The sequence below is a fragment of the Myotis nattereri genome, assembly GCF_964212035.1.
Source record: "Myotis nattereri genome assembly, chromosome: 8".
Lineage (NCBI taxonomy): Eukaryota > Metazoa > Chordata > Mammalia > Chiroptera > Vespertilionidae > Myotis > Myotis nattereri.
In genome coordinates this window covers 7,312,322-7,381,890 of record NC_138083.1, presented here as the reverse complement: position 1 = coordinate 7,381,890, position 69,569 = coordinate 7,312,322, and the positions used below count along the sequence as shown (strand labels likewise).

The window sequence follows — 69,569 nt, the reverse complement described above, 5'->3', positions numbered from 1 at the left end:
GAATTTGTTCATCCTGTGTACATAGCATGTCTTATAAAAAATAAATCAATAATAAAAATGGAGCTGAAAATGTGTTTTGTATATGACATTGTCGTTTATAGTATAGTGGCCCCATATAATTGGAAAAGTAAAAATTTCAGAGCAGCCGAGACCGGTTTGGCTCAGTGGATAGAGCGTCGGCCTGCAGACTGAAAGGTCCCGGGTTCGATTCCGGTCAAGGGCATGTACCTGGGTTGCGGGCATATCCCCAGTGGGAGATGTGCAGGAGGCAGCTGATCGATGTTTCTCTCTCATCGATGTTTCTAACTCTCTATCTCTATCCCTTCCTCTCTGTAAAAAATCAATAAAATATATTTAAAAAAAAAATTTTTCAGAGCAAAACCTGCCTGAATACATTCAGCCCCTTCTAATTATACATATAGACAGAGATTTTCTTTTTCTTAGCATGACAGGTTCTCTCCCTTTTACTGTAGGATGGGAGCAAAGTTTTTACGGCTTCATGTGATAAAACTGCCAAAATGTGGGACCTTAACAGTAACCAAGCAATACAGATCGCACAGGTAAGGAGAGCTTGCCCTCTGCAAGTTCTGGAATTCCATTTCTAGAATTCGCTTACAGAAGAGATGCGGTTTGACTGTACCAACTCACTTAGACTTTAGACAGAAACCCCCTGGTTAGCACAACGGACCGTTTGTGGCCATTCTTACTCGTGCTCCACAGATTGCTCTGTGAAGGGTCTCCCGTGTATGTGTAGATGAGAGCGTCATGAGGAGTTAGTGATGTTAAATCTGACACATGTGACAGGTGACCCTCAGCATTCACTCACTTGACACTCAGCACCCGTGGGTGGCTTGTCTTTTACCAGCTACATATGCTCACTCGTTCATAGGGCCAGTATTTATCCAATACCTGATGTATGCCAGGTACTGTCACCGGGAGGTACAACGGTGAGGAGATGCTTCCACACGCCCCAGAGCTTTGTAGTCCACTAGGGACAAGGCAGCCTCTTGTGTGATGTCTGCTAAGAAAGGTGGAAGCGACGAGGATGAGAGAACCTAGAGCCAGGAACCTGTGAGGACACTGAGATGGTGTCAGGAAGGTGTTCCGCACTCGGGCCACAGTGCTGTGTGCAAGAGGCAGCTCCTGATCTCTCAGTTTGTGTCACCTCAGTAAGTAAATAAAACCTTGGTGGAGTCCCCTACTAGTTATTTCTGATGATTTCCCAGGAGGGACTCCCTCTCACTCTCACATACTAGTTAATTGTGGGTAAAATCCAATTAAGTTCATGCGAATGGAAGGGAGACGTGGGCTCTTACGTTACTTGAACGTTTTGGTCATGGTGAAGGGCTAAAATACCCTTCAGTTTTTGTTTGGTTTGACCTCAATATTTAAATTAATTCCTTCTCTTTGGATTTTCAGAACTAAAGCTGTTAGCACTAGTTACATTTACCTTCATCTGTTTTGGTTCTGTCTTGTTGAAAGCATGATGCTCCTGTGAAAACCATTCATTGGATCAAAGCCCCGAACTACAGCTGCGTGATGACCGGGAGCTGGGATAAGACTTTGAAGGTACACTCTGCTGAGGGGCCCTATGGCCCAACCAGGTCAACATGCATTCATTGTTCTTACACTGTTTGGGCTTTAGCTCTGAATAGTCGCTTTCTGGCTTTTTTTCTTTTAGTTTTGGGATACACGATCATCAAATCCCATGATGGTTTTGCAGCTCCCTGAGAGGTGTTATTGTGCCGACATGGTAAGGCGTTTCTAACTTTATACATATTTCCTTTTAAAAGAGAAAAGCTTTTCTGACCTTATGACATCTTGCAATTAGAGGGGGATATAGTCCAGATTGCCTCAGTCATCTTAAATCTGATTCTTGTGCTGCATTTGTTCCAGAATTACTAAATAGTGGGTGTCAGGTTTTTGGTCACTTGTCATTTGAATATATGCAGAGAGCTATGTGCTATCAGGGTATGACCTTTATCGTGTGGCTGTAGGAAATGGGCAGTAACTCTGTGTTTTAGATTTGTGGGGACTGTCTCTGTGGGTGAGAAAATGAAGAACTTTCTCCATCCATTTAGTCATCAGTCTTCAAGCTTTGTACCAACTGCCCAGCAATTCCACTTATAGAAATTTGTCATGAGAACAAGAAGGTTGCACATGGTCTCTGTTGTTATAAAACTGTGAAACATGGGAAGTGATCTAAAGGGAAGGAAGACAGACATGGTTAAGTGAACCCTGGGGTAGGTTTATTTGAGAGAATATTAGACAGTCATTAGTATTTTTAGAATACACACTTTGAGTTAATGATACGGATTATATAGAAACATACATTCACATGCATATATGTATAATGCTCAGAAAAACTGGAGTAAAACTGTCATAACATTAACGACTATTACTATATGAAGAGCCATAGGTGATTTTTATTTCTTCTCTACTCCAAAGTATATTTTCTAAATATTCATATATTTTACTAGAGGCCCGGGTGCAGAGTGCACGAATTCGTGCATAGGTGGGGTCCACCCCAATCAAGGCCAGCCGGCTGGGGAGAGGGGCTGTGGGCAGTTGGCCGGCCAGCCCTGCCCCCTGTTTGAACTCCCAGTCGAAGGGACAATTTGCATATCACCCTTTTATTATATAGGATAGTTTTAAAGAAATTAGTCTTTTAAAACTAAATGATTTTATCCAAATGTGATTTTATGTTTTCTTAAAGCATGTTGATATCATTGGGTTTTAAACTTAGAAAAATTTCAGACTTATTTTTATGACTGTAAAAAAATTTGATATAATATTTGGGTATAAAGACAGCACACTCCTGGGGTGGGGGGCAGTGGACTTCTTTTAAAAGCACAGTCCTCTGTTTAGTCCTGTCTCTGCTCTCGCCATTCCCCAGATCTATCCTATGGCTGTGGTGGCAACCGCGGAGAGGGGACTGATAGTCTATCAGTTAGAGAACCAGCCTTCCGAATTCAGGAGGATAGAATCTCCCCTGAAACACCAGGTGAGTCGGAAGTCAGATCAAGAAGCCAGGGTTTAGACCCATCCTGTGCCCACGTATAGTTTTAAACACCTGTAAGTATTTTCAAAGGGAGTCAATTTAAGGACACAAATATCTAGCGAGTGAAAACTCTTCTTTGCTGAATGAGCCCAGCTTACCTGTCTCCCCTAAACTTCCCCCTGATAGCTGGGTGCTACTGAATAACACCACTTCCCAGTGGACTGGCTCCATGGTAAGCTCATAGCTTCCACCTTCCACAGTGCCTTTGTCATGCCCAGACGCTGCTTAGGTTTTCGTCTCCTGCTCTGTCTTCCACTTGCCAAGGGCTCTTAGATCTTCACTCTCTTGGGTCCCCTAGACTCTCCCTCTCTTTTCCCCTTTGTCTCAGCGCTCAGATCAGCTTCTACTCAGAAAACAAGCTGGTGGTTGGGAGCTTCCTTATCTTCCTCCTGTGAATCCAGAAACCTGCCTGCGCCTGCGCCTGCTCCTCTCCATCCCCAGCTGTCAGGTGGAGGCAGTGTTCTCCCAGGGCCGGTTTCAGGGCAGGACCCGTGCCCTGCGGCCTTCTCAGGAACCTCCAGCCACTGATCAGCCCGCTCCCTCCTGTACCTTCCGTCTCTCCCCCGCGTATGCTTAGTGCAACATGAGCATACAAGTCTCACTCATCCTAGGAAACAAACTTTGTTTTGACCCCACCACCTGGACCCCTCTCCCTAACCTGTTGAGTGACAAGAAGAGTTTAGGTCCTTCAGTCCATCCTCTGTACCTGAGTGTGTGGACCCTGCCGTGCCCTGGCTTCAACCCCCTAACTGACATTCGTTGCCCTTTGGGTAAATTCAAACTCCTTGATACAACCTAGTCTGGTCTGGCTTCACTTGCAGGCGCCTGCTCATTCACTTTTGAGGAATGCCGCCTGTCTTCCCCGGGTCACCGTGCAGATGTGTTCTTGTAAATCGTACCCCAGTCGTGTGGTTGCCGTCTGTGTGCGGGCATTAGACCCTGTGCCGAGCTGGTGGGGCAGGCAGGGGCACCGCTTGACCAGCTGTGGTTCCTCCTGTCCTCTAAGTACTTACAGACCTTTGTCTCTTTTTGTTAACTTTTTTTACTCAGAAGTAATGGGCTTGCTATTTTGTTCATTTGTTTTTAACCAGTTAACTGCCACGCGTCCAAAACGGAAACCATCCCCACTGCCACGATAGTTTGAATTTTAAAAAATCAATTTGCAATGAACATTATAAAAATAAATATATTACTCACAATTTGGGTGTTCTTGAATATTTTCAGCTGAAAATTCTCACGAAAAATGATTTTAAAGTTGGTCAGGGCTGCCACTTAGGGAAAACATTTTTTTTTATAGACACACATGGCGTGTGTGGAAGGCCTGCCGCTTGCGTCTACAGAACCTTATGGCATACAGTGGGTTAAAGAGCAAATGGCACCAAAAGGGAACCAGCATTCACTTTCCATTTTTGTGGGACATTTGTGTGTTCTGCGTCATCACAATAACAAACTGCTCTTTCCCATCATCTCATGCTCCTCAGGGCCGCACCTCCTGACCTCCGCAGAAGCTAAAGTGTCCAGCTTGGGCAGGGTGGGTGGTCCTCTGGGTTAGGCCAGGTTGTCATGAGTAGGAGGAGGAAGGGAAGACCCAGAGGTGCCCAGCCCTGCTCCTTTGGGCCCCCAGACACAGGGTTGGGTCAGGTGCAGTGACTTGCTTTGGCATTGCCCTTTGTGGTTTAGAAAGCGCTGGCTCAGCCACTGTCCCACTCGACCCTTGGTCCCCAGTGATAGCCAGGTGGGTACTGCTTCCCTTTTCCAGTGAGGGGCAGAGGCACAGAACACTGGGTCACGATGAAGGGCGCCCACCGGGGCTAAGAATCACACTGACATGTCTTCCTCCCTCCCCATGAGAGGCCAGCACCAGAGAAGGGTCAGATGGGGTCCTGAGGGTCGTGAGCGTTGCTGGAGTGGCGGCCAGGCCTCGGGGGTGGCAGAGAACGAGCAACTGGATCAAAGCACATGGCCTGTGGTTTCTTCAGAAGAAAGTTAGAAAATAGTGCTTACTGGAGGAATATATGAAATGTTTTATTTTACACTGTGAGGATGTGCTTGTCTTGTTTTTTCAAACTACAGCACCGATGTGTGGCCATCTTTAAAGACAAGCAGAACAAGCCGACGGGGTTCGCGCTGGGAAGCATCGAGGGCAGAGTGGCCATCCACTACATCAACCCCCCAAACCCGTGAGTGGGCTCGGTCGGTGGTGCATTTTCAACCAAGACTTTTTCTAAAAACGGGAAACTTAACTGGGGCCTTTGTTTTTCAGTGCCAAAGATAACTTTACCTTTAAATGTCACCGATCTAACGGAACCAACACTTCAGCTCCTCAGGACATCTATGCGGTACGTTGTTAGAAACTTAACCTTGAGAACGGAATGCGCCCAGAAACCAGACAGGGAGGTGGGTGGCTGAGTCATTACAGTATTAGAGACGGTGTGGGGCTCGCGGCTCGAGAGAAACAGCTGCCTCCGTGGGGCTGTTTTCTGTTTTTGTGAACATGTCTTCATCCTCTGACTTTACTTCTGAATGCAAGCTCAGGGCTGCTGAGGGAGCGTACCCCCCCTTCAAGGTGCCGGTAGACAGTTGATACACGTGGCTTATACTGAGAAATTGCTGTTTGCTGAGGAAGTAGAGCGTTTTCTGAGGCCGTGCCGTGGGTCACTAGCTGCGCACTTGTTACCTTCTGTTGACTTGTGTGGTAACAAGAGCCACGATCAGTCCTGGGCTGGCGGTGGCTCAGGGAGCATGGCTAGTTGTCCCTGTGACCAGGCGCAGCAGCTCCAAGCAGGAAGCACGAGCTGGCGAAAGCAGGTTTCTCCTCCATCTTCCCCTAATTGTGCGTGTCGACCCCTGCAGGTCAATGGAATCGCGTTCCATCCTGTGCATGGCACCCTTGCCACGGTGGGATCTGATGGTAGATTCAGCTTCTGGGACAAAGATGCCAGAACAAAACTGAAAACTTCGGAACAGTTAGATCAGCCCATATCGGCTTGCTGCTTCAATCACAACGGAAACATATTTGCCTACGCTTCCAGCTACGACTGGTCCAAGGTGAGCGTTCCCAGCCCGCCGCACCCCTCCACGCACAGCAGGCACACTAACCACTTCCACTTCCTTCTGGGTCTGGGCAGCTCGTCCTGGGCCAAGCCCTTGTCCCGGTGAGGTCATGGATGAGAGGACCTCTTGCATGAAACCGCACGTCGGAGCCAATTGTCCACCGCCCTCCCCAGGCCTTGCTCTCTGAGGGTGGTCATCTTGGCTTCTTAAAAAATATTTTTTTATTGATTTTAGAGAGGAAGGGGGAGGGAGAGAGAAACATCAATGATGAGAGAAAATCATTGATCGGCTGCCTCTTGCACATCCCACACTGGGGATCAAGCCTGCAACCTGGGCAAATGCCCTGACTGGGAATCGAATCGTGACCTCCTGGTTCATAGGTGGACACTGAGCCACGCCGGCCTGGCCATCTTGGCTTATTAAAGGGGTGGCAGCTTAGCGTCTCGGCACCTACAAGACAAGCATGTACAGGGTGGCTCCTCCAGGTGGGACATGGAAGGCAAATCCCACCAAGTCCCAGCCTCCTCCGCGGACGGAGGTTCCTGTTGAAGAGTTGGCTTTTCTCTCCATTCCTTCTCCAGAGACTGCTTCATGCACGTAGCGCTGGGCCTGGCGTGAGGAGTGCCCACAAAGTGCTCACTTCTGCTTTCTCCTAATAAGATTGTTGTGTGTCCCCATCAGGGCCATGAGTTCTATAATCCTCAGAAGAAGAACTACATCTTCCTGCGGAACGCGGCCGAGGAGCTCAAGCCCAGGAACAAGAAGTAGTGGAGACGCCTGTGGCCGGAGCCGCTCTCTGCTCGGCCCGATGTGTGCGGGTCAGGGCCGGCTTGGGTGGGTGTGAGCCATGGTGTGGATTCAGCCCCTGGGGAAACAGTGTCATGGGCCGATTCCCTCGGCCCGCAGTGACTGTGGTCTCTCCATTCCACTGCCTGTTACAGGAGTCCTCTGACTACGGGGACCAAGGCCATTACTGAGGTAGAGTCGTGTGGGCCCCTGGTCTACAGTGCTCAGTTCAGCAGTGTGTTCTAGAAACACTGGGCCACGTTTTACAAACACTGTACTGTACTTTGTAATAAAACATTTTAAAGACTGCCTTCCGAGCTCCCTTTGTCCACCTCCTCCCTTGCCCGGAGAGCGCCCAGTGAGCTCTGAAGTGATCATCCCTGTTCAGCATCATCGCGGGTTTTGATTTGTGACTTGCGACGCCCTTTGGGAAATGCCAGGATCTCAAAACTTGGGAAAGGTGGGAATCCTGGGCTGCGAATGCCTTCTACCAAGTGGAATGTCTAGCAACAGCCCTGCCAGCATGGCCAGCAGAGTTGCTATGCGCTTTCCTTGTCCTTCCGCTCCCGTCTTTAACATCCCGTGCTTTTCCTCTGCTGGGCAGCTGTCCTGGAGACTGAGGGACGGGCCTTTTTAGGCAAAGCCCGAGTGGGGCTGTGTGTGTGGCCAAGTTAGAACCCCAGTTCCCTGCAAGGGAAGTGCTCTTCACTCATGCCCTAGTGATAGTTATGGGGTGCTGCTTTTTTATTTCGTGTCATTTAAAATTCCTGATTGGTAAGTACCAAATAAATTCAAGTTGATGTTTGACTGTGGGTGGAGCTTATTGTGTTTTTACCCTGTGATCCCAAATGCTTCTTACACTTTACTGTCTGGGGCTGGTGTGTAAACTAACTTGCTGAGTGTGGAAATCTAGTGTCATCATGTAAGCAATGTGTCTGCCTACTCATCAAAAGCAATGACAATAAAATTTTCTACTGGAAGAGACTATCTGCACTCGGTTTAAGTTCTTTGGTACGTGGAGCACAAATGAATTCAGATCCATTAACTCTTCAGCTCTGCCTTACCCTGAAAAGTGATTTTTTTGCGAGAGAAAAAGGCATACGCACTAGAAAAGGAAACTTGAATTTTCAAGTTAATCTTTTGCATCTTATTTTCCCTTTCATGAATTAGCCCTGTGGCTTTATGGACGGGAGACAGAGGTAGAAAAGATGGCAGTGAGGGAGTCGAGCTTGGTTAGCTCAGGAGCCCCTTTCACGGGAGTGGGAGTAGATTTACAGCTTTCGCTTAGCTCCGCGCCCACATTCTCTATGAGCCAAAGTTGAACATGGCCGCAAAATAATGAGTCTAAGCCATGAGCTTTCGGAAGTGCTCTTTTCCAAGACTGGACCGTGCCACATTGCCAAGGGGGTAGTTTTTGTAACTGGTAAATTGGAAACATTTGCACAAGTCCAAGGTTGGACTTGGGCTGCCAGGAACCGGGAGTGAGTTTGCCGCTGTTGTCCACCAGGAGCGTAAAAGATTACCACTTACTTGCTGATGGTCAACCAGGAGGTTTTTGTTGAAATCATTAAACTTCTAAGATATTTGTTTTCATGTTTCCTCAAAAGCCCAGGGAGCCCTCCACCCGTTGTCTCTTGCTCTAAAAACAAAAAACAAAAAAACAGGGAGCCTTGAGGAACTCTCCGCCTTAAACCTCCCTGTCCCTGCAGACGCTAGTACGTATGTTACATTCAGTAGGTGCTCAGTAACTACTGGTAAATTTAATGGCATCTTCTATTCAAAAAGAAACAAGTAATCTTGACTCTAAGAAATGTCATTCTGCCATTTAAAATCTGTATACCCAGTTAATAAAAGGGGGGGGTCTATAAAGCTCATGGCGAAGACACATTAGTGTCCCCACACTTACCCCATTTTACTGTAAGAATTTTTAACATATAGCCCTAGCTGGTTTGGCTCAGTGGATAGAGTGTTGGCCTGTGGACTGAAGGGTCTCAGGTTCGATTCCAGTCAAGGGCACATGCCCGGGTCGCAGGCTTGATCCCCAGTTGGGGGCATGCAGGAGATAGCTGATCAATGATTCTCATCATTGATGTTTCTATCTCCCTCTCGCTTCCTCTCTCAAGTCAATAAAAATGAATTTTCAACATACAGAAGAGGAGAGAAGGTTTTACAGTGGACATTAGCCTAGCCCCTGGATTCTGCTTTCACTTGCCTTTTCCGTCTGGTTCTCCAGGCTTTTTCCCAGCCGTGGTAATAGGCTTTCTCGGTTACTGAGTGGACGTGAACTGGTGGGATGGACGACGTACTGAGACGATGCTGAAACGTATTATTAGGGATGTAGGCGCTGTCCACAGGAAGGTGCACGTCTGACTGTTCCTGGTAACTGCGTGGAAACGGTGTTCTGTGTGAGCATGCGTGTCTTCGAGTCTGCCCTCTGGGGTGCAGCATGTGTCTGAGCCCACCTCCGTCGGGGGTGTGCTGAGTCCCGCCTGCCTGACCCCATCTGTCATGGCCTTGGACCCTGGACGAAAGGATGCCAGGGTGGGATTTGGTGGGGCGATGTGAGTGCCCGCTGACTGCAAAGAGTCCTTGCTGTCCCCTCCTGAGAAATGCGGATGGGCACCACATCTAAGAGGATTCCCCAAGAGGGATGCTGTGCTTTGGTGCAGCCAGCAGGTGGCGCCAACGACTTCAATACCGCTATTGGGGGACAGGTTCTGTATTCAATTTCAGAGACTTTATTAGAGGAAATGAATGTAGGCTCCCGGCTTGCTCTCGTTACTGAGTTTGTAAGATACTTGGAAAGTGAAATGGAGGGATTATTTATCCTGTGAGAAGAATATTCTTTAAAATAATACATTTTTATCGTTAGAAAAATTGATGGCCTTTGGGAAAGCTGAAAGCGACAATATTTCAGAGGCCAGAGGCCTGATTTTCCTACTTAAGTTAATGTCCCGTTGGTTTCCTTCTTGGACCTTGAGGCCTGGTTGCTGGTGGTGTAGGAGACACTGAACGCCCGCTCACCCTTTAGCAGGTTCCTGCCCCTGGTTTGGGAAAGATTATGAAACCCAAATCTCCCCAGATGGGGATTGATGGCAAATGGCTATTTTAAGCCAAGTTTTAATTTGAAGCTCTGGGCTTACGTGGGAATTGAGGTGTAAGTAAATGTGAAATGCACAGCAGATTTCAAAGACTTGGTATAAAAGAAAAGAGTAATATTTTGAATAATAAAATGAATTCACCTGATCATACGTTTGTAACCATGGCTACTAGATGTGCAGCTGCACTGGCTGGCAGGACCTCTCCCTGGGACCTTGCTGCCCTAGGCCTGGCGTTTGAAGGTTCTGCACTCATCACATCAAATACTAACATGCACCCTCATCCCGCCGTACAGGCACATTCTCTGCAGATTTTTTCATGTTTTACTTCTGAAATTATTTGGCAACTTCTACACTTGACAATGATTTATTAACAATCACCTTGAATACTGGGGAATTTCTCAAAAGTGTTATGTGACAAACTGTTTTCAAATGTATTGAATGTGTTCGAACACTAGTAAGATCTACGTACTGCATTTGTTGACGTTTAATGAAACTGATCCGTTTGGGATTCTTATTTTTATACTTTGAAGCCAATTTCCTCTCCCTCCCTCTCTCCTGGAGACCTTTAGACAAGCCCCCTATAGAAGCCCCAGACCTTGGGTCCAGAGGTCCTGGTGGAAGTCTGTCCTGGCAGCGCTTAGAAAGGTAGTTCAACACAAGCCACCTATGTCCTGAAGAGGTGCTGGGGACAACCAGAGGCTGCCAGCCACACCGCGCTGCAGGACTTCCTGCTATAAGCAGGCTCCCCGGTCCCACAGAGCTGGGCACAGGAGGCGGGAGAAGGTGGGAGAACCCTGTGACTGCAGTTTTGAGAGTTTTTATCATAATAGGTGGTGTTACCACAAGGCAAATACAACAGAGTAAATCATTCTATAGCCTATTGTATGTAAGTCTATTGTGAATTTCGCATCAGTGTATTGAGAAATACTTTTTAAGGTGAGGACTGTTTACAAAGCAAATAAAAACCTTGCACATTTGCTTAAAGTAAGTCAGCCCCTTAAAAAAATAACTGGCATGCATTCTTGTAGGTTCTCCCCATGGGTGTGGAGCAGGGGAGGGGGCGGGGAGAGGAAGCGGACAAAGTACTAAGAAGAAACTGTCCATTGCCAGGCTTCCATGGGTCCAAATCCACGCTGCCCTTTGGGTCATCAGGGCCATGGCGGTGCCCGCACATCTTTCTCTTCTCTGTCACCAGCCACAGTGTGGGCCTCTTCCTATGTGTGAGTCTCAGTGGTCAGATGTGGCCCGATTGCCTGTCATACTGTGTCCATATCACTCCGACAAGATTCCACTGGGCTGCCTGGGGGCTGGGAGAGGCTGGCTTTTCCTTACTCTGACCCGGACTTCTGGCCACGACTGGCCACCTTTCCCCTGCAGGTCGAGCCCTGGCCGCTCCTGACCTCGGGCACCTCCTCATGCACCAAGTTTGCCATCATTTCCCTCCCTTTGTTTTCCTTCCTGCGGAGATCTTCCTGGCTCCTGGGTTGGCCTTTGAAGCAATGGAAGCTGGTATTTTCTGAGAAAAATGTCTTGATGACCAGCACTTCCCACTGTAAGATTCGCAGCTCCTGGTGCCAGAGGCCCAGGGTGTCCGTCAGGCTCTTTACCTGCTCGGATTTCATGCAGCATGACCTTCCCAACACCTTGATCTTAGGCTTCTGGCCTCCAGAACTGTGTGAAGAAGTAAGTTCTGTTGTGGAAGCTGCCCAGTCTGGGGTCTTTTGTTACAGCAGCCCAAGCTAACCCAGTATTCCCAGGTGTAATGTGCTGTCCCACCTCCTTCCCCACCTCGGGATAGATTCCATGCCCACGATGTGTCTACAGGAGCCTTCAGAAACACTACCAGGCTCCCGCTGGTCTGACTCGCCGGCCAGGCTGCACCTGCTGGGGCAGGGTCTCGGCAGCGCGCACCAGGAAGCCCGGCCAGCAGATGGTCGCCCTCCCTCCAACGCAGGGACAGGCGCTGGGCCACAGACTTTTCGAAGCCCAGGTATTAGTCGCACATGTACTGGGCAAAGGGGCTTCCCAACACACCTGCCTCCCCGTGGAGTGGCCAAAACTGAACAGCCGGTAGCCTTCGGATCAGGACCTGCGTGTTTGTCATCCTATCAGCTCTGGCGGCTTTTCTCAGTGTGAGGGCGCTGGCCCTCAGCCCTGGCTTGGGGAGGTAGGGAAGGAGGGATGTGAGCCACTGAACCTGCGACAGCACGTGTGGGAGGGCGGGCGAGGCTGCCACCTCCCCACCTGCGCGGCGGCTGTGCAGGCTGAAGCGGATGCGCTCCAGTGAAAACGTGAAAACTGCGGGGCTCTGCAGCGCCGCCAGGCGCGCTCAGCACTTTCTGTGGACTGTCTAGTTTCATCTCCACAAACGCCCTGTGAAGAAGGGCCTGTCATTATGCCCATTTTATAGCTGAGGCAGCTGAGGCCCCGAGAGGTTGTCGCTAACACGTGTGACAGGTGCAGGGCACAAACGCAGGGCTGTCTGGTCTTGGCCTGCCCTCCGCCCTCTCAGCCGGCCCAGCGCTGCCTGCACAGAAGGGAGGGACAGTGATGTTTACCTCCTCACGGAGCAGCGGGAGGGAACGTAGGAGGCAGGTCCCTGCAGAGCTGAAACGGCGGGCTGCCGGGGGAAAGCCGTGGGAAAGCCTGCCGGCCCCACGCCTCTCGCGCTTCCTCTCTGCTATGTTGATGTTTCAGTGGAGGCTCCTCCGGCCTCTGGTGTGGTGAGGAGGGTGCAGGTGGGGATGACGGGACGCAGCCTGCGGCCGAGCTCTGAGACGAAGAGGCGGCCGCGCTGGCTTAAATCCACAGGAGCCCCGCATTGCTCACGTCTCCCGTAAGATAGGCGGGCTTTGCCCAATGTCAGTTTTCTGGAAGGTGTTATTCACTCAGCACCCATCTACTGAGCGCTCCATGTGCCGGGCACCGGGACACGCAGTGAACAAAGCCATCGGCAGCCCATCCTCCCTGACCTGATGGTTAGTGGGGAGACAGACCATCCTGGAGATGCAGCCAGATGGTGCCTAGGAGATGCAGGTGGCGATGATGGAACCCGGCCTGGCCGCTGGCTGAGCCAAAGGCCCTGATGCAGGAGCAGGCAGGAGGGCTCCGGGGAAGGCGGGCACGAGTCCTCTTCCCAGTGGGGGATGGGGTAGGGAGCCCGGGAATGGAATTAAACGGGGGGTGGGGGGGGGGAATGTTTTAAGTGGAAGGGTCCTTAGCTGGACCCCTTTCCAGGCTGAGCAGTGGTTCCCTCTGCCCAGGGCTCTGTCCTGCTCTTCTCCCACTAGGGTTAGCCTCCTGGGTCTAATGCAGCAAAGACCCTGATCTGGGTGGCTTGACATCAGGACTTGGTTCTGCCACAGTTCTGGACACCAGAAGCCCAAACTCCAGGTGTCGGCCAGGCTGTGCTCCTTCTGACGGCACGAGGAGGAGAGGGCCTGTCCCAGGCCTTTCTCAGCTCCTGGTGTGGCAGCACCATGACCTGCCTTGGCTTGTAGCTGCATCACTCCAGCCTCCGCTCTGTTGTCACATGGCGTTCTCCCTGTGTGTCCTTTTCCTCATGTGGCCTTCTTATACAAACAACAGTCCTTGGATTAGGCCCATACTAATTCAATATTACTTCGTCTTAAATTGATTATATTACAAAAACTGTTTTCAAATGAAGTCACATCCATGGCTACCAGGGGTTAGGACTTGAACCTACTTTTTGGAGGACACTTTTCAACCCATGGCAAATGCTCTCTCTCTCTCTCTCTCACACACACACACACACACCCGCCTCCAGGCACTGTCTCAGACAAAGGCCAACCTTCCAGAGCAGGGTCCTGAGTCCAGGCTCTCCCCATGGGGACAGGGACAAAGTCTGTGCAGTGGGACTCAGTGCCAGACATCCCGTGGGGGCAGCAGGCAGGGGACGGGGCTGTTCCATCTGCCGCACCCAGAGCTGGGAGCCCAGCACACCGTCCGCAGGGGACGAAGGGCAGTATGTGTATAGGGCAGAAGCAGTTTCTGGGTGCTGGCCTCCAGCGACTCCGCCTGTGCCCTTTCCCTCCAGCCCTCCCAAGCCCCCAATGCAGAAGGCACCTGGTCGCCCCTGTGAGGAAGGGGCTGGGCTTTAGAGGGAGAGCCCAGCCCAAGGTCACAAATGACAGGACCAAGATCAACCTCCAGGTTGACCTCCCAAACCACCAGGCCTCCAGGGCTGGGGAGTAGGAGGAGGACTTCCATAACAAGGAGCCTTGTTGTTGGCATCAGTTTAGCACACGTTTCTCAATCTCAGCATTGTTGACGTTTGGGGCCTGATAGGTCTTTGTGGTGGGGGCATCCTGTGTCCTGTAGGATATTTAGCAGCTTCCCTGGCCTCCACATCCTAGATCCAATACCATTCCTTCCCTATTGACAACCAAAAATATCTCCAGACGTTGCCAAATGTCCTGTGTTTAGTGGAATCAGGACTGGTGTCTGTGAGTCTCCTGGACTCTGCCTCATGTGGCAGAGGCTGCCCAGCTCCAGACATGCCACCCGCCTTCAGAGCAGCAGGAGCATGAGGGGCTAATGCCAGCTGCAACTGTTTCTTTTAGAAGAAATTGGACGCTTTCACAGAAGCCCAACGAATTTCCACTTGGGTCTCACATCACTTAACCTCTCTGAGGTCCCACCAGCCCAGCCCTCAAGTGGGGAGACAGGGCCTCCTTAAAGGCCGTGGGCAGGACAAACTGGCATCATGGATTGGCCAGTCTGTTACTACCCTTGGTGGCCTTGGGGAAGTCACTCTGAGCTTAAACTGGGCTAAGAGTACCACCGACGACAAAGGCTGTTTTGCGATTAAACCACCTAATCTCAGCAAGTAACCCAGACAAGGGCCTGGCCCAAATCGGGCACTCCAAGGCAACTGGCCTTCATTACTCCTAGTGGTGAGAATTAGCCACATACAAGCGCCCAGCACTAAAAAGTATTGGATAAATGTTGGTGGCTGTATCTCCCACCTCAGAGCCTTCACCTTTCCTGTTCCCTCTGCTGTTCCCTTTACTCTCATGGCTCTGGTTCTCACCATTTCCCAGGGGTCTTTCAAGAAGCTAAGTACACCTGTCACTTCTCCCCTCTTCCTTGGTCCCTTCTCAGCAACTGCCTGGGAAACTTGCCTAAATGCAATATTCAACTTATTCATTCTTTCTCCTCCTGCAATGTGAGCTCGCTGCGGGAAGCAGGGAGGCGCGTTTGTTTCCTCCGTGCGGTATCCCTGGGGCCCAGAAGCCCGCCTGCCTGCCAGCCAGCGATGGCCCACTCATTACATTAAGTATGAATTGGGTAAGTAAATGGCTCAGGTAGAAGTTGGTGACACTTGGGGCCGTGGGGCGACCGGACAGTCGGAGAGGTTGACGATGCCGAAGCTTAAGGGACCAGGGGATGAATGGGTTAATGAACCCATACCTGGGCATCCGCTTCTTAAGACACTGCAGCCCCCACCTCCACCCCTACCCCGCGACTTCCGGGCGGGGCGGGAGGCGAGGTGCACGCAGGGAGCCCACCGCCCGGAGCTGGACCGACATCCCGCCGAGCCCCGTGCTTCCCGCTTTCTGACCCTGTGGCCCCGCGCTGGCGGCCGCCCAGGGCCGGGACCTTGGCGGACACCTCCGGACCCCGGCGCCAGCACGTGCTCCACAGACGCCCGCGCGCCCGTAGCCGCGCGCCCCGCGGGAGCACCTCCCCGGCTGCAGGGGGGGCAGGGTGGGGCCGGCGCGGGCGGCGCTGGGATTTGTAGTTCCGGTGTCGCCGCCGCCCGCGCCCCACGCCTCGCCCGGGAGTGTGCCGAGGGCGCCGCGGCTCCTGCCCCAGCCCTTCCTGGCCAAGGCTTCAGAACCTGACTGGCACAAAAGGGGAAACTGAGGCCCAGCGAAAGAACCCAGCTTGCAAAAGATCACGTGATCGAGCAGTGGCCGTCCTCCCTGGCGCAACAAGTGTAGGTCACACTTTATTTTATTTGTTAAAAGTTCTTAGTGTATTAATCCTCTCGTGAAAAATCTGCACAGTCGCCACAGATGAAGCCACTGGAGAATCTTTACTCTTTTTTCTTTGCCTGCTCCCTCACTGGCTTCGCAGACCCCTGACTTTCGTCATTCTGTCCTTGCGTTCCTTCCTCTGTTTCTCGAGTCTTCTTTTCATACAGGCCATGTCTTGTGAGTCCATGTGTGGGTTCATGCTTCTGTTCCTAATCCAAGGAATCACAAAGCCAGTTTGTCTTGCCACCACCAAAATGGGTTCGGAACCCCAATGCAGAGATGACTTCGGCGTGGTCTTATACTGCGTTTAGGCTAGTTTCCCCTGAATTTCTGCCTTAGGTACTGGACTGCTACCTTCCCAGGGCGAAGGACGTCAATGGCCATTTGTTTTCCCTGAAGTCGTCTGTTCACGAACTTCCTGGACTCGATCGTTACTGTGTCGTTCACGGATGGTGGCTGATTTTCCAGCAGCCAGGGAGGAAAAGTGCCGGTCACACTGTAATCAAAGTGTTCAAAAAGGGCGGTCGGAGGGGCCCTTTCCCGGTTGAGAGCTCTCCTCGCCTCCTTCGCTCCGTTGTGCGTTCACTCGTGTATTTCCCGAGGGCCCTCTGCTTGCCAGGTGATGTGGCAAAGGCCTGGAGGCACTGTTGTGCCCAGCGAGTCGGAGGGACAGTGAGTGACAAGAGAAAGGGGAAATGAGTTGACACAGAAAAGTGTGTTCCCTGTAGGCTCTTTGAAGACAGGGTTCCATACCCAGCGGAAGGCGGTTAGGGCCAGGGGCTTGGGAAGGAGGGATCAGACTTCAGTGGCTGCCAGTGGATCTTGGGGTGAGGGAGTCCGAGGGCTTGAGACAGGTTTGAGTGGACCTGGGTTCAAACACAGCCTCAATAAACACTTCGCCTGCATCCCTTCCCCACAGACCCCAGCCTGTGTCCCATTGTCCAGAGAGAAGTCCATAGGTTTGGGGCCAGAAGTGACCCCACTTAGAGTTCCAGTTCCCAACAGTACAGGGGTCACAATGGTGCCGGGACATGCAGGAGGTCTGAGGCCCCCGGAGCTGGCCTGGCATCTTGGTGTGACCTCCTGGTGGGGGAAGTTGGTGCCAGGGCCAGCTTTGAGGGCAGTGACGTGCACAGCCCCACGGCTGGACGCTCAGAAAGGCCCCACACTTGGTTAAGTGCTCTCCCATCAAATGTGAATTTCCTAATAACTTCGAACTCTGCAAATTCTGTAGCCAGCCTGCCTGATGGGCCTGTTTCTGTGGGAGACTGGAACAAAGGCAAGCTGGACAGCTTCTGCTTGTTCTCCAAGGGTGGCCCACACCCAAGGAGGAATCTCTGACAGCAGCAGAGGTTGGGGACAGACTGTTTTTTTTTTTTCAAATATATTTTATTGATTTTTTACAGAGAGGAAGGGAGAGAGATAGATAGTTAGAAACATCGATCAGCTGCACATCTCCTACTGGGGATGTGTCCGCAACCCAGGTACATGTCTTGACCGGAATCGAACCTGGGACCTTTCAGTCCGCAGGCCAACGCTCTATCCACTGAGCCAAACCGGTTTTGGCTGGGGACAGACTTCTGACGAGCCCAAAACTACCTCCCCTGACCCATCACCTTCATTGGAGGGGGGCCTCCGGGACCACTCGAGCCCCTCCTGCAGCAGCAACGTGATTTATTTCTCTCCAGATTATATATTGCATATTTTTACTTGTTGGATTGTCTTAGTCATAGATGCTCCGTGGGGCTAGAGTGTGTTTTGTGCATCCCTGCAGCCCCCATGTCCTGATTAATATTTGTCGAATGAATTATATCTATAGATTTTTTAAAAAATCATTTCACCTTTAGCATATGTCGCTGTACTCTAGTAGCAATGGGATAAATATTGACTCATTAACCATGGTCTAATAATTGCCCATATCTAATTCATTAGGTTCTGCGTTCCACGAGGGCAGAGGCCTGGAACCACGCGGACACCTAGTAGGACCTCCGGAAACGTCCGGATGCGCGGGCTCCCGCGGCGTCAGACCCCACCCCAATGCTTCCCCCTGCGCTCCGGGCGCGGCGGGGCGGGGTCCGGACTACGCTTCCCGGCGGACCCCGCGCGCCAGGGGCCGGACGGGGGCGGGCCCGAGGCTGCCTGGGGGCGGAGCCGGCTACAAAGCCCGGGGGCAGGCGCCGGGGCGCAGAGTGCCCGCAGCGCCGGCTGGAGCGCAGCGCAGCTTAGCGCGGCGTGCACGGCGGGAGCGGCCCTCGAGTCGACCGGCCCGGAGGCGCCCCTGCTGCCCAGCTCTCCCCGCGCCGTCGCCCATGAGCGCACCCCCGCGCGGCCGGGGTCCGTAGGCCGCAGGGCGCCCCCCATGCTGCTGCAGCCCGCGCCGTGCGCCCCGAGCGCGGGCTTCCCGCGGCCCCCGGCCGCCCCCGGCGCCATGCACGGCTCGCAGAAGGACACCACGTTCACCAAGATCTTCGTGGGCGGCCTGCCCTACCACACCACCGACGCCTCGCTCAGGAAGTACTTCGAGGGCTTCGGGGACATCGAGGAGGCCGTGGTCATCACCGACCGTCAGACGGGCAAGTCCCGCGGCTACGGCTTCGTAAGTGGCCCCCGCGGCCGGGCGCGCACCCCAACCTGCACTTATCTTGGCCCGGGGCGCTGAGTCCACCGGCGGGCGCACGCCCAGCCGCCCCGCGGCCGCTCGGGGCGCCTTCAGCCGGCGCCGGCACCTGCTGCCCCCTCTCGGACTCCGGGGGCGGCGGTTCACGCTCCAGCCGGTTCCGCCCCCGCTACCCGCGGCTGGGTCTACCTGCCCCCACCCCACGCCCGGCTTAAAAGGGGACCCGCTGTGTTCAGTTAGAACTTCGGAGTCTGTGGCGAGGTTTGGGGGTCAGACGACTGTTCTCGGGACTTTCTGGAGCAGCTAGCCAGGGAAAAGCGGAGCCTCCCCGCGGGCGCTCTGAGCCCTTTGGCGCCCCTCCCCCCATAGTTTCCAACCGTCCCCTGGGCCGCCACCAGTGAGCATCAATTTAAGTGAACAGTTCGTCCTCCTAACGACGTGTCCCCAGACCCCTGCCCTGGGAAATGGATAGGCCCCTGCCTCTCTCTGGGGGCTGTTTCTGTCCTTGGAGCCCAAGCTGCCCCTCGCACTTGAACTTGGAGGGAGGCGCTGGAATCCAGGGGGCAGCTTTGTGGGAGGGCCCCAGGTGTGGGGTCACGGGGGTGGGGGGTGGAGCCCGCTGCCCTGCACCCTACAAGGGAAGCCTCTGACGCCTCTGCTTCTCCAGGTGACTATGGCCGACCGGGCGGCAGCGGAGAGGGCTTGCAAAGACCCTAACCCCAACATCGACGGCCGCAAGGCCAACGTGAACCTGGCCTATCTGGGCGCCAAGCCGAGGAGCCTCCATTCTGGTGAGAGGCTGTTTCCCTTCCCAGGCTTTTGTCAGCTGCTATATTCAGCATTGGTATCTGCCTAGTGACACCCCCCCTGCCCTGCCCTGCCCTGCCCGCCCCAGGAGTGGCAGTCGGCTGTCATGTGCTTGCAGAGCCATCACAGGACAGTCATCCCCTAGCTTGGGAGCTGGACCCCGGCATCTAGCTGGTCTAGCTGCATGTGCCTGTAGGACAGGGTGAGGAGGGTGCGTCACCCAGTTGTTAGCTGTCCTCTCAGGAGACAGGAAGTTGGTCTCTGGGACCTGAGGTCAGAAGGACCAAAGCCTAGAGGCTGCTACCCCCCAGGTCCCTTGACCTGTTCGGCTGGGAGCTTTGGTGTTCACGTGGGGGTAGCCTGGGAGGGGCAAGGAAGTGGATTATCCTTTTTGGTTGGACTTGTATGGCTGGGTTGTTCTGCATCCCCGGTAAGGCCTAGCCCAGGGGTGGGCAAACTTTTTGACTCGAGGGCCACAATGGGCTCTTAAACTGGACCGGAGGGCCGGAACAAAAGCATGGATGGAGTGTTTGTGTGAGTTAATATAAATTCAAAGTAAACATCATTACATAAAAGGGTACGGTCTTTTTTTTCAATAGTTTTATTCATCTCAAACGGGCCGGATTCGGCCCGCGGGCCCTAGTTTGCCCACGGCTGGCCTAGCCCCTAACTGGTCTCGTTGTAGGTTTTGCCATCGGTGTACAGCAGCTGCACCCCACCTTGATCCAGCGGACCTATGGGTGAGTGGACTGGCCGGCTGGAGACGGGGGTGGGGGGTTTCCTGGGCCTCCCAGGGTGGGTGCCCATTTCATCCTAGGACTGCCAACCCCACTGCCTTGGTTGTACCATCAGCAGCCCCCTTTCTGTGTCTAGAGAACCATTGGTCATCTCCAACTTTTCAGAAACATGATTGTGTTTTTGGGGTGGGAGAGGGTGGGGACAAGCTGGGAGAACTGAGAGAAGACAGGTTTCAGTTCTCCACCCCTTGCAGAGGCCACACCTCAGAGAGTGGGGAGCATGGGCTGGAGCCTGCAGCCTGGGTTCAGATCCCGGCTTCCCCCTTACGAGCGGCCTGGCCTCTAGCAGCTGACAGAGGCGCCTCTGCCTGTTTCCTCACCGCGTGTGGGGACAGGAGCAGCACCTCTGATTGCTGTGAGTGCCGGCCTGAGGACCGTGTGGCTTGGGGCGGTGAGTCTCTGGAAGTATTGCTAATGTTCTTAGGAACTGGCGAGCTGGGCTCTTCTCGGGGAGCCCCTCTGACCTCCAGTGCCCAACAGATGGTGGCAGCAGGTCACTGCCAGCCGGGGTCCGACGTTTGTGAAGCTGGAGCAGGTGAGCCAGGATCAGGCCAGATGTCCCTGGCCCCAGTGGGCTGGCCGGTGGGCCTTTTGTCTGACATGCTTTGGAGCAGCGTGTCTCACCCTCCTCTGTCCAAAAAAGCCCCCCCCCCCCACACACTTTGCTTTTTTTCTTAGAACATATAAGGCCTGGCAGCTGCTTGGGGAAGGACATGCACACTTCAGGGGCACAAAGGAGCTTGCTATGCCGTCTGACTTTCCAGCCCCGTGATTGATGTCGGCTGTGCGCCCTGTGCAGGGAGCTTGTTGTTGGGGTTGGGAGGTTGTTTCTTTGTAGGAGGCGGGAGGACCGTTGGAAAACAGGCAGCTCCTTTTAGAACATTAGCACTTCTTAGGCTATTAGAGACCAGTTGTGCGCATTCGTGTGTGCCCCTGCCCTGGAGAGAGGCACAGTGTGAGGAGCATCCGGGCGCACTGGGGCAGGCCGTGTGGACCAAGGGCCAGAGCAGGGATAAAGCCAGGCCCAGTGGACTGCGCAGGTCAGCCAGATGACGGAGGAACTGCTCCATGCCCAGACTCGGGGGTGCCTGCACGTGGTTTCGGTGTGGATTGCACATGTGTGTGAGCTCAGCTCCAGTCTGCCCTCCTCGGGGGGAGCCTGGAGGGTGGCCGAGAACAGGTGGTTCTGGGTTTCCTGCATAAAGGTCTGCAGCTGTCTTGGAAGGGTTTTGGAGACACCTCAGTCTTCCTGCCATCACCCCAGGTTCTTCCTCTCTGGGGTTCAGGCCACACGAGGAGGGCGTTCCTCATTTTCATAGCCCTGGCTGTGTTCCCGGGATCCACACCAGGTGCCCCGGGGCAGGGCCAGCTGCACAAAGATCAGGGCGTGAGCCTCAGGCACATGCAGCTCTTTCCTGCTTAAAATGCAACAATGCCTTCCCCACCCAAGTCTGATCCATCGCAGCTGTCTCTGGGACTCTAGTAACTGTCGGTGCCTGGTCTCTGGATCCTGCAGACCCACGTTCAAATCCTGATTCTGTCACTTACCAGCTGGATCCATCTTGGCAAGTGATGTCCTCTTCCTGAGCCTCCAGCTTCCTCTGACATGGTGCCGGCACGTGGGGCTGGGTGCTTCTGCCACGTCTCTCCTGTCCTCACGCCTGCCCTCTGAAATGGGGATTGATACATCCTCTCTTCACAGATGGGGAAACTGGGGCAAAGAAAGGTTGAGGAAAAGGTTAACAACCGGTCTGGGGTGGCTGGAGTGGCAGGATTCAAACCCAGGCCAGCTCTAGAATCCACACTCTCAACCCCTGTTCTCGGGTGGGGGTGGGGGATGAGAGGGATGCCTTGCCCCTTGGGGTCCCCAGAGCGTCACCCCTGTGAAGGTAGTTGGGGTCGGTCACAGATCTTGCCGCCATGCGTTCCCCACCTCAGGTGACAATGTTTTGTAACTGAATCTGCTGGCTGGCCATTTAATACCTGTGAAGACAGGGAAGAGGCCTCCAGCTATTTGTTGGTTGCCAGGGGGTGGACACCCAAACAGGGACAAGGGATTAGAAGGACTGTCCATCGGCGGGTGGACTGAAGTCTCTCAGAATCTTGCCACCTCCCCCCGACCAGGCCTCGGTGAGGTCCAGGCCTGGGTGAGGCCCTTGGGTGCGTTGCCCAGGAGAGGCGGCCGGCTGGGCTGCGGGGTCAGCTGCTTCTCCCAGTGCCCGCCTGCCCAGCCGGGAGTTGGGCTGTCAGCGTCCCTTTTGTCTTTGCAAACAATCGGGCTTGGGAGTGTGGCCGGGCCTGACTCAGCGGTCAGTTTTGTCAGCTCCGGGCTGGCAGCGAGGCCAGGCCTGTTGTTGGCTGAGGGCACTGTGGGAGCCGGAGCCCGGGCAGCTCAGTTTGTAAACCGGTTAACCCCTCCCCTGCCTGGCTGGACTTCCTGGTCCCCATAGGCCCGGACATTCGAAGGATCCCGCGGCTCCGCTTTTGGGCAAGGCTTCTGGAATTCCTCCCCTGGCGGGGCCACACATGTCAGTGTGGGAAGAGTCACCAAAGAAGTAGGTTGTTGGGATCTTTCAGGACCTGACTCGCCGACTGCATTTCCTTCATGTACCCACATACGGGGCCGAGGCCAGGTGACGAGTGGCTTGATCAAGGCAGGAGCGCGTCCCTTTGCTGGCTGGTGGGACAGTCAGTCAGCTGCAGGCAGGAGTGAGGGTCAGAGCAGTTTGGAGAGCCTTGGGTCTGGCCTGGAAGGGGCCTCCTGGTGTCGAATGGTGTTTGTTCACACTTGGGCCTAAGGCCTGCCAGGATCTGAGGCTGGTCCTGGGCCTGCCTGCACTTGGAACGCCCCCCAGGTTATTTTTGAAGGGCCAGCTGCTTCCCTGGGCACAGCCTACCCACCCCATTCTTAAGAGGGCCATGCTGTGGACCCCACACCCGTTTTCCGTGAGCCCTGCTCTGTGCCAGGCGTAGGGCCAGGCCCTGGCGGCCCAGATGACAAGAGGGAGTCTTGGGGCAGCTGGGTGTCAGGTGTGCTGGGTGCTGGAGCGAGGACCCTGGGGTCTGCCTGGGTTCGAGGCCAGGCCAGCCCCTTCTCTCTGGGTTCTTCTCCCCGTTTGGCTGGTGGGAATGCCTCCCAGCTGAGTGAGCGCCTGTGTGCTGAGCGGTCAATGGGGGCCTGGCCCATGGGAAGGCCTGGGGTTTGTCAGTGACGAGTCGCACCGCAGCCCTTGACAGGGTGTCACTCCAGCCTCCAGTGCAGGCACCAGAGGAGAAACTTGCCTAAGCTCTCACAGTGTGGGTGTGGGGGCCCTAAGTTAGGGGCTCCGACACCCTGGTTCCTTCCATGAGGCCCAGCCCCTCCCTCTGGCCAGCCTTGGACAAACCCAGACTCCCTGGGACTGACAACCCCATGGGACCTTCTCCCAGGCATTGCACAGACCTCCTGGCCTGTAGTGTCTGGGGCCCTGCATCTCTGTGTGGAGGTCCCCGCTGCCCACGTGGAGACCTGCAGCTGCGAATGTGCATGTGCAGGGTCTGCGTGGAGCTCCCCACCACCAGGACAGGAGAGGGGCCGGGGGTGACGGAGATGTGGAGCACTCGGGCCTGGGCCGCACGCACAGGGCTGTTCCCAGAATCGTTCATTCATTGAGTGCTTGTTGAACGCCTCTTGTATACCAGGCCCTGTGCCCGGACACTTAGAATAAGAAAGACCCGGTCCCCGTCGCAGGGGCTCACTCCAATGGGGTAGCCAGACTCACAAAGCCAGCAGGGCACGCGAGGGCCCCAGAGCTCCGGGGGTGCAGCTGCGCAGGGCGTTCCTCGTGGGCGTGGCACAGCCCTGCATGGGCTGTGTGACAGTGTGGGACTTATACTCCAGGCCACGTCAAAAACTGGTGAAACCCCACCAGGCCTGGAGCCTGGTTAATAGTCGTGTGTGTTGGTTCCTGGCTTAGGTAACGCGCTGGGTTATAAGACCTCACATCCGGGGACCTCTCTGTACTATTTTTGCAACTTCTTGGGAGTCTTTCACTATTTCATAATATGAAGTAAATGAAGCTGGGGGCGGGGAGGGGCCGTGCATTGGGGAGTCAGTGCCTTGAGGGCACAGAAGGAAGTGAGGTCAGAGCCAGGAGCTGAGGGCGCTGGGAGGAGGTCCGTGCCCTCTCCCCGCTGTGGGGCATCACGTGGCTTGTTTTTACTTTCAGGGTGTCTGGGTGACTGGCACTTCCTGTTTGTCACTCACTGGAGTGAACGGGGGCGGCGGGTGGCCCGTGCACACCTGCTGTTTGTCCCTGTCTGCCGTAGCAGAAAGCAGCTCCACCAGCCTCCCGTGGTTCTGGGGTTCCTCTGGGAGGAGGAGCCCCTCGCCCGCCCCACTGGTCCGGCAGGAGAGCCCCTTCTCTGGCTGGAGAGCCTCGTCCACAAGCCTCAGCCCAGGGGGAGGCCAGGCCACAGACAGGCTGATGCAGGGTCTACATGCCCGCAAAGGGGGAGTGGGCCTGGGTGGGCCAGCCCCTTCATGCCACAGCTGGGTGACGAGTCTGGAGGCACCTCTTGACTTCCTTGTCCTTGTGACTTTCCTGTTGAGCCTCAGTTTCCCCATCTGCCAAGTAGACATGACAGGTGCTCTGCAGCGTGCTGGGGCGTCCGGTCATCCTCCCGACCCCTCCCGTGTGGTGCAGGAAGGAAGCCGGGCGCTCAGTCAGCCAGTTCATTCAGCAGGTACCCGCTGGCTCTGTGCCAGGCTGGGGACGCCGTACGCGTGAGACGGTTCCCTGCTGTGGTTACAGAGCATTCTGCCGCAGAGTGGTCCTGGGGATGGGGACAAACGGAAAAGGGAATAATCGTGCCTCTGCTGGCAGCAGGCGCTGTGGGGAGAAAGGAGCCCCAGGCAGGGGAGGAAGTGGGAGATGGGTGTGCAGGGCCCAGCAGGGTGGCCATGGGGCCCAGGGGAGCTTTTGGGATTTACTCTGAGTGCCAAGGTGGCCCTGAGCGATGAGGCCGGGTCACTTGGTCTGTACAGTGCCCCTCTGGCGGCTGGGTGGGCTGGGCGCCAGGCTAGAGTGGAGGGGGTCCAAGTAGCACATCAGGCTTGCGGCCATGGCGGCTGCTCCGAACAGCGCAGGGGTGAAGAAGGGTGGGATTCTGAATACATTTTAAGGGATATGTCAGAGAAAGAGGAATCCGAGAAGATCCCAGAGCTTTGGGCCTGCGCAGATGGGCAGAAGGTCGGGTTGGTCTTGGCGGTGAGGGGAGGCTGGTGTGGGGTGCCCTTTTGGGTGAAGAGCAGGTTCTGGTGGAGATGCTGTGCCAGGGCCTGGCGGGGTCCCAGGAAGGGCATCTCGGCCCGCCACCCCTCGCACTTGCCTATTGTCTGACGGCCCCAGAGAGCCTGGGGTGCCCGGAGGCCTGGCAGGGCCTGAGGTCACATCTCCAGAGAGCAGAAAAAAGTGAAACCAGCCCATTTGCCTTTTTTATTTTTACTTTTGGAGGTAGCTTTGCATTCAGAAAACCGGTCCTCCGGACTGTGGCCGAGTACTCTTCACTGCGAGTTTTGCTTTGAGTGTTGGGAGGCTGTGGTTGTCTGGCCTGTGGTTGTGGAGGTGAGCAGTCCTTGTATTTGCCGTCACTTTGTAGTCTCCTGCAGGGTCCCGCCTCGCTGTGGTGCTAGGGAATTCTGGGGCGGGCCGGCCTGGGAAGTGCAGATGTTGGCAGCACCCCTAGCTTCCACCCACTGGATACCAGCGGCACACCAACGCGACAGCCAGAATGTCCCAGATGTGGCCATGTCTCCTGGGGGCAGGCACTGTGCTGAGAACTGCTGTCCCAGGGGAGGGTCTTGGTGCTCACAGCGAGCTCTAGGCCATCTTCCTCAGGACCCATTCCACAGACAGGAAGAGCCCCCGACTGTCCCCGTGCACAGCTGCGGGGCGGTGGGGGGCCTGCCTGGCAGGCTCTGCCGCCTCCTCGCCCCTCCCCTCGGCTCGTCTTGTGTTGTGTCCTGGGCCTCCGTGCAGCCGGACAGAACCACCAGGAACGGCCGTGTCTTGGACAGGTGCTCGTGGTGCCCAGGCCGCTCCCATCTGGGTGGACCCCGGAGTGGGTCTGGGTCCGCACCCCCAGCCCACCACCAGTGCTTGTGGGCATAGGTACCAGGCGGCGGGCGGACGGGGGCAGACTCTGCTTTGCTGTGCCCTGGCTGTGGGACTGCACAGTCGCTCAGGCCTCTCTATGAGCCTCAGTTTGTCTCTCTTGGAAATGGGATAACAACAGCACCTTTTCCATGGCTGTGAAAAGCTTTGTAAGTTACCTTGGGGTTTCACATACTGAGTGGTGGGGCAGAGCACCTGAGGGAAGCAGGTAAATACATGCAGACAGTATCCCCAAGGGACAGGAAACGGGGTCCCTTTCCTCCCCAACTTGAACATTGTTCACCCTGATGGTGTCTGAGTGCCGCCAGCAGGGCAGCTCCGGTCGCCGGGGCAGAGCTCTGGTCCTGACACTGGTGGGGGGAGGGGGCGTTGAAACCTGGTAAATGTGAGAGCTGCCTGAGCCGGCCGTACCTTCAGACAGGTGTGGCCATGAACCTGTCATTGTAAAGCCCCAGGTACTTCTGCTGTGGACAGTGTGAGGCCCTGGTCTAGGCAGTGGTTCCTGAGTGCGGTGCGTGGTAGAGTCTTTGGGGGCTGTCAGTTGCAGGGTCCTGGACCCACCCATCCACCTTCAGGCTGTGAGGATCCACGTGCTTAGCCAGAACGTGGGGTGTTGGGGTAGGGCCATCGCTGCCTGTGCCTGGAGAAGTTCTGGGCTCAAAACTTCCATAACCTCAAGTTAAGGAGTGTCCTGAGGTCCTGGAAGGTGGGTGTGGATTCCTGTGGTGGGTGGCACCACGCTGATGATGGCCAGGACGGCGGCCTGGTGGGCACTGCCCCACGGCATGCTCTATCCTGTGTCTGTTTGCTCCTTTCCAGGAGGCCTGAGGGCCGCAGAGCCCCTCACCTGTCTGGAGAGGTGAGTGCCTGAGGGCTTTGGAGCTCACCCCTCCAGCTGCTCACTGGGATTCGGTGAGGGAGAGGCCATGGAGCTCCAGCTCTGGGCAGTCGCCCCTCCAAGAAGCCTCCCCTGAGTCTCAGGACTGGCTCACGGGTTGGTGTGTTGTTGTGACTCTACCCTTCCTGGAAGCCAGGCCCCAAGAGGCCAGGGGTTGTACGGTCTGCTCAGCACCACGTACTGGCCCAGACCATAGCCTCGGCAGGTGAGAGCCCAGGTGGGATTCGAACCCAGCCTGGCTCTATTCAAGGTTCTCGTTCCCATGGGGTGGGCAGCAGAGGCTTCTGAAAGGACTGGGGGGAAGCTGGCATCGTGGCCCAGAACCAGGGATCTGGGCACACCTGGGGCATGGAGCCAGGTGTGCCCCAGACTCTCATCCCTCAGGTGTTTGCTGCTGGTTCGGGGGGGCCCCCAGCACTGTCATTCGCGTCAGCTCTGCCCATGCCGCGTCCAGCAGCACTGACCCCCGGTGCTGGCTCCTGCTCAGGGTGCCCCTACCTATGTGCTCGAGGTGGTGACGTCCACCTGACCGCGGATCTCATTTGAAGGTGTTAAGCCCCTTTACAAAGGTGGGCAGCCATCACCGCCGTGTGTAATCCGGAATCCCCCTCACCCCCAGGAGACCCTGAGCAGCCCCTGCAGCCCTCCCCTGCACCTCCCGCAGCCCCGCAGCCCAGGCTCCCTCCCTCTCTGGATTCGCCTGTTGTAGGTGTTCCCTGTTGATAGAATCGCAGTGTGTGGCTTTTTGTTTGGCTGGTTTCACCCAGGAGTGTCCTCAGGGTTCATCCAACACTGTAGCAGCGTCAGCACTGCGTTCCTTTTTGTGGCCGAATAATATTCCGTGGCCTGAGCCACCACAGCCTGCTTACCCTCCTCCCACTCCAGGGCACAGACACTTGGGATGTTTCTGCCTCCGGGCTGTCATGACTCGTGCGCTTTATTCCTGATGGCACGCGTGAATCCATTTGCCTTCTAAGGATGTTCAAACCCACGTGTGATCCTGAAGCCCTTTCCAGCGCATCAAAACATAATACCGTGTAAAGCTGCTGTCTGCCAGCTCGTGCACCCGTGAAAATGGTAGCTTCGTGCGTTTCAGCCTCACCTGTCCTTAGCATGTGTATAAACACGTTTGTGTTTTTAGCATAAACACTTTCACCATTTAGTGTAAATCCCTCCCTTTTTCATAAACAGCAGCTCTGTTCTGCCGCTGGGCTCTCTGTCCTGATGGGGAGAGGCGTGGGCTGAGCAGGGGCTCGTCTCCCTGCCACGTGCGGTGTGGTCTGGGGGACACTGGACTGCCTTGTCCGCGGGGCACGATGCTTGGGCTTTTCTGGTTTTTTCCGTCAGTTCTGTGGGTGCTGCTGTGCCGTACTGAGTGCGTCTGTCTTCATTGCGGAGTGAGGGCTTCTCTTGGGTGCGGAGGGAGCCTGCCCAGGGGACGGAGCACACTCCCTGGGTGGCCCGCTTGCTGCCCAGTTGCCCTCCAGGCCGCTGTTCCTGTTTCTGCCCCTGCCAGGTGCACGAGAGCATCCAAGGGAACATTTCCCTTCTCCTTTCAAAGCAGCTTCTCTTTGGAGCAGGGGCAGGGCAGGGATCCCGAGCCCATCTCACAGTGCAAGGAAGTTGGGGTCCCACCTCACCCCCTTGGTGGCCCTGTCCTGTGTAACTTGTGCTGGTGTGTGGAGGAGAAGGAGGAGGAGGAGATGCCTACAGTCACATTGTCTACCCCATGAGGCCCCTCTGTGTCCAGTGAGCTGTGAGGCTCAGAGCGGCTCAGCCACTTACCCAGGGCAGCCCAGCGGCTGGTTGGCAGAGTGAGCACATGCTGATACTGCCTTTCCTAGCCTCAGTCTCTCATCTGCGACATACTGAGTTGACCCCTGCCCTGGAAGGCCGGGTGTGCAGTGCGAGGCCTTGGTGGGACCAGCATGGCAGTGAAGAGGGCCTGGGGGTCTCGGCCCCTCCTCGCCATTGCCAGGGGGCCGTGCCCAGCTCCTGAGTCCCGTGTTTCTGTTGGAAAACAAGGTACCAACGCGAAGGCTGACCTGAGGGCTGGACCTCACGTCACCACAGGTCAGGGGTGCTGGGCAGTGCAGCGCCAGGCTGTTGGCTGCTCCTTCCCGAACCTCACCATCATCATTGCTGCACGCTTTTCTGCTCACGTTTATGTATCCATCCACCCTGCACTCACTGGGCTCCTGGGAGCCAGGCCCGCCGTGAAAGGAATGAGCACCCCCGGGGGAGCTGACACTGGTGGGGAGGGAGACTGGTGAATCGGCGCACTGTAGGTGTCCGTTGTGGGGGGCAGATGCTGGGAAGGTGAACAGGGAAGGCCGGCAGCCTGGGCAGTCACATGGTACCCATGCGCAGAAGGGCCCGAGCTGGCCTCAATGCCTGCTGTCACCCTCCTAGGATTCTAAATCGCTTTCCAACAGGGTCCCCCAGTCATGTTGGTGGTCCTGTGGGGTGCAGGGTTGGGAGGGGTGCCTGGGAAAGGACCACTGAAGGGAGCATGTTTGCATACAAACTTGGAGGAGGGGAGGGTGGCAGGCACAGCCAGGGCGCAGGCCTGCACAGTTGACGTGTTCCAGCCACAGAGAAACAGACTGGGGACAGGGACGCAGCGGCACCCGGCTTTCCAGGTCCCACCTGGAGCCAGCGTGTTGCCTCCCCCTCAACCCCTCTGTTTGGCCCCACAGGCTGACCCCCCACTACATCTACCCTCAAGCCATCGTCCAGCCCAGCGTGGTGATCCCGGCTGCCCCCGTCCCATCTCTGTCCTCGCCGTTCCTTGAGTACACGCCGGCCAGCCCAGCCTATACCCAGTACCCACCAGCCACCTACGACCAGTACCCATACGCCGCCTCGCCTGCCTCCATCACCAGCTTCGTGGGCTATAGCTACCCGGCTGCCGTGCCCCCTGGCCTCTCGGCCTCGGCCCCCACGGGCACCACCTTTGTGCAGTACCAGCCTCCGCAGCTGCAGCCCGACAGGATGCAATGAGGCCACTGCCCCCTCGAGGCCCGTCACCCACACCCACCAGGCAAGTGGCCGGCCGAGCTCGGGGTGCACACCAGCACCTGTGCCTCTGGGATCCCGCAGGACCCCCACCTGCACCCTGGATGGCCTGGAGACCAAATCCCTTTAAATCCAGGACCCCACACATCTCGAGGGAGAACTTTGAGAGAAAGAGTGGGCGGGAGCTCTAGAAGATGCAGCCGGACCTCCCTGCGCACACACCTGCCTTCTCCCTTCACCTCCTCCCTCCTCCCCTCCCTCCCGCCCGCGCTCCGGGCTGAGGTCTCCCGGCATCTCCTCGGCATCCGTGAGGCCTCCCCACCCTCCACAGAGCCCGGGCACCCTTCGGGCTCTGCGGAAACTGTCCTGCTCAGAGATGCCTTACTCCAGGGAAACCTGAGGAGCACGTGAACTGACTGTTTGTTGTTGCTCCATCCGCACAAGCTGTGAACGCGGGAGGCCGTGTGCGGGAAGCCGCCTCGTGGGATTCTCCTTTCTGGTGACGGCACGGGCTCTTCCGCAGGCCCCGGCTCAGTGCAGCAGGGCCGCCGGCCGGCGCTCCCCAGCCCTCCGGGCACTGCAGCCTTTTCCTCACCGTCCTTGTTTTGCTACTAAGATGTTTCAGAACTTCAGTTTATTTTTTCAGCGGAGGCTCCTGCCCCCAGGAAAGCGGAACCTGTTTTTGACTTTGAGACTCACTCATGTCTGTGGCTCCGCCCAAGGAGACGGACAGCATTTCTGTTTGAAAAAGTGTCTGTCCCTGGAGCACCAGGAGTCCCTCGGAGGGCGGGCGTCTTCAGGTCTCTCTCAGCGACAGTAAGTTGTCTCAGAAGCCTGTCTCCACCCCTGCTGCCCCTGCAGGGACAGAGGGAGGGGGCCCTAGGTGATGCTGGCTGAGAGCGCCCCCACCCTCTCTCCTTGGTCCCCTGTTGTGCCCCCGCCTGGCTGAGACCAGCCTGACACGTCCTGCCTGCCTTGGGCTCAGTGCAGCGGGAGGCGAGAGGCCCAGCACGCAGTGACGGCTCCTGAGGAGGCGGGAGGGGGAGGTGAGGGGCAGCCTGCCGAGGGGGTTTGGGGAGAGTGGACAGAAGGTTAGGGGGCGCTGGGGGTATTCCTTCAGACCTACCTCAGGGAAGCGGGAGGCCTCAGGGCTGACTGGCGCAGGCAAGCGCTTTGCGGTACGCTTGGTCCGCAGTCAAGTCCCAGGAAATACCGGTAGCTAATGTTATAATAATATTTTTATTAGAATGTTCTGATTATAAAAATAAAACTCGTTTTCTTTAAAGAGAAGCTGGTCTGTAATAATCCTCAACGTGGGCGCCTTCGATTCCCTGCATAGAGTGGTCCTGAGCAAGTCAGGGCCATGTGGTGCCAGTCACACCCGGGACCCTCCTGGCCGGGACTTTGACCAGTTCATAGAGTGTCTCCTGAGCCGGTGCTGGGCCAGACACAGCCCCCATTACCACCTGCTGAGGCAGGAAGGAACCGACACCCCTCCGCCAGGTGCTTCCCCGCTCAGCGGTCGCCTAAAATCCCAGGAGAGCACACTGGCTCAGTGAAGGCGCGTGCTCAGAGCAGGGCCCTGAGGGCCATGGCTCAGTGTTGTGATTGATGGCTCCAGCAGAACCCCATGGAATAGGGAGACAGCTCCCCCAGAGACCTAAGGAAGGCGCTGAGTAAGGGCTGCTGAGAGGAAGCAGGTGGGTGCTGGCAGCCAGGTGGGGCACAAGGTCAGAGTTAGGAAGGCAGGTCTTGGTCTGGGGCTGAGGAGCCCCAACCTGGGGATAGACCCAGCATCTCCCACAACTTAGCTGGAGCCCCCCTCAGTGCTGGGGAAATCGCAGAGGCCTCACAGAGGAGGTGTTAAGGCTGGAGAGGATATTAATTCAGTCACTTTTTAAAATTGCTCATTCATTCATTCTAAGAAATGTGTGCTGGGTCACATGCAGAGCATTGGGGATAGTCTTAAACAGTCTAGTGGGATAGACAACAGACATGCAAATGGAGTAATTTCAAATACCGCTCATACTGTGAAGGAAATATCACAGGTGATGGAGAATGACTGGATTCTAGGCAGAGGGCACAGCAAGTGCAAAGGTCCTGGGGTAGGGTGAACAGGCCAAGGAGGCCAGGGTAGCTGGAGAAGGAGCAGTGAGGGGAAGAGGTAGATGAACTTCAGGAGGTGGTTGCTGGAGCTGGGGAGACAGCCGAGACCCAGAGGACGGTCTGCTGTGAGCGCAGTCTGGGGAGGGATAGAAGCACACAGATGCCACTGGCAAGCTCAGTGCAGTGTGACTGATTCTATCAGTGGGAGGTCCCCTAACCTGGGGGACGGGGAGGGGATGGCAGCTGGACTGCAGGGTGAGGGTTCCCAGTGATCTCCGGGAATGGAATGGGCGCTCCTGTTAAGGTCAGTCTGAGCAGAGGCTCAGAGGTCCTGGGTCTGACCTACTTGGGGGCGGTCACTGTCCAGGCATCAGGCTTGTTCTCCTCTGACCCTGCAGAACAGGGCTGGGCCCCATAACATGTAATCTGTCGCCGTCTCAAGTTGCCCTGAATTCCCTCTCACCCTCACATCCACATCTCCCCCAGCTCAGAACCCTCTGGGGCTCCCCATTGTCCTCAAAGGAAAAGCCAAAGTGGTCACTATGGCCTATGAGGCCCTGGCCTTGTTGCCTCCTGCCCATACCTGGCACAACTCACCCCAGGGCCTTTGCACTTGCTGTTGAATCCTCTAGCTGAAAGCAGCTGAACTCCAGCTCGCAGCCCAAAAGTTTCTTTGTTCCAGAAGCCTCCTCTGACCAGGTCTCGGTTCAGGCAAAAGAACTGAGCCTCCCTTTCATTTGTGTCCTCATCTGTCTCTGTGCCCCTCACCTCATTGAAACACTGACTCCAGAAGGGTGGGGGTTTCTGCCTTGTTCCCCCGAATCTAGTGCCGTGCCAGGCCCAGCAGAGAAGCTGAGGCCTGCAAACATTCTGAACTTGGTTCAGCCGATGGCCAGTGGGCATCAGAGATTTCTAGCAGAGGACACAAGTGGGAGTTTTGGGGCCATCCATTCAGGTTGGAGTGTGCTGTGCAGATCTGACCCTGGAGAGGCTGGGGCCTGGAACGGAGAGAGGGGACCGAGACCAGAGTCACTGCAGTGTCCACCTGGAACGGGGCAGAGGGACTCCCGGAGAGTGGAGCAGCCACGCAGAGCTGGGCAACTGAGTCTGACCCCACGACAACTCCACGTGGTCAGCCCTTGGCACTGAAGTGAGATGGGGTCACCCTGATGCCTGGAGGGGTTCGTGGTGGACCTGGGACCTTCCCTGTACCATGTCCGGGGACCCTCCAGGGGCCTCCTGGGGCCTCTTCCAGTCACTTTGACTTTGGGATTTGCAAACCCCCACTTCAGTGGTCCAGGGGTTCTCGGGGTCAAGGCAGGTAAGATCCTGCCAGGCAGGGTTCCCTCTTCTTTACTGGGACCCTTGCCCGCCCCTCCCCGCCTGTCCTCTCCTGCTGGCTGGGTCTCAGTTTGCAAACACTGGCAAGGGTCAGGGAGGTCCTCATGGGGCTCCCGGCTCAGAAGAGAAATTTGCTGCAACTGATAAGGGTTTGGGGGCGGGGAGGGGGTTGCGGGTGCTGCCAGGGTTATCTGGAGGGCCACTCTCGGCCAGCCCATTTCCTGTCGCTATCGGCCGGTGGCAGCCTCTGGGACATGCCTTGAGGCCTCAAAAAAACATCCTCCTGGGGCCTGGGATTGAGGGCGCTGGATGGTGGTGAGGCCACGAAAGCTTCCAACGTCGCCCTTGCCAGTGAGCACCGGAGGCAGCCACCAGTCGCTGCAGCAGTCGTCACAGACTTCGACAATGACCACGGGCTTTAGCTTGGCACTGGCCCAGGCGGGCACTGTGCCAGCATTTCTCAGGGTGGCCTCCGCTATCCATGAGGGGAACACTGTGTTCCCATTGCACAAATGGAGGAATGGCGACCCCAAGGAAGGGAGTCACTATTGCTGAGCCCCCGAGGAGAGGTGGCCCGCAGGGCCCAGAGGGAAAGCTGGACAAAGTAAGTGAGGGTGGAGGTGAGAAAGCCACCCTCATTCCTGTGAAACCCACCCGGGTCCACCTGTGGGTGAAGGACCCCGTGTTTCCAGCCAAACAGGACAATCACCACCCCGCTTGCTTTAGTCTCACCCCTGGAGCTAAATGTCAGCTCATGAAACTGCCATTTATGGAGTGCTTTCTCTGGCTTTATGTCTATTCTTTCCCTGAATGCTCCCAGCAACTGGTGGGAGGTTGATTGAGTCCAGTTCACAGATGGAAAAACGGAGGCTGGGGAGGCTCAGCCCCTTCCCACGTCCAGAGAGCTGGAGTCAGAATGTGGACCCGAGAATCCCGAATCTGGAGGCCGCCTGCTGCCCTTCCCCGGGGCCTCGGCTCAGGGCTCCACCCCCACCGGTGCTCCACCACCTCCCTCACCCCAAAGCCAGCTCGCGTCAGCTGCTGAGTCACACTGTGTTTGTCCCCCAGAGACATAAACACCCAACTGGGAACCCCCTGGGGTTGGGGACCATCCAGATACAGTGAAAATAGCCAGGCAGCTGCTCAGCGTGCTCTGGGCTGGGTGTCTGCACGGGGCATGGCACGGGGTGGGCACCTGGCCTTCCAGATACCTCCCGGGCCTCCTGCGGGGCCTGATAAGTGCCCGGCTCTGCTTATCAGCCCCACTCTCTCGCCTGCTCTACCCCAAACCTGTGTACACACTGGGGTGCACAGCAGCCTGGAGATCAGGGGAGGAACCCCCACAGCCTGCCCCCCAGACAGCTGAACTGGATGCATCAAGACAACTAGGAGCTACTGGGGCCTCCTACTGGCTCCCCTGTTCCCTGGCCCCTGGTGGGGTATTTTTAGAGAAATTAAATATAAAGGTGGTTTTTTTCCCCCCTAAATTATAAAATTAACACTGCTGGGGGGAAATTTTCAAAATAAGGGGACTGTGTTAAATCACCTCCATATGTGTATAAGACGCGGCAGGAAGGAACAGAGCCGGCAGGAGCAGTAGGGCTACAGGAGTTCAGCTTCTCTCAGCACAGCTCTCTGTGGTTTACAGCTGAGCAGTGAAAACTGGGCAGTGATGTTTGGCGTGTGTTCCATGTTGCAGTTGTGTGGACACAGACAAATGTGAGCAGGGAGGGTGTCTTCTTCATCCGGGCCTGGTACACGGTCTCCGGTGTCTCTGATGGGCCTGAGCCGGGTGGGGTCCAGAGGCTGTTCTTGCTGCCTCCAGTCTCTTGACTATGGTAACTCACTCCATCCTCTAAAAAGGGAACTCAGAATGTGCTGCTCTGGGCATAGAGGCCTCTGTGGCTCCCCATTGCCCTAGAATTAAATGCCAGGTCCTTGCCACGGCCTCCATGGCTGGGGTGAGCTGGCCCTGCCACCTCTCTGCTGCCTCTCTGAAGAGCCACGCTTGTCTGAGACCCAGGCTGGTGCCTTCTGCTTACAGTGCCTTCCTGCAGACATGCAGGCCGTGTGCCCCTCTCTGCTACCTCCAGGCCGCCTCCCCTCACTCTGCACCCTGCTTGTCTGCCTCCTTCAAAGCACCTATTAGGTTTTGTACTTCTCGATGCATTTTCCTGTCTCCCATCCTGGACTGTGAGCTGGGAGGGGTAGAAGCGTGTCATACCCATCCTGATCCTTGATGGTACCCAGCCATGGTGCCCAGTGCCGGGCACAGAGCAGGGGCACTTTAATACTTGCTGAACATATGAATTCCAAAGAGTTCTAATGAAAAGATCTTCCAGGCTGAGAAGTCATCTGAGGCAGTGAGGGCTGCGTCTTCATGCGAGAATGCACGTGGAGGAAGAGGTGGGTGCCCTGGGCACAGGCTTGGCGCTGACCTGGGAAGGGCCTGCAGGACTCCAGGCCCAGGGGAAGGAGGCCACCTAGACTGATGAGGGGGACAGGCGGCTGGGTGACCTCCCTCCCCACCTGAGCCCTCTGGGATCATTAGAGTCACCCGTGGGAGTGTGGGATGGGATGCCTCCCTCCCGGCTCCTCCTGGGCAGCCTGGCCCTCCTCCAAGGGCCGAGGAATTCAAGTTTGACCATATCTGTCCCTGAGCCGAGTGGCCGCCTGTGGGGCTCTGGGGTAAGTATTGGTTTATTTACTCGGCGTCCCAGCAAAGCACGCTCCCCTGGTGGCTGGTGCACAAATTTGGAAACATGGCCCTGGGCAGGGGACAGTCCAAGGGGCTGGGCTGGGCAGGAGTTTTCTGGGGGCTCTTAGGCACATTCCTGGGGACTCCCATATAGTGCTTCACCCCCAGAAAGTAAAACCAAGTAAAATTTCTGTGAAGCCAGCGATTTTCAGCTGCGTGTGCCAACCGCATCCACGTCGCCATTTTCCAGGAGGACAGATCAGTCAAGAGGCTCTCCTTTGCCGAGGAGAGAAAACCAGGAAACCAAGTCAGAGCGCTGTGGTCCCTCCACTTGTGACGGGTTAAATGACAGGGCAAAAGGGACTTTGCAGATGGATGAGGGTTAGAACCTCAGGCAGAGTCTCGCCTGGATTCAGTATAAGCACCGTTAAAAGCAGAGAACTGCCTTCAGCTGGAGGCAGAGGCAGCAGAAGGGGGAGGTGGAGAGGTTCAGAGTGAGAAGGCCTGGCCCGCTGTTCCCGAAGGGGCCCTGTGAGAAGAAGGAAGGTGGATATCCTCTAGGACAGTGGTTCTCAACCTTCTGGCCCTTTAAATACAGTTCCTCATGTTGTGACCCAACCATAACATTATTTTCGTTGCTACTTCATAACTGTAATGTTGCTACTGTTATGAATCATAATGTAAATATCTGATATGCAGGATGGTCTTAGGCGACCCCTGTGAAAGGGTCGTTCGACCGCCAAAGGGGTCACGACCCACAGGTTGAGAACCGCTGCTCTAGGAGCAAAGACCTGCGCCCTGACGTCCGGCATCAGGGAATGGAGGCCGCAGTCCTGAAGCCACAAGGATCTGCATTTAGCCAGCAATCTGAATGAGCCTGGTCGCCGATTCTTCCCCGGGGCCTCCGGCAAGGATCCCAGCCCTGCAGGTTCTCCACCACCTCAAGCTGAGGACCCACTAGGGTCACACTGTATCTGGAGTCAGTCAGCAAATGGCCACAGAAGCCCCATGGCAAGGGGGCAGGCTGGAGGATTCCCCCCCATCCTTCCCCGGCTTTGCTCTCTCAGAATAAAAGCTCAGGGCCCTGGATGAGGACCATGTGCCCTGGCAGCAAGCCACTGCCAGCCATTTGCATCACAAATGAGGCTGGGTCAGGCTGTTGGACTTGGCCAGCTAGCCTGCTGCTGCCCTGGGTGACTTAAGGACACAAGCCAGTATTCAGCTGTTGCAAAAGCTGCCCCTCCGGCAGCTGCCTAAACTACACTCCTGGGTGTTGATGCCTGGTAGGTCCCCAGCCTGCTTGGGATCCTCTTGACCCGGCCCGCCCGCACCCCCCCCCCCCCCAGCCTGGAAGAACAATAGTCACGGGGCTAATAAACTCTACTCGGGTCAAGGAGGGCTCTCTGAGTGGGGGGGAGGGGTCAGCACTCAGTCTCTCATTCAGCTCTCACTGTGCAGAAGGGGAAACTGAGGCCCAGGGAGGGCGAGGAATATGCGCACGGCGACTCAGCTAACACCCTGCAGAGCGGGGACTTGAACCCATGTCATTCTGCTCTAGGAGCTCTGCTGTGAGCATGGGTCATCTCCTCGGGGCCATCTGTGTTTGTCCACCACGCGGTGGGCACCACGAACTGCGTGCCCCTGGGTAAGTGACCATCTGAGCGCGAGCCTTCTCCCCTGCCGGTCAGGGTGAGCGGGTGGTAGGCTGTTCTCTGTCTAAACTCTGAGCCGGGAAGTCGGGGCACTGCCCGCGCCCGTCTATGGTTCGGGCATGCAGCAGGCGCTCATTAAGTGTTTCTGGAGTAAATAGTTGAATAAATCAATGCACACACGTTTGTTTGTTTTTTTTGAGCCTGGGTTGTGCTTTTCCACTGCAGGATCCTTCGAAGGCAGAGGCGGGGCGGGTCCAGCTCAGGGCTCCCAGTGCTGAGCCTGCGGCCTGGCCCCCAGCGGGGCTGCTGGAAATGTCTCGGAGGTTCAGCCATGACTTACCACAAGCCCTGTCCTGAGCCGGCCGGGGCTTCTGCCTCAGAGCCTGCGAGCCCGGCCCGGGGAGGCATGTGGGCTCCCACCTAAGGGAGTCTGGCCATCGAGAGACCTCTGTCCAGCTTCCCATCGCTCCCTGGCTCAGCTTCGGGGATTCCTTCCCGCCCCAGGGCCTTTGCTCTTACTGCCCTCTTGCCTGGACACCTCTCAGCAGCTCTTCTAGGCCGGCTGCTTTCGTTCCAGGAGATTTGGCATCCTCATCCCCTCCTGAGAGGGCTCTCATGCTGCCTCATCTAGCCAGAGCCCTCAGCTATTCTTCCTAGGATATGTTTTTATTGATTTTAGAGAGAGAGAAGAGAGAGAGAGAGAGAGAGAGAGAGAGAGAGAGAGAGAGAGAGAGGTTGGTTGCCTCCTGGATGTGTTCCCATTGGGGCTCGAACCCACAATGTAGGAATGTTCCCTGACCGGGAATTGAACCCACAATCTTTTGATGTACGGACGATGCTCCAACCAACTGAGGCTCCTGACCATGGAGCCCTCAGATATCGTCCCTATCCCGGCTGTCTCTGAGCGCTAAGGCTGCCTGACCAGTGCTTCTTGTTTGTTTTCTTGGGAATTGCCGGTGTCCCCTTTAGGATAAAAGAGGGACAAAGGTGCACACAGAGAGATGGTGCAAAATAGAATGAGAAGGGAGAAAATAGAAGGCAAGTTAGAGAGAGGGGGGGAGAGGGAGAGACCGACAGATGTAGGAATAGAATGCGTGGGAGAGAAACAGGGGCTTAGAGGCAGAGATACAAAGAGAAACTGAAAGAAAAAACGGAAATGGAGTCACAGATAGAGAGAGATGGGGACGGAGACACCGGGGACAAGAGGGGCGAGAGTGGAACAGGAGCCGGCCTGGGCTTCCTTCTGGGTGATGGGAATGTCTGGAGCTAGATCCCGGTGCCGGTTGCACTCCAAGCCAGGGAATTGTACACGTTTAAAGTTTGCATTTTAAGACGTGAGAGGACATCCAACAAACCCAAATTGACGTACAATCTACAAAATACCTGACTGATACTCATCACATACGGCGAGACCAAGGAAGACCAGGAGAGCGTGGGGGCCTCCCCCGGCTGCAGGAGGCTAAGGGGAAAGGCCCAAATGCCACACGAAGGACACAGGGAGGAGATCCAAGGGCTGTCTGTAGTCCAGCTCATGGTGTTGCCCTGAAGATCTCACAGTGTGCTAGCTGTGCTATGCTGTGCTATGCTGTAAGATATTGATAGTAGGGGAAGCTGGTGGGGGGCATGGAAACTCAGACTATCTTTGCATATTTTCTGTAGATCTAAAATTATTTCAAAATAAAAAGTTAAAACAAGCAAGAGAGACAAAGTGATGAGAGAGCAGCCCGGCAGCAGGGCAAGGGCTCCCGCTGAAGCCCTTCCCGCCCACGCTGGCCAGGACCTGGGCGCCTGCCAGCAGGGGCTGCGGAAAATTCAGGGTAGCGCCTCTCCTTGTGCATCTAAGGCAGGGGTCGGCAAACTCATTAGTCAGCAGAGCCAAATATCAACAGTACGACGATTGAAATTTCTTTTGAGAGCCAAATTTTTTAATCTTAAACTACATGGGTAGGTACATTGTTATTAACTTAATTAGGGTACTCCGAGGGCTTAGGAAGAGCCACACTCAAGGGGCCAAAGAGCCGCATGTGGCTCGAGAGCCTCAGTTTGCCGACCACGGGTCTAAGGGGCTCAGTAGTGGCTGGGAGGGCCCTGGGCGCTCCCCTCCACCTAGGACAGTGCCCGAATGCACCTGCCAGTGCCACCCCGACTCCTGCAGGGCTCCGGCCGCCCTTCTGCAGGAGGGAAAACACCCGAGGTCCTGCTTCCCTGGGGAGATGGCAACACGGCAGCCCCAGGCCAGAGTTGGGGTCGCTGGGAGCGGGTCCCAGCAAACAGGATGTGCAGGTCTGTTTTCTGTCCCTCTCGCCGGGCTCTGGGCACCTGGAGGGAAAATGCCTGCTTTTTCTTTCCTGGGACCCAGCCCGGTGCCAGGCACAGAGCGGGCGCTCAGCTAACACTGCGTCCCCAGGCCCCCGACTCATAGGAGCTTAGTGGAGAACGGCTCGTTTCTCAGGCTTTCAAGCTTTTAAAAACACTGGAGCCTGTTTTTTTCTTCTTCTTATATATTTTTATTGATTTCAGAGAGGAAGGGAGAGGGAGAGAGAGATGAAACATCAATGATTAGAGAAGTCATTGATCGGCTGCCTCCTGCACGCCCTACACTGGGGATCGAGCCTGCGACCCCGGCACATGCCCCTGACCGGAATCAAACCCAGGACCCCTCAGTCCACAGGCCAACACTCTATCCACTGAGCCAAACCAGCCAGAGCCTGGAGCCTACTTTTTAAAATATACAGAAAACTTCAGAGAATCGATGAACCCCCTACTACCAGTACCTGGAATTGAGCATTACCCAGAATGAAACATGAGCATTTGTCACTAACTTTTTTTCTCCTTTAAGAAATAAAAGGTCACAGAAATTCTGCTGTAATTTCCACCAGAACCAACCCAGCGGGAGAGGGAGTGGGAGCTAGAGCCCTGCCCTGATGTTCCCTACATCGTGTCCGGCTTAGGCAGCTTGTATGTGGACAGTCCCCTCTGTGAGGGGTGCTCTGATGGTGTGTTTCCATTCGGCAGCCCTCACCCAACCCCGGGCATCCACCCACGGCACTCACGGGCGGATGGCCTGGCGGCCACATGGGGCTCAGAAGGGCCCCTCGCCAGGTTTAACACTCGGCTGTCTGTGTGTTAAAATTCTTGGTAACTCTTGAACAAGGGGCCCCACGTTTTCATTTTGACGGCCCTCCACCCCATCGCACAGCCATCTGACAACACCGAACACCTCTGGAGCCTTGCCCTGTGCCTTGCCCTGTGCCAGGCTGACCTGGGTCTCAATGAGTCCTCCCAAAGAGTCTGTGAGACCCACTGTCCTCATCAGTCCATTCTGCAGGTGGGAAACCTGAGGCTCCGAGGGCTCCTGACTCGCCTGAAACTACATGCGACACCCACTCTGAACCTGGACCAAGCCCCCTTTCTTTTCAAACCAAGGCACAGAGATGGGCTCAAGCGGACGAGGCCCTTGTGACGCACAGCCGGGCTCCGGGCCATCCCCACAGCCAGGAGCCAGCGTCCCCTGTCCCGTCAGGGCCACCTCCCCCGGCAGCTGAATTCATTTCACCACATTTCCTCTCGCCGTGGGGACTGTCTCAACGTGGAGTGAACAAACCGTGGGTGTTAATCAGAGCTGGGGTGCCACTTCCTCTCACCGGAGGAGCGGGGCCTCTCACACCCTGCCTTCTATAATTAGACCTGGCCTCGCCCTCCCATCTGGGTCCGGCTGCTTCCGGCCCTGGGAGGGGTTTCCACCGTTTCCCAAAGGCCCTGAGGAGCCTGTGGGCCGTGGGTGTGGGGGTGCGCAGGGCCTGAGGCCCACGGAAGGGCCTCCTCGGCTGCCCTGGCGGCCCCTCCCCTCTGCAGCCACGTGGGTGGACAAGATCCATTTCTCAGGACCCGAGAGAAGCCCACCGTCTCCTTCGCTCAGTCGTGGACGCGGGTGTCCTGAGCGTCTTCTGGCCTCTGAGGGACAAGGGCGAACAGGACAGGCAAGACCCCTGTACCATGGCGCTGAGAAGGAAATAAGCACGTCAGTAAGCAAAACCAGAAAACAGGATATTTAAGAAAAGGCAAGGAGGAGCCTAGATCGGGGAGATGGACGGGAGAGGGGTGGTGGAGTGGGGGCGGAGTGTGGTCAGAGGTGCCCCTCCGCTGGCCGCTGGAGGGTGTAAAAGGCCAACAATGAGACTTTGGGGGGCAGAGGGGTGCTGGTGCCTCACTGACCAGCTTGCTGCTCCAAAAATGTGGTCATTTCCACTGGCTCCTCTCTCCTCCCTCCCCCAGGCCCAGGGCCTGCCATCCTGGTCCCGGGAAAGGACTTCCTCAGCTGGGGAAGCTCTGAAGACACTCAGGTGAGTGGGAGGCAGGCGGGGTGGTGGGGCGGAGGCTTGCATTGCCTCTCCAGGCTGCATCCTCTCCCAGCTCCCTTCCTGCTGGACCTGCCTGCCAAGGCACCGTGGCAGATGCCACTGGAGAAGCATTCAAAGGAGGGACCAAGCCACGGATCCCTGAGGAAACAGACAGTTAACTGTTACATGGGCGAATGCCCAGCCTTGTAGGCAAAAAAGAAATGGACCAGAAGCCCTATGCCATGCCGATGAAATGAGACACAATTACGAAGGGGAAAGCCCGGTGCTGGTAGGGGTGTGGGGAAACGGCAGATCCGACACAGGCTGGAGACCCGTCGTCTGACTGAAGCAGGAGCTGTGAGCCCCACGCCCCTTGGGCCCAGCAGGTTGTCTTTGGCGAAATGTTTTGCCGGTGTCTTCAGGGACAGAAACATCCACAGGGGCGCTCTTTGAAAGCGGGAGGCAGATAAAACAAAACAAACAAGCGAACACCCAGATGCCTGTGCTAACACCTGTGGGCGGCTCACACGACCTGAGACGCCCAGCAGGCAGCGGCTCCTTGTTCTTACAACCCCTCTGCCAGTGTGTCTCACGGGCCCCACCTCACAGGTGAAGACCAGGAGGTGCAGCAGCCAGCCGTCCTCACAGGTGAAGACCAGGAGGTGCAGCAGCCAGCCGTCCTCACAGGTGAAGACCAGGAGGTGCAGCAGCCAGCCGTCCTCAGCCGGGAGGCGGAGCTGAGGCTTGACCCCAGGCTGCCCCATCTGACATGTAGGGGCTCCCACCCATGCGATTGCCCTGTACCATGAAGGCGGAAGTGACGTTCAGCTGTGTGTGTGTGGGGGGTGGGGGGGTGGGGGGGTAGGGGGGGTGGGGGGGGCGCTATTCTGTCACCAGGATGTGACCCGAAGATTAAAAATAAACCCAGGGCTTCTTTCTGCTTCTTCCGGGTGGTAAAGGGAGCCTGCTGCCCGGCAGGCACGCCTGGCCATGGTTCTAGAGTGCGGGAGGGCCACCATCTCTGGGACCTGCCATTGGTGGCTGGTCTCGAGGCGGGCAGGCCCAAGCTGCAGAGCCAGCACCCTTCACGCTGCCTTGACGGGAGCCAGCAGTTGAACCGATGCCCCAAACCCGTGTTTCCCTATGGCAGCCGTGGGCAAACTACGGCCCGTGGGCCGGATCCGGCCCGTTTGAAATGAATAAAATTAAAAAAAAAAAAAAGACCGTACCCTTTTATGTAATGATGTTTACTTTGAATTTATATTAGTTCACACAAACACTCCATCCATGCTTTTGTTCCGGCCCTCCGGTCCAGTTTAAGAACCCATTGTGGCCCTCGAGTCAAAAAGTTTGCCCACCCCTGCCCTATGGGCAGCGGTGCGTGGCCTCGTGGTCGGAGGAATGGGAGGGTAGAGGACAGCTCCAGGGACCTGCAGCTCAAGGAGGTGGTGACATTTTGGAGAAGCCCATGGCATGGGGCAGGCTTGGCGATCCTCTGGGAAGGGGCTGGAGGGGACACGTCTCGGTGGCAGTCTGAGGCTGGTGGGCGTGTTGCTGTGCTACCAGCTCTCAGGGAACAGTGGCTCCTGTTCTTGGGGTCCCCACTCTCCATCTCTAAGAGCACAGAGCTTGGCAGCTGGCACACTCTTGGCTATTGCCAACTATTGTTCCCTCCCATTTTATGGATTAACAACTGAGGCCCAGAGATGCTCCAGGTCACAGAGCCTCTGGACTCAAAGGCAGGCTGTGCGATTCTGAGTCTCCCCCCGGGGCCTCGCCCTCCCCGCTGGGCCAGTTCCCGGGCCAGCTCCCGCGCTCTGCTTTCCTGGCGGGCAGCCCTGGTCCTCCCTTTGTTCTGCTGTAGCCGGCGGTGCGGGGCAGGTGGCGTCGCCCTCCTCAGAGGGAGGGTGAGGCGGTACACACAGGTTGTTATTTACTTTCCTCTCCATGGTTCCTTCCAGGCCTGGGCACAGGTGGGCATGGGGCCAGGCGTGCAGGCGGGAGGGTTTGGCAAGGAAGGGCATCTGGCTGTCCACTCCCCTCTCTCTAAGCTCCTGGTGGTGCCTGGAGCCCCTGGCTGGGCCACCTGTAGCACAAGTGACCAATTGTCTTCGTCCGTCCGGGACTGAGGCGTTTCCCGGGAAGCAGGACTTCCAATGCTAAAGCCAGGAGCGGCCTGGGCACACCAGGGCACGTCAATCACCCACCCGGCAGGAGACAGTGTGGGTGGGCAGTGGGTGGGAGAGCAGGTGAAAGGGGACAGGCCAGGCCCCTGAGGGCACCGAGCTGCTCCTTTCAGCCCGGCTGCCTGGGGTCCTCTACCTGGCCTGGCTGCGACATCAGGCAGCACTGAGTGAAGAGTCCCTGTCCTGTCCCATAGTAATGAGTTGTTACGGAATGTGGAATTTATGAAATTGGCATGGAAGTGACAGCCAGACACTGTGAGGTTCAGGAAAGAGCCTTTAATTAAAGCAGCGTTGCTGGTTCAGGGGCCTCTAAGATCCAGATCCTGAACAGCCTGGACAATGAGATTTTCTCTCTATATATCGAAGGGGTTAAAGAGAACAAAACGGGTCAGAGAAAGACTTGTTGTGCTACAGATATCCTGTAGAAAGCTGCAGCCTTGAGCACAGCACAGCTCAGATAACCAGGAGACACCTGGCACGGGAGGAACCAAGGACGGGCCAGACCCGTCTCCCACGTTCTTTCACAAATGGAGTTAATTATCGGCCAGCAAGTGCTGCCTGCGGTGGACGGCAGGTTACTGGGACTAATTCCGATTGCTAATCCCCCGAAACTGTCTCATTTTCCCTATCAAAGTCGAGAAAGTAATTTTAACTCTCAGAGCCCAGCTTTCCACCACCTGTAGAATAAAGCCCAACCCCTCCCCCGTGGACCCTGTAGTCTGCCCTGATAGTCTGCCCCTGCGATCTCTGGCTGCATTGTCTGCTCCCCTCTGCTCACTTTGCTCCAGCCATACTGGCCGCCTGGCTGGCCTAGACCCAACCAACCTCTCTCTGCCTCAGGGCCTTGGCACGTGCTGTGTCCTCTGCCTGTAGCACCTTTCCTGGAACGGCCTCCTCCTCATCTTTGGGCCTTAGTTTAAAAGTCGTCTACACAGAGCGGCCCTCCCTGTCTACCTAATTTGAAGGCATATTTGTCGTCTTGGGGACAGGTCATGTCTTAGCTGATTTGCTGTGGTGTCCCAGGGCCTAGGATGAAGCCTGGCTCTGAGCAGAGCTTAGACATGTTGGCCAGTGGATAAATGACTCAATGCTGGTCTGCGGAGATCCCACTGGAGAAAGAGCCCAGAGTCTTAAACCCCTTTTCTTCTCCCAGCCTCAGGTTCCGCATCTGTCAGCAGGGATGAGAGGAGCAACCGTGACTGTACAGAGTAAGACTCAGGGACTGGCACTTCTGCTGACGGAGACCGCACTGCACCCTCCACGCCCCCTACTCCTGTGTCCTAGGACCCCAATGTACGGTGGGTACCATGTACTTTCGGACCAGGAAACTGGGGCCCAGAAGGGGCCGTGCTGCCCGGTTGCCCAGCACAGCAGCTCCGAGCTTGCTGCTGTCTCCCGAGCAAGGCTGCCCAGTGCTCCGGCCAGGAGGGCCCCGGCTGCCAGAGCTGCCAGGCAGGCAGCTGACGCGTCACATGCCTTCTGCCCCCAGGGGTGGGCGTGCACCCCTGCAGACTCCAGCACATTGTCAAGGCTGTCAAACAATGTCCCTGCCAGGGTTTTACAAGAACCCAAGAATCACTGCCCGATGCCAAACACCCTCTTAAAACAATACCTCTAGCTGAGCGCTGCGGCCTCTCCTCGGCCATATATAGGCAAAAGCCGGGGAATCCCTCGCCGGCCCTGGGCTGGGCTCCAGGGGGCCGCCTGACCTCGCATCTCCCGCCTTCAAATCCAACACGGTCTGCCAATGGGTCAGGGGTGGGGTAAGGAGGCCAGGTGGGCAGAGCGGGCTGCCAGGCTGCAGGGCTCAGCCTATGCAGGGCCCCTGGCATCCCATCAGCTTGCTGCCAACTCAGGCTCTTACCAAATAAGGCCCGGGCCGCTGGGCCTGCACCGGCTCAGACGCCTACCGGTGCAGGCCCAGCGCCTAGCAAAGTGCTGCCGAGGCTCTGAGGCCCACCCACCCCAAGGAGCCCCACTGTACGCACTACTTTCGGATCAGGAAACTGGGGCCCAGAAGGGGCTGTGCTGGTGAGCATCCCTGGGGAAGAGGAGCCTCCATTTCGAACCTTTGGAAAGTTCCATGGGGAACATTCAGCGAGCACCACTCAGAACCAGAGCAGAGAGGAGGCTAGGTGGACAGGGGTTCCCGGATCCCCAGCCGCCCTCCCCACAGGGCACACACCCACTGCTCCCACGTCTCCAGGGCGTCCCGCTGCTCAGCATCATCTGTGGGTCACCAGTCACACCAGTCAGTCCCTTCCAGGGCCTGGTCTGTGAGGTCAAAGGGAAGACTGGCCAAGGGCTAGGTAGGCAGCCAGGGGCTCCAGAGAAAACAGGTCCCCTGGACAGTGACAGGTCCCCTGGCAGGAGGGGGTGTGAGCACCAGCTAAAGTGGGAGGCCCCCCCCCCGCCCCAATCAGCTGGAGCCGCACCTGGGAGGAGCACCCTGCAGGCAGGGAACCAATGGGCATGACCTGTGGCCAGAGGCTTGTGGTATCTCGGGAGCTGCCATGGGGCATGGGGCTCCCAAGTCCGCCTGCCAGGGTTCCACCCAGCACTTTGCTTCTTGGAGCCTCAGTTGTCCATCCTTGAAATGCGTGTAACACGAGCCCTACCTCCAGGGCTTCAATGGGACAAAGCGTGCGGAGGGCTCTGGGGGGAGCTGAGGACTAAGTGGGATCCTGGGTGACGGAGGGCACCTCTCCTTTCTGGGAAGATGCGGGGGGTGGGGTGGGCAGGGGGAGGCCGGGGCTCTCCCTCTGTCCCTAGCATTTCAATGCCCTCCCTGCTTTCTCATGAGCCTTGGGGTGCCAGGGTGGCATTTGTGTCTGGGAATGGCTAGCTATTGCACATGTGAACACACACCAGCATGTGAGAATGCATGAGGCTCCGTGAGCACAGCTATGCAGGTGTGAGCATATGCAGGAGTGTGGGCGCCTGGGCCCCCGTGTGGGCCAGAGGATGCTGGGGGGATTTGTGGTTTCTGTTGCCCGGTTCCAAAGCCCTTTCACCCATCCTGGGAAATCAGGGGGCTGGAGCCTGCTGGCTGGGCCCTGAGCCCCTCTCCCAGGATTGGCTACAGAATTAGGGGCCCAGTGCAAAATGAAACAGGGCACCCCCTGTTCAAAATGTATCCACCTTAAACATGGCAACAGCAGAGCCTTAAACCACATGTGAGGACCTCCTGATCGTGGAGTCTGTGTGGCCGCCCAGCCCTGTCTCTGCTCCCTGGCAGCTCGGTGTATAGCCTCGGCCGGCCCACGGACACCCAGCCCAGCAGTGGTGGTGGGTCAGCGGGAAGGGTCTGTAAAGTCTATGAAGCTACCCCCCACCGCCCCCCGAACTTGGAGGCAGCCCCTATAAAAAGTGCTTTCCCAGCTACTCATTTAAGCCCAGGGTGAGGTTTTCTCCCGCGGACCAGAGGGCATTGAGTTTGTGTAGCTCTTGTTTTCAGCCAGGTTGGCCGGATGCTGTGGGCGAGGCTATGTGTGGGCGGGACACCCATTAGGTGGCCAGGATGGCTCTGCTGGCTGGACGGGTGGCCTGGGCAGAGCTAGTGAGCCCTGGAGGTGTGGGCGGGTGCAGCGGGATATCCTGATATCTCCTGCACAAGAAGAGGAGGCTGGCCTGGCCGATGTGGCTCAGTGGATTGAGCATCGACCTATGAACCAGGAGGTCACAGTTCCATTCCTGGTCAGGGCACATGCGTGGGGTGCGGGCTCGATCCCCAGTGGGAGATGTACAGGAGGCAGCCGATCAATGATTCTCTCTCATCATTGATGTTTCTATCTCCCACTTCCTCTCTGAAATCAATAAAAATATATTTTTTAAAGAAAGCCAAGATGACCACCCTCAGAGAGCAAGGCCCCGGGAGGGCGAAGGACGATTAGCCCTGACATGCGGTTTCATGGAAGAGGTCCTCCCTCTCTCTCTAAAAATCAATTTAAAAACATTTCTTTAAATTAAAAAAAAAAAATCCCACCTCTGGAACTGAGGGTTGTACTCTATGCTGCACGCCAGCCAGGCTTTTGTAGCCTGTTTCTCATTCGTAAAATGAGAACAGTTAAGTGTACTGCTCATTCCTTCAGCTCCTCAGCAAGTATTTATTGAGCATCTGCTATGTGCCATGGGCCAGTCTAGGCACTGGGGTACAGCCGTGAACCAAGCAGCCCCCGTGGGTTGTGAGAGTTGAGGACGCATGCCTGGCCCAGGCCCCCTGTACGGGCCAGCAGGTGGAATTCAGCAAAACAGGCCAGAGCTGAGATGAGATGACCTCTTCTGTCCTCAGGCTGTGGGGGGCCAGTCAGGGGCCTGAAGGGAACAGAGAGAGGATGGGGGGCCCAAAAGAGAAAGAAGGATGATGGAGAGGAAGGAAGGAGGGGTCGTCACCATCATCATCCTCTCTGAAGAAATGACAGTTGTCAGGCACTCGCTAGTTGGCCAGTCACTCTGCTCAGCTTTCCACTTGTCCTGTCTTGTGGACTCTGAGGACCACCCAGCGAGGCAGGAGCCCCATTTGACAGATGAGGAAACTGAGGCTCATCGGGTGAAGCCACTTGCTTAAGATCACACTGCTCGTGAGAGTGGAACCTGGGTGGATCCCTCCACTGCCCAATCTTTTAATTATAGAGGGGACGAGCGGAGAAACAAGGAGAGGGGGACAGGAGAAAGAGACTTGACCAGGGAAGGAGAAAAGCCCCCTCAGGAGGACTTTCTGGACCCCATCTCAGCCTCCTCTCATCCCTGCCTCTCTATGGTCTTCTGCTCCCGGGACTCAGGCTCGGCCCGGCTCTCAGGGAAGCCTTTGGGCCTGGCCCAGGAGTCTCCTGAGAATGTGACAGCTGTTATTCCTCCCTAAAGATGGTGCCCCCACCTTGGGGCTGGATTCTTTCCTCAGCCAGGGACCTGGCACCTCTGGCAGCCTGGGGAGGCTATTTTTAAACCATACAGCTGGTTTTGATCGTGGCTGCTGCTATGTGTGTGTGGAAACTCTGGGTTCGTTCTGCCAACACTCAGAGCGAACATTGCAAATAAGCAGGGATGGTGCTGATCAAAGTGGAGGCTCAGGAAGAATGAGGCTGCAGCCAGTGCTCGGTTCACACCTGGGCCCTGGGAAGAGAAGAGGGTGACAGAGCCAGAGCCAGGCAGGAGCTCCCAGGTCGGGAGACCACAGGGTTTAGGCATGTTCCCCGAAGATGTAGATGAAGCCTGGGAGGGGAGGAGTGGAAATGTTAGCAGCTCGGAGCTCTGTTATACTCATTTTCCTTCTGGGAGATGGCAGGACATACAGGGGTTGAGAGCATGGATTATGCAGCCAAACAAACCTGCTTTTCAGTCCTGAATCTGCCTGTAACAATTGCATGATTGTGGGTGTATCAGTTAGCTACTGCCGTGTAACAAATCACCCCAAACTCAGTTGCTTAAAACAACATGACTCAGTGAGTGAACAATATAACCTGAACCATCAGTTGGATAGTTCTAGTGTAAGCTGGGGTCTCCCTTACATTTATGATCAGCTGCTGGGTCAGCTAGAGCCTCTGTTTCTGGGGAGTGACTGCTATCTAGGGTGATGGGGGCAACTGGGTAAGGTGTCTCTCACTCTCTGGCAGGCTTGGCCTCCTGATGGAGATAGGAGTCGAGAGAGAGAGAGAGAGAGAGAGAGAGAGAGAGAGAGAGAGAGAGAGAGAAGCATGCAAGACTGTTTGAGGCCTCAGCTGAGATTTGGTGCAACACCACCCCCAGCAAGTCTGTTGGCCAAAGCAAGTCACAAGACCCACCCACATTCAAGCAGTGGGGCAATATACATGGCCTTTGATGGCTGCCGCTGCAAAACCACCTTGCAAAGGGTTTTGAATGCAGGGAGGGATGGGGATTGGGCCCCTTTTTTTTTGAATCAGTGCACCACTCTGGGTACCCACGTAGCTCCCTGAGCCTCAGTTTCCTCATTTGTAACCTGGGAAGAATATGGATGCTGTGGCAACTAAATAGGTGATGTACGTAAAGTCACTAGCAAAGTGCTCGTAGAGAGTAAGTGCTCAAGACAGGAGCTGTCACAGTCCCTCGAGGGGAGGGATTACCTCCTGCCCCTCCCCCACCATCTCTGGGAACCTGTCCCAGAGGCCCGCTCTCCGGAGAAACACCCACTCAGAAAACCCAGCAGAGCCAGGAGCCTTTGGCAAGCATTTCTGCCGCCTGCCTGCCTGCCTCGGGTGTCAGAACCAAAGGCTCATGAAGACTCACAGACTACTGTCCATCTGTCCTCCAGCGGGCAGGCGTCTTCACTTTTTATTCAACGACACCAAGCACCTACTGCGTGCCAGTGATCTCTGCAAGGCCAGCTGTTTAGGTAAAGAAGTCCTGATGAAGTGATGAACAATGGGGGTTAGACTTCATAATATTGTGCTGCATATTTGAAAAGTGCTAAGAGACTGGACCTTCAAATGCCCACCACAAGAAGGAAAAACCTTCTGTAATGATGCATGGTGACCGTGTCTACTAGTCCAGTGGTCGGCAAACCGCAGCTCGCGAGCCACATGCAGCTCTTTGGCCCCTTGAATGTGGCTCTTCCACAAAATACCACGTGCGGGCGCACACGTACAGTGCGATTGAGACTTCGTGGCCCATGCGCAGAAGTCGGTTTTCGGCCTGGGCGAGTCTATTTTGAAGAAGTGGCGTTAGAAGACGTGGGGGGTGTTGGTCGGTCAGGCGACTGGAGACGCGGTGCAGGCGGCCGCAGAGCACGAGTTGAGCGAGCCAGTCAGCAGTCTCGCTGTGCAGTGGTTAGTGCTAGTCGAGTCCGCAAATCGTGCGCGGGTGACAAAAGTACCTACTCGAAGCATAAAGTTACCTGTATGTTTCCAACCAGCTGCAAATCCTACAGGTATTTTTGTCATCAGTTTAAGAATTGTAATTCTTTTGTGTTGGTGGCTTTATTATTATAAAATGAAACATTTTTTAGGTGCCCCGTTTGAGATGGCTACAAAGAAGAAACAAAGAAAAACGGAAGACGAAAACCGTGAATTTAAAGTTGAATTTAAAGTTGAATGTACCTACCTATGTAGTTTAAGTTTAAAAAATTTGGCTCTCAAAAGAAATTTCAATCGTTGTACTGTTGATATTTGGCTCTGTTGACGAATGAGTTTGCTGACCACTGTACTAGGCTTACTGTGGTGACTGTTTCCAAGTGTGTACAAACAGCAAGTCATTATGTCGTGCACCTGAAACCAATATAAATGTCAATTACACCTCGATTTTAAATTAAACAAATATTTTTCTCGATGTAAAATAAAATGTAAAATTAAAGAAAAATCTTTGCCCTAGCCAGTGTTCTCAGTGGTTAGAGCATAAGCTGGTTCGCCGAAGGGTCTTGAGTTCGATTCCCAGTCAAGGGAATTACTTCCTGGTCAAGTGCATGCAGGAGGCAACCAATTGATGCGCCTCTCTCATATCGATGTCTCTCTCTCTTCCTCTCTCTCTCTTTCTTCCTCTCTCTTTCTCTCCTCCCTCCTCCCTCCTCGCTCCCTCCCTTTCACTTTTTCTAAAATCAATGAAAAAATATCCGAGGGTGAGGATTAACACAACAAAAAAACCTTTCACTCATTCCCTTCAGAGTGGGTCATTCTAATTTGCTTAGACACTTTCCCTCACTTTATAATTTCTCAGAAATTTCTTTATTCTGTTTCCTTCCTAAGGGACTCCACAGCTTTCCGACCTTCCATTCTATGCATATAAAATGGTCACACATACCAACTGTCCCCAATGTTTAAATTAAGAAAAAAAAGTCTTTTAAGAACTCAGCTATCAGCTCCTCCATCAGCAGAACTAAACAGGTTCTGAGGGTGTTTCCCGACACTTGCACTTACCAAGTTTGTCATTACACTTCCATTTGCAAGATTCTTCGTTTTCTGTCTGTTTTCCTCCCAACACCACCAGCTGAGGTTAAATCCCTGAACAAACAGCAGGACCAGGATTTGAACCTCAACTAAAGGGTTAGATCAGGGGTGGGCAAACTTTTTGACTTGAGGGCCACAATGGGTTCTGAAACTGGACCGGAGGGCCGGAACAAAAGCATGGATGGAGTGTTTGTGTGAACTAATATAAATTCAAAGTAAACATCATTACATAAAAGGGTACGGTCTTTTTTTTTTTTAGTTTTATTCATTTCAAGCGGGCCGTAGTTTGCCCACGGCTGGGTTAGATGCTCCGTCCCCCGTCCCCCCCGACACACCCCCACACACCCATTCCGGTCCCTGTCAGGGCTACTGCGTCCACCTGCACAGCTTGTGGACTGCGCAACTCCGAGGCCCCCTCGCATAGCAGGCTCTGTGACCCTTGCAGTTGGGTGGGGTCCAGCCTTTAGGCACATGGGCCATGGTTTTGCTCCTGAATCTGGAGCCTGTGTTCTCGACCTTGGCTGACCTTGGAGTCACCCAAAGGACTTATAAAGTCCTGATGCCTGGCCATGCCCCAGACCAGTTGCCCAGAATCTCTGGAGTGGGCCCGGGCGTCTGCATTTTAGGGCTCCCTAGGTGGCTCCAAGTTTGGGCTAAGGTGCAGGCTTCTGTCCGGCAGGGTCAGGGAGAGTTACAGAACCCCGAGGGAGGGAGCCTACTGGGCCAAGTTTGTGTAACTAAGGTCCGGCAGCTGCCGGTGACACATGTGCCCTTCCCCCTGCCCCCCCCCCCCCATAGGCCCCATTTCTTCACTCTGTGCAGCTGCAGCCCGGCTCTCAGGTTTCCTGCGGTCGATAAGCCAGCTGCATCGGGCAGCTGCCCTCATGGCCTTAGGCTGATTTATGACCAGCCAACATCTGGCCATCAGTGGACTGGAGCTGCTCTTGCCCCTGCATCGAGGGTGACGAACTGGCTGCAGAGAGGCAGGGAGGGCTGGGAGGGTGGGGGGAGCAGAGAGAGAGTAGGTTCCCTGGAGGAGCCCGTCCTCGAGTCCCTTGCTTGGGAGTCACTTGAGAGTTGCTGGGTCCGCCCGTTGCACTTGGCCGCATCAACGTGCTGGCACATTACTGGGCATTTTCCCCTCCGAGGGCGGTGAGTGCAGCTTCTGAGGGCTGGGCAGCTCATGTATAGGGCAGGTGACGAAACGCACTGGGTGCCCGGCCTGGCAGTGGGGGTGCGAGTGGCCCCGTGAGCTGTCTGGGGCAATGTGCTGGCAACGCTGCTTCCAGGACACTTCCCCTCTGCCCTGCACTGTGGAACCCCGTTCGAGGGAGGAAGGCGGGAGGAGGAGGCATGGAGGAGCCAGGGTGGAAGCCAGCAAGAGACGGCCCCGCTTGCATATCTCACCATTCGCGGAGAACTCATGCCCCCCTCTCTGTCCCTGTGTGAGGTTGTGGCCCCTTGGCCATGCCTAGCCCTGGAAGGGGGTGCCCTGCTGGGACATGAGCCCAGAGACGGGCCTTGCCGACGACTGTTTCTCCAGGGTCAGCCACAGCCGGTCAGCACGAGGCTAATCCACAGCAGCCCGGCCCCCCCTCCTCTTGGCTCTAATCTCTCTGCCTTTCCCAAGGAGTTTTTGTCTTCACCTCTTGGTTGGGGGCCCGGGAACTCATCTCTTTCTGTTTCCTCCTCGGTCAAGCTGGCAGTGGGGGTGGGGAGACTCAGGTCCACTCAGGGCAGGAAAGGGGGGGGGGGCATGGCTCCTCCCAGGCAACCCCCACAAAGACATCATCAGCTTGGCAAACCAGCTCCCTGGACAGCTAACACAGCCCCTCTGCCCATCCCTGACACGTCATCATGGGAACGTCTGTTGTGCCCTCTGCTCAGCTTGGCCGTGCCCGAGAACGGGGTGGTGGGGCTGATGGGAAGCCACCCTCTCCAGAGCTCTGCGAGTTTGTTCTGTGATAATCACTGCTGATGCTTACTGAGCACTTGCTGGGACCCTTCCCAGCCTAGACACGTAGGAGTTCATTTAATCCTCAGCCCTGGGAGCCAGGTAAACTCCCATTTCATAGATAAGAAGACCAAGGCACGGAAAGGTCAGTTAGCAAGCCCAGGGCTGCACAGCCTGTGGGGGCCGCGCGGGCGCTGGGACGCAGGCTGAACTCCGGCCCTCTGCAGGCGCCCTGAGAGGGGATGTCGCGGTCCGGCCACAGAGGTCACGGGAGTATTTCGGCTGCTCAAGAGGAACCGGAACTCTGGAAACCACATTCTTATCTGCTCCCCGCAAAAGCTGCAACTAGGCAGCACGCATGAGCCATTGTAGCCGGTGGCTCCTCATTGCTGGCTTGCTCATTCACTCATTCACTCACGCATTCATTTGTTCAGCCAGGGTACACTGAGGCCTCTCACGTGCCAGTTCTGGACCCAGGGGCACAGCCGTAACCAGGCAGGCCAAGGCCCCTCTCCCGGAGTCCCAGGCCCAAAGGGGAGCTCGGCGATGATTCACAGCTCGCGGCGTATGTGCTATGCCAGGTGGGAGGGCTACCGAGCCTCATTGCAAAGATGGAAGAACCTGAACATGACTCAGAGCTGCGTTCAACCCTGCTTTTGCCCCTGGTCAGCTGTGTGACCCCAGGGAGGTGGTTCTCTCTGACCCTCGGGCTCCTCCTCCGCAGGATGTAGATACTGGTAGTGGCCTGTTACAGAACTGTTGCCAGGCTAGTTGAGCCCACACGGGGTGGCATTGGGGGTGGGCGTGTGGCTGGGCTCTGTGGTTGGTCGCCATGTCTGTTTGGAGAACTTTTGCCTGGTGTGGGGCATGCTTGGTGTGGGGCACTGTTCATCTATAAAGGCTGGAGTCTGAACACCCTGAGACGAGGCCTGGCCTCTGTCTGCAGCCACCTCGGAGAGGTGAGTTAATCCCGTGCCCTGCATGCCCACGCTCACCTGCCACTCACCTCCCCGCCCACGGGGCCCTGGCTGCCTCTGCGGTGTTGCCCATGCTGGGCTCCTTCGCTTTGTTCTGAGGGGCCTGCCTTCTTTCCCTCCCCTGTGTGCTCCCATCTGGAGGCCTCCAGCATCTGCAGGAACCTTCCCCAGGAGGCATCCCCGAGTCTGCAGGCTCAGGGCCTGTTCTCCCGGCTGCCATGGGCCAGAGGCATCCCAGGATGTCCTGGGAAGGTGCCCCCATGACGCAGTGACCTGCAATGCCAAGTCCCATCCTGCACTATGTGTTGGGGAGTGTAGAGGCTCAAAGTGCCCACCCACTGCCTGGAACAGAGCAGACAGACGTCCCCCATGTGAGCGAGTTCCTTCCAGGAACACAGGAACCAAGGAAGTGCCATTTCAGGCATCTTGGCAAAGGCTGGCAGCAGGCTGGCCAGTGGCCAGAGACTGGCTTATCTCCTGTAGCTGCCTGATGACCACTGGACTTCTCCCAGAGCCCCTCCCCGCCTCCCTCTGCCCTTCCTGATAATGGTGTGGGCCACTCTGACCTCAGATCGATTTACACGTTAGCCAGTGGGGAGCCATTGGGGGCGACCGGAGGGGCCAGGCTGCTTGGTGACGGCATTTGCTGACTTGGTCTCTGGTTTCACTCTCGGAAGGTGGAGAGGCGCTCAGCAGGCTGGCTTCATGGTGTGTCACCCGTAGTCACGCATGGCCCTGAACTCTGAGGGACCCCATGCTGGGGCTAATGGGCCGCTGTCATTGTCTCAGTACTTGTTGAACAAGGGCCCGGATTTTCATCTCTCTGGGCCCTGCTCTCGGATATGGGGATGGTCCTGGCCCGAGGCTGTCCCCTTCTGGGAAGACACGTGTTTGTCACAAACATTCGGCATGTCTGCTTCCTCCCAAGTGGCCCCTGACATGGCCCCCGGGGGCGATTCACTCATTCTCGTTCAGGGGCCCCTCAGAGGTGCCTTCAAGCTCATCGTGGGGCTCTTCCGTGCCCCAGTTTTGATCCTCAGCTTTTCCCTCAATTTTTGACCTTTTCCCAGCCAACACTCATCAAGCCTGAGCCAGGAGTTAGCGTGACCGCTCTCCTCGTCCTCATGACACCCCCTCTGAGATGGAAATGATGGTGTGCTCCACTTCACAGATGGGGAAGTCAGCCTGGGAGACAGGGGCAGCTGGCTGGGTGGCTGAATCCAGGCCGCGGAGCCCAAATCCTTACCAGCAGCTTCCCCTCCCCCAAGGGGCAGAGGCCACCCCCTGGAGGTGGGAGGAGAGAAGAGCCTGTCCTGAATCCACATGCTCCTCCCCTTTGAAGTGTTCCTTCCCCAGTGCCCGCTCAGCACTGGAGCCAGCGGAAGTCTCTGGGCCACGTCTCCGAAGGGCGTGGGGTCTGTGACTGCATCACTGGGGTGGCGGGTGGTGACCCACAGGACCCCTCGGTGGGGGCACATGTGGGCAGCACCAGGGGCCAGCCTGGGCCTCGGCCTACATCCCATCGGGGCCTTGCCTGGGCTGGCAGAGTGGCCTCCCCGGGGACTCGGGGACTCGCTGTACCAGCGTTCCCAGGGCTGGTTCTAAGGGAGCTTTTTAAAGCCATTTCCTGGGCTACAAAGAGGAAGATGCCAATTAAATGCCTGGCTGAAGCGTGAGACCCAAACACCCTGAACCCAGTCACTCACGTGCTTCCTTGCGTTTCTCTCCTGGCCTCTGGGACCTCTCACTGGAGTCCCTACAGGGGAGACTTCTCAGGCTGTTTTCCCCCACCCCTCCCCGTGCCCGGGTGCTCCTCACAGCGCACACCCCACCCTGTAGGTCTGAGGGCTCAGGCATTTCTAGCCATCTCCCCAGGGCCAGGTGCTGCTGGTCCTGGAGAGAGAGGAAGAGGAGGAGGAGGCGGGGAGAGAAGGGGGGACATGCAAGAGGGTGAGAGAGATGAGGGAGGAGGAGAGGAAAGGAGGGGGGATGAGAGAGAGAGAGAGAGACGGGGGGGGGGAAGAGAGAGAGGGAGAGAGAGAGAGAGAGAGAGAGAGAGAGAGAGAGAGAGAGAAGGGCAGGTACCTAGTGGCAGAGAAGGCGAAGGCTCAGGAGGGGTGTGTGGTGGTGACTGGCCTGGGCTTTGCCACGGGTCCTCGGCCCAAACCCCAGCTGCACCACTGCTGGCTGTGGCTCAGGGTGCCCTCCTCTTGACAATGGGGCAATGACAGTCCACACCGTGGGCGGTGTGAGAGCAGAGGGCCTGGCACCAGGCGGGAGCGCAGGCCCTGTGGGGAGTTTTTTTGCCGTGTTATTTATTTATTTATTTATTTATTTATTTATTTGTTATTTTTAAAAATCTCCACTGGAGCATTTTTTTTTAAAATTGATTTTAGAGAGAAAGGAAAGAAGAGGGAGAGAGAAAGAGAGAGAAACATCGACGTGAGCGAGACACATCGACTCGTTGCCTCCAGTATGCACCATGACGGGGATCGATCCCGCAGCCCCGGTGTGTCAGGACTGGGAACGGAACCCGCAACCTTCTGGCGTACAGGATGATGCTCCAACCAACTGGGCCACCTGGCCAGGGTGCCATGGGGTTTTACGTTATTTGAATTATGACCCAAGCGTGGCTCTTTCCAGAGACATTCCCTGCCCCGATTTAGGACTCCTTCCTCCCCAAGGAGGGATAACCTGGCGGTGGAAGCGTCTCGTAAAACGAAAACAAAGAAGCGAACCCCACACATGATGCTGCAGCGTGGCGGGCGTGGCTGTGGAGAACATCTGGGAAGGGAACTTCATGTTTTGCTTTGCACACTTCTTCTATGTCAGTGCCCTGGGGCTCGCTACAAGGGGTGCCCTTGAACTCTGATAAAAAGTTGCGAACGCAGTACAGAGAGTTCCTGCAGACCCCTGCTGAGCGCCCTCAGCTGGAATGGAATGTCATGGGGCCTCCTGACCAGGGAACACTTGGCCAGACTAGGAGGCCCGCTGGGAACACTGCTGCTTACGGCACCGTCGGCCTCGCTTAGAGCTCTCCGGGCCTGGCTGTCCCTTGCCTGCCCCAGGCCCCGTCCAGGGCCGCGGCGTTCAGCCCTCACTTCTCCTTAGTCCTCTGGCCGTGGCACTTCCCCATCACTGCTTGTTTGGAGAGCTGGGCCATCTGGGGGAGCACAGCTCAGGTGTTTGCTGAAACGCCCTCCAACCTGGGTCTGCCTGATGTTTTCCTCCTGGTTGGACCAGGGCTGTGGGGTTCCGGAAGTGGACCACAGAGGTGACGTGCCCTTCTTGTCACATCCTCTCAGGGGGCTACGTGATCTCCACATGGCATTGTTCTACTTATGAGCCGTTCTGGAAACATAGTGATGCTACAGATGTTTCCTGTGGGATTTCTGCCTGCTGATGCAGGTGTGGAGGTGCATGTCCGCCTCTCAGAGCCCAGGGGTCTCTGCACAGAGACCTCCGGGGTTAACTCTGGGGAGGGCCGTGGGGCCCAGCAAAGGGTGTGGTCATCAGGGAGTGGAACCCTACCTGTTTTCATTCTGACAAGTTACTCGCTTTTTCCACTGAACCGTCACTGAAACTGTGACTGGTCCCACGCTGGCTGCAGGACAGGGACAGCGCACAGACACGGAGGAGGCCGGGCACGGGGGCTCAGGACCCCAGTGCGACTCTGGGTTCCAGCCGGGAGCTCACAGAGGCCCCTGTCCTGTGGGCTGGAGTGGGAGGAGCCCAAGCAGAGCTGCAAGCTCCCGGGCTGCACTTTGGGGGCAGGCTCACCGACCTCCATGCACAGGAGGGGGAGGGGCCCGTACAGCACGTGGGCCCACGTCAGGCGGACCACACAGTGTGGCCACCATCCGAGTGGCTAAAGCCTCATTCAAACACATCTCTTTCCAGGCCAGCATGACCCAGAGCCCCCCAGAAACAAAGCAGACACCTGGGGGGGGGGCACCTGGGGGAGGGCCACCTGAGGGGGGCCACCTGGGAAGGGCCCAGCAGAATGTGAGTTAGTTGTGTAACCCCTTCCCTCCCATAGAAACAGCTCAACTCCTCCCTGTCTCCCTCTCACGTGGTGATGAATGAAATCCCAGGGAACATTGGCCAATGAAGGTGGGGCTTCGCAGCTAACTTACTGTTCCTAGCTCCTGGGAAACCCATGTTTCATCTCCCAAGTAGCACGAGACTGTGCTCCAAAGCCCACCCTTGCCCGCCAGCCTCGGGCAGCAGTGAGCTGAATGACGGAGCCCCTCTCACACCCACCTGGAAGCTCTGAATGTGATCTTATCTAGGAAAAGGCTTTTTGCAGATGTAATTAAGGATCTCCAATGAACTCACCCCGGATTAGGGTGGGTCCCACATCCCATGACCAGTATCCTTAGACCCGAAGGGAAGGGGAGGGGACACACAGAAGAAGCCCACGTGAGGACCAAGGCAGAGACTGGAGTGATGCTGCCACACGCTCAGGGGGCCTGGGGTCGCCAGAAGCTGGGAGAGGCAGGAAGGCATGCCCTGGGGCCTTCAGAGGGAGCCTGGCCCTGCCAACCACTTGACTTTGGACTTCTGGTCTCCAGAACAGGGAGAGAATGGAGTTCTGTTGTTTTAAACCACCGAGTTCGTGGTGTTTTGTTACAGCAGACACAGGAAGCTAATACAGACACCATAAGTGGTTGTGATGATCATAACCATTCCTCTGCGCGGTTCAACCAAAATTCACATCCGACCTCAAGTGAGGGCAAGCTGTGTGCACACCCCCACGGCTGTGCACGAAGATGAGCGCCTTGCACTGAGGGCATCCTCTCCCCGCGCAGGGCCACTCCCTGGAGGGTGTACCGGCCCCTCCCTTGCTACATGGTGCTTGAGAAATCTCCTCTAGCATCCCGCAATCTGACTTGGCCAATTTCCTTGCTGAAATCAGACCTCCTCATAACACTGAACCCCAGCAGCCTGGCTTCCGGAGGCGGCACCTCCCCCACAGGCTCTTTGGAAAGACAGCAGGGCCAGGTGGGTGGACAGCAAAAGGCTCAGGTGTGTGGTCCTGGAGGAGCTATTTCGTTCTTTTATTTTTTTTTTTAAATATATCTTTATTGATTTCAGAGAGGAAGGGAGAGGGAGAGAGAGAGAAAGAAACATCAATGATGAGAGAGAATCATGGATAGGCTGCCTCTTGCACACCCCACACTGGGGATCGAGCCTGCAACCTGGGCATGTGCCCTCATTGGGAATTGAACCTTCTGGTTCATAGGTCGATGCTCAACCCCTGAGCCAGGCCAGCTGGGCTGGAGGAAGTTATTTCAAGACACTCTCCGCCCTGGGGGCTGCCTAAAGACAGCACGAGGAACTGGAGGGCACAGGACAATATTTAGCGTCTCTGAGGGGCATTTGGCTAGAAGTGAGTTCTCAGGGGAGATGCCCGTGGGGAAGAAGCCAGTTATTCTGGAATGGGGCAGACTGGGCACGAATCCCCGTGGCACTGGCTGTTGACCGATGTGCAAGTTAGACCACCGCCCCGGCCTTCTCTGCCAAGGGGCTAATCATGGTACTGCCAGCGCTGGCCAGTGAGACAACTGACATTGTGCCACCGTGGCTCTGGGCACAAGGACGGCATCTAAGATAAGGAGATGTGCCCTGGCTGGTTGCTCAGTGGTTAGAGCGCCAGGCCGGCCACCAGAGGGTCCAGGTTCGATTCACAGTCAAGGACATAAACGCGGGCTGCAGGTTCGATCTCTGGGTGAGGATTCACGGCCCTGGTCGGAGATTCCTATCACGTTACAAGTCACTCAGGGTGGACGCATCTTAGATGCCTCAGAGCCACGGTTGTACAGTGTCAGTTACCTCACTGACCAGCGCTGGCAGTGCCATCTTAGCCCCTTTTGCAGCGAAGGCCGGGGGCGGTGACCTAACTTGCACCTTGGTCAGCAGCCCTGGTCGGAGAGCATGTGGGAGGCAGCCAATCGATGTCACATCGATGTTTCTCTTTCTCTCTCTCAGCCCCCTTCCAATCTTCCTAAAAAGTCAAAGGAAAAAATAGCCCTGGGTGAGGATTAACCATAAATAAGTAAGTAAGCGGTGGGAGAGGCTCCTGGGAGCACCTTTGGGGAGTTTGGGGGATGTCACCCAGACCAGGGGTGGTATTTCCATCCCGCTGCCGCCAGAAGCTGAAGCTTCTGAGGTTGGCCACCACTGGCTCCTGTCTCCCAGCGCCCATTGCTAAATACCCTGCTGTATTTATATTTTCAGTTTGGTTTCCTGTGCCCAGGCCACTCAGTTGGTATTTCACTCCCTGCTTGCTCCGAGCCCGGTGCACGGGAAGCCTGCGGCTGGCGTGGTGGCTGCTCGCCATTGTTGTCCACACCAGCTGTGACTTCCCCTCCTGCCCGGTCACAGAGAGGACCGACCTCTGCTGCCCAGTGCAGGCCCCTGGGCTCTCCGGCTGCCCCTGCACGTGCCGGGGGTCCTGTCTGCCTGGAGAGTTCCTTCCTCCAAGCCTTGCCATCTGGGAGTTCCTGCACCCCGATGTCTCCCCACATGTTCTCAGCCCCTCCTTATCTAGACCCATTGTGAGAGTCACCCGTGACGGCCCAGGTTGTCCCCTTGCAAGTTCCCTGGATCTTCTCGGCCTCTGTGCCATGAATTTGAACTTGACTTTGCTATCTAGTTGGCAATAACTAGTATTTTCCAGTCCTCCAAAAAACTTCTGCATACATCACTTAATTTCCGCACTATCCCGGCCAGATGGTGGTGTGAGTATCACTGGCTCCATTTCACAGGGGAAACTGAGGGCCCCACAGTCCTGGTGCCAGTGAATGTTATTTCCCCAGATGGCTGTCCCGGCTGGAGTTTACTGGTCTGAATGTTCAATCCGAAGGCTTCAGGGCACGCTGCTTCCCTCCCCAGCAAACTTTTATTATGTAAACTTTCCAGCACGCAGAAAGGGGCAAAGAATTTAGTACAATAAAAGCCTGTATGTCCTTTGAATCTCCGCGCTGGTCCAGCTGGTCCATAAGCACCTCAAGGGCACGGGAAGTGCAGGTCTGCAGGTGCAGGGTACAGGCACTCCGTCCAGGGGTCGCCCCAGACCAGCCTCCTCAGACTCGCAGTCACCAAGCTCCTCCGGGGCGTCACGGGCACAGTCAGGCTTAGCAGTGCTGCTGACCCAGACTTTTGTCCACTCTGGAACCCAGCCCGCACATAGTAGGTGCTTAGTTCGCACCTGGGGAACGAAAGGACGCCAGCTCCCTCCCTCTCGGTTCAGGGCTCTCCTGGGACAATGCCCATCAGGGCTAACTTGGGGCACAGACCTGAGATTTGCATGCGTTTTGACTGAGGGCCCGGGCAGCTGGCATGCAAACGCAGGGAAATGGGCCTCGGGCTCCGGGAGAGGCACAGGGAGGAGCCGTGGGGCAGGGCCCTGCTTTCCTTCGGGCTCCCACCTGCCCCTGTCCTATTTATAGCCCCACGGGCTGCCGGGGACGCTCCCCAGACAGTCGCCACTAGGAACATTCCTGGGCTTCTTGCGTGCCTCCGGGCAGCCAGTCCCACAGCTCGGGCTGGAAGATAAAGGGCGCCAGCCCAGCGCTGAGCCGCGGCTCTCAGACCTTTGCTATCAGTCCCGTAAAAATAGCCTGCTTCTCGCTATTCTGGGCCATGGAAACCCTCAGGGAGACACGCTGTTCTGAGGACGACCAGGGGGAAACCCGCGGCTCACCCGGAGGGGAGGGGAGGGCCCTCGCCAACCCCCACCCCGGCCGGCCGCACGACTGACCAGCATTTCCAGCAGATGGGCCAATTTCTACAAATCGCAAATTAGCGGCCAATGTGTGAGAATAATGGGGAATGTTCTCGCGAAAATGCAGTCCTGCCTCTTTCTACTCGCCATTTGGTTGCCTGCCAGGCTCAGAGGCCTTTGAGCTCCTGGCCCTGGGGTGACTTGACTCCCTTCATGGGGGAGGGGCTGTTTGAAGGGGAAGGGTCTTAGCAGGAACCTCTCAGGTGTAGGATGAGTTCACAGCAGAGGTCCCTTTAAATGTCCTATGCCCATTTGGCTTAGTGGATAGGCCATCGGCTACGGCCTGCAGACTGAAAGGTCCCAGGTTCAAATCTGCTCAAGGGCACATGCCCAGGTTGTGGGCTCGACCCCCCCAGTGTGGGGATCCCCAGTGGGGGGTGTGCAGGAGGCAGCCAATCAATGATTCTCTCTCATCATTGATGTTTCTATCTCTCCCTCTCTCTTCCTCTCTGAAATAAAAAAATATATATAAACAAAACAAAACACATACTAGTAGGTGCTTGCCTTAAAATAAATAAATAGATACATAAAATAAAAAAAAATCCTATCCCATCCCAGCTGAAACGTTCTCTCTTCTGTTTAAACACCTCTCCCCTCTGATGAGCTCCGTAAGGACAGCTTTCTAATGGTGGGGCGGCCTGGTGCCCACCGCAGGGGCTCGTTGGCATCCATACTCCCTTCCTGCCCCACCATGTCCGCCTGCAGCTGCTGAGGGGCCTTAAGGACCCGGAAGAGCACTCAGTCCTGTCCATGCAGAGGCCGGTCGGCTGCGGTCACTGCCTGAGATGCCCACGTCGGCGGCAGCAGTTTCTCGGGGTTCTCAGAGCAGGTGACGGGGCATAAGGAGGCACTGATAGTCACATGCCGGGTTCGAAGGCTTCTTTCTCCGGCTAATGAGCCTCCGTGCTCCCATCTGTACAATGGGGGTGGTGACCCGCTCACGGGCTCTGGTAGGTTCCCTGGAGGGTTTAGTGCACAGCTGGGTTAAACCACCCTCCAGGTCCCTAGCTTGGCACCCCTGCTGCTCACGATTCACATTATTCTAATATTATTTTGCATCCCGAAGAGCAATCAATGCAATCCTGTACCCACAGCCTTCCCCTCCTTCCCCCTCCCTTCCCTCCTCCTTCCCTTGTCTCAGGGTAGCTGCTTGGAAACAAAGTTGCATGACTGCTTTCGCAGGCCAGGCTTCAAGGTCAAGCAGCCTGTCCAGGGCCAGGCAGAGTGTGAGAGCAAACAGCTCCGCCGCTGGGGGAGGGGGTAAGGGTGGTGATCTCTGGGGGAGGGGTGGGGACTGACGATCCTGAACCCCCACCCCCACCAGACCCTAGCCCACCCTCCCTTCTGGACAGGAGCCTCTTTGCATATGCAAGGAGCTGCTCAGCCTCCCCAGGCCAAGTGGGGCGATTCCTGCCTCCCGCTCTGCAGGGGTGGCTGCAGCCACTGGGGGTGAAACCACTGGGGACCTTGGAGGGGCTGAGGTAGGGACCCCCTTCAAGGGCAGCAGAGGAGCCTCCATGCTCCCTCCTTCCCTGCCTCCCTCCTTTCTCCTTCCTCTTCTCTCTCACTTTCTTTTCCTTCTCTCTCTCTCTTTTCTTCCTTTCCTCAGATCTTTCTCATATCTCTCCTCCCTTAACCCTCTCCCCCCTCCCCTCCCCTCCTGTCCTCACCATCCCCTCCGCTCCAGGGTACAGACAGTTGGCCAGGTGCCCAGTGGGAGTTAAGGAGTGGGTGTCCTTTAGCTCTTCTGACCCTGGAGTCTTTGCAGGTTGCAGCAGAGCTGGGGACAGGGATTCACATTTCCAGGCTGACCTCACTCTCCATTTCCTTTAACACATGAGTCAGGGGAGCAGAGCCTGACAGGGAAGGTGGGGCTGGAAGTCTCCCCTCCATCCCCAGAATGATGCTTCAGTGGGGAGCGCAACCAGAGCCTGCCCCGCCCCCGGGGTCCTGGTGTAGGGGTCTAGGTGCGGCTTGGACACTAGGAATGTTTAAAGTTCCTGCAGGACTTAATGCACAGGCAAACTTGGGGATGGCTGTGCCAATGAATATTTGAGAATCCGAATAATATTAACTCTCCTTTATTAAGCATCTCCTGCACACTGGATTTCTTTATTTTTGCAAATGTCACAAACTGAGCTCCCTCAGGGCCAGGCAGGCTGTGTGATTTAAAAAAAAAAAAAAAAAGCAGACAGAGTGAGAGGCAATAGGGAATGGTGAGGACTGTGGTGAACAACTTGGCGCACTTGGTCATCACCATCCTGGGAAGCAGGCCCAGTGCATTCGATCATCGGCAGATCCAGAGCAATAGGAGCTCTGAATATTGATGTGAAACGAGCCAGTTTAACATCAGCAGCTAATGCAGCTTAAAGAAGGTGGGGTGGGTGAGGACAACCACGCCCGTGACTGGACGTAGCCTGCAGGTGGCCAGTTTGAGGTCTTGGCTTCATGGCCATTACCTTTTTTCCCTCATTGCAATGTCCATGGAAGTTAGTATTATCACTCTTTTGAGAGATGAGGAAACAGACTCAGAGAAGTGGGGTGGCCGACTCTAGATTGCTGTGGTAGGCAGGATAATGGCGCCCCAAAGATGCCCCACCCTATTCCCTGCGACCTGGGTTATGTCACGTGGCAAGGGAAATTAAGGTTGCAGACATAATTAAGGTTGCTAATCAGCTGAATTTCAGATAGGAGGAGTCTCCTGTGTTAGCCACGTGGGCCCAGTGCCCTCATAAGCATCCTTTAAATGTGGAAGAGGGAGGCAAAGAGTCCGTGTCAGAACCGGAAGATAAAACTGGCCTTTTCGTCGTTGTTATTGTTAGTCCTCACTCAAGGATATTTTCCCATTGATTTTTAGAGAGAGTGGGAAGAAGGGGGAGAGACAGAGAGAGAGAGACATCGATTGGTTGCCTCCTGCAGGCACCCCGTCCAGGACCGGGGATCAAGCCTGCAACCGAGACACGTGCCCTTGACCAGAATTGAACCCGGGTCCCTTCAGTCCGACGCTCTATCCACTGAGCCAAACCGGCCAGGGCAAAACCGGCCTCTTTTGACTTTGAAGGTTGGAGAAGCGGCCACAAGCCAAGGAATACAGGTGCCTCAAGAAAATGGATTCTGTCCCTGAAACCTGCAGAAGGAGCACAGCTTGCTGACACCCTGAGGTTAGCTCCTGAGACCCATTTAGCCATCTGACCTCCAGAACCAGAACCAGAACCATCTATATATATAAAACCCTAAGGGACCAGCCAGTAGCTATGACACACACTGGCCACCAGAGGGCAGACGCTTAACGCAGGAGCGGAAACCACAGGCATGGAAACATGGGACAGATTGATAAATCTCAAGGGGAAGGGGAGAGGGGACCCCACCGGTGCATAGCCTCTAGTATGCATATAAGATCTTTGGTTAAGGTCTTCCCACCCTCCCCCTCTTCCATTCCCCTTGAGATTTATCAGTCTGTTCCATGTTTCCATGCCTGTGGTTTCCACTCCTGTGTTGAGCGTCTGCCCCCTGGTGGTCAGTGCACGTCATAGCTATCAGACAGCCAGCTGGTGGGCAGGTCGGCCAGTCGCTTAGGCTTTTATATATATAGACTAGAGGCCCGGTGCACGTATTCGTGCACCAGTGGGGTCCCTCGGCCTGGCCTGCGGAGATCAGGCAGAAACTGGCTCTCCAACATCCCCTGAGGGGTCCCGGATTGTGAGAGGTCACGGGAGCTGCAGTGCATGTCATAGCTACCGGCTGGTTGGCCGGTCAGCCTGTCGGCCGGTCGCTTTATATATATATAGATGGTTCTGGTTCTGGAAGTCAGGTGGCTAAATGGGCCTCAGGAGCTAATCTCAGGGTGCCAGCAAGCTGCGCTCCTTCTGCAGGTTTCAGGGACAGAATACATTTTCTTGAGGCCAGGCCAAGGGACCCCACCAGTGCACGAATCCATGCGTGAGGCCTCTAGTAAGAAGATAAATGTGTGTTGTTTCAAGCCACTAACGTGTGGTTGCAGCTGGGGGCTCAGTGGTGTCCTACATAAGCTGTGGCCTCTAGGGGCCGTGTGTGTGTGTGTGTGTGTGTGTGTGTGTGTGTGTGTGAGACCAATCGTGGGGGGAGGGGAGGGTGATGGGGAAGGGGTCCCTGGTTTCTCCCAGGTTGCACTTCCTGTGGAGAAAAGTTCTGAAGAGCAGCAGCATTGACCCTTTTACAGTCCATCTGAGATGGCTTTGACCTCAGATTTCACCACCTCCTCAGCACCGTGGATGCCAATGCGCAGCTCTACCCAGGGCTCTCCCACGTGGTCCTCAAGCCACCTGCAGCCACGGTGGGATTGTCCCCAGGCTGTGGACAGCAGTAATGATAATACTAGAAACAATTTGCTTAGCCCTTACTAAGCACAGGGCCCGTGCCCAGCAGTTTTCCCTGTATTATCTCACTTCAAGATCTCAAGAGCCCAAGAGGTGGCCTGTGTTACAAAGGGGACCCCAGGCACTGAGAGGTTCCGCAACCCGCCTCCTGAGTGAAGAAATGAAGCTCAGAGGCAGTAACTAGTTTGACATCCCTGACAAAGAGGAGGTGGTAGGTGCAACCACGGCAGGGCCGGCCATCCTCAGGCCTATGCTCTTTCTGCTGTCAATCTTATTAAATAATAATTCCAGATTTTTAACCGCCACTCTCCCCCCCATACACACACCACCTTCCTCATTGCTACCGTGCTGAGCACATGTGGAGGTGGGAGAGGTGAGGAAAAACTCAAAATTTCTCCTGGAGGCTGGCTACTGCGATAGGTGTCCCTGCAAAGCCACCGTACTTTGCAGAGAGAAATTTCCGTCATGAACGATGGGTGTTGTCCATCTAACTCAGATTGAGAGCCCCAGGTTGCGCGTCGTGTTGCTGAGAAATATAGCTTGTTATTAGGTTGCTTAGCCATTTGGTAAGGAATTTAAATGAAGGATTTAGCCTCAGTTTCCTCATCTGCAGGATGGGAATCATGGGAATCATGTCAATGAACGGCTATTAGTTTAGAAGAATGGTCTGGGATTTCCGCTTCTTTCTAAAGAAACCCTCAGGAGGACAGAAGGGACACGTGGAAGTTGCGGGTTAATTTTTGCGCCTGTGAAATTCCAGCGCGGATGCAAATGAGGACAAACATGGTAATAGGTACTGAGGTTAAACTGGCTGTGAGCATGCCACTTCTAACTCACTTTAAAAATCAAATACCTAGACAGCACACAAGCGCTGCTGCGGCACATGGAAAACACCGTTTTGAGCATTGCTCAGTGGCAGGCACTGCTGGAAGGCTTCGCAGACTGTGACGCGTTCGTTCTCATGGGTGTCGCTCCGGGAAGCTGCTCCCATGATCCCATCCTGCAGATGAGGAAACTGAGGCTGAATCCTTCTTTTAGTGCCTCAACAATAGGGGTGTCCAAGGAAGACATGGGATTTGCTTTAACCCATCTTTCAAATGTGCCTCAATGGCCCTCTCCTCCCCTTTTCTCTTATTTCACCCAGTTCCTATCTATCCTTTAAAGCTCAGAAAGTTGGCCCAGCATCACCCCCCCCAAGGCTGGTGAGTGCCCCCCCCTTCATGGCTCTGAAACACCTCCCATATGCCTGTCCTCAATGCCTTTCCCCACTGCCAGCCAGAGCTCCTCCAGGGAGGGGCAGGACCCCACTCTGCCCCCTCCCCAGCTCGGGGCACACAGTAGGTGCTTAGCGATCGCTTCTTGAATAGATGAGTGAGTGAATGAATGAAGCAAATGTAGAAAGCAAATTCATATTCAAAATCCAGCATAGCTGTGTTTCCCACCGCGGCACCAGGACAATGGAGATGGTCCCTGTCTTCACTGTTAGTGTGTCTGTCTGTTGAAGGTGCCACTGCTTTGAGCCTCTTTTCTCATCTACAAGATGGGGACACCTGTAGGAAGGGGGCGGTGCTGCCCCTCCCTCAGGGGACTGAGGTAAGGATTGAGTTGATATTGTAGCGTGTTAGAACTGTGCCTGGCACAGACAACATGCTCGAACATGTTAATAGCAGCAACATTACGTATCATGACATATATTATCTATTTATCTAGATCGTTGCTGTTTATGATAAGTGACATTGGTTTCCCACCTACCCCACATAGTACTGTGAAGTTTTATTTAAAAATAAACGTATTTGAGATTCAATGCAATCCCCATTAAAATACCAATGGCATATTTTACAGATCTAGAATGAACGTTCCAAAAATTCATCTGGAATAAAAAAAAGACCTCAAATAGCTGCAGCAATCCTGAGAAAGAAGAACAAAGTAGGGGGGGGTCTCAATACCAGATATCAAGCTGTATTACAAAGCCACTGTTCT

General features: G+C 55.8%; 2 protein-coding genes across 5 annotated transcripts in view; both read left to right on the top strand.

The window, feature by feature from the left end:
• RAE1 (ribonucleic acid export 1) overlaps window positions 1-7,886 on the top strand; it is a 17,610-nt gene extending 9,724 nt beyond the window's left edge. For all 4 annotated transcript variants that reach the window (XM_081097569.1, XM_081097567.1, XM_081097566.1 and 1 more), the window contains 8 exons: window positions 474-560; window positions 1,483-1,569; window positions 1,682-1,753; window positions 2,897-3,004; window positions 5,135-5,241; window positions 5,325-5,400; window positions 5,915-6,109; window positions 6,797-7,886. In XM_081097569.1, the coding sequence (XP_080953695.1) occupies window positions 474-560; window positions 1,483-1,569; window positions 1,682-1,753; window positions 2,897-3,004; window positions 5,135-5,241; window positions 5,325-5,400; window positions 5,915-6,109; window positions 6,797-6,883 (819 nt within the window). In that variant the 3' untranslated portion in view covers window positions 6,884-7,886. The remainder of the gene's footprint in view (window positions 1-473; window positions 561-1,482; window positions 1,570-1,681; window positions 1,754-2,896; window positions 3,005-5,134; window positions 5,242-5,324; window positions 5,401-5,914; window positions 6,110-6,796) is intronic.
• A 10,477-nt stretch (window positions 7,887-18,363) lies between these two features.
• RBM38 (RNA binding motif protein 38) lies at window positions 18,364-31,578 on the top strand (the record flags this gene model as incomplete). Its single annotated transcript, XM_081097979.1, has 4 exons — window positions 18,364-18,600; window positions 19,289-19,412; window positions 20,114-20,168; window positions 29,978-31,578. The coding sequence occupies 4 exons, from the start codon at window positions 18,364-18,366 to the stop codon at window positions 30,279-30,281; spliced, it is 720 nt and encodes a 239-aa protein (XP_080954105.1). The 3' UTR covers window positions 30,282-31,578.
• Between the last annotated feature and the right edge of the window lie 37,991 nt (window positions 31,579-69,569).